At 48.0% G+C, this 71,401-nt stretch overlaps 1 protein-coding gene across 1 annotated transcript; it reads left to right on the top strand.

Moving 5' to 3' along the window:
- The first annotated feature begins 11,647 nt into the window (after positions 1 to 11,647).
- Galnt12 (polypeptide N-acetylgalactosaminyltransferase 12) lies at positions 11,648 to 41,705 on the top strand. Its single transcript, XM_059254318.1, has 10 exons — positions 11,648 to 12,060; positions 21,838 to 22,007; positions 25,666 to 25,855; positions 29,159 to 29,344; positions 30,081 to 30,198; positions 31,379 to 31,555; positions 34,550 to 34,681; positions 36,221 to 36,334; positions 38,906 to 39,052; positions 41,088 to 41,705. Exons 1-10 carry the CDS (start codon positions 11,684 to 11,686, stop codon positions 41,226 to 41,228), a joined length of 1,752 nt encoding a protein of 583 aa, XP_059110301.1. The 5' UTR covers positions 11,648 to 11,683; the 3' UTR covers positions 41,229 to 41,705.
- The last annotated feature ends 29,696 nt before the right edge of the window (positions 41,706 to 71,401 follow it).

Raw genomic sequence — 71,401 nt, forward strand, 5'->3', positions numbered from 1 at the left:
CTGAAATGGGTTCCTTTCCTGTTTCTCCATCACTCTTCCTTCCTTGGGATCTTTTGGTGTGAGGGTCTGGACCTGGTCTGTGGGAACTTTCTTGAGATAGACCTCTGGCCCAGGACTCTAGTGACTCCTGGCCACAGCTGAGACTTGAGAGCTAGAGTGACTGCAGAGCTAAGGGAAAGGAGGAACCATGTCTGCAACAGCTGCTTCACATGCTTGCCTGGTGCCTACATTCCTGGGGCCTGTGTGCCTGGTGCCTGCATGCCTGGAGCCGCTGGCTGGGGTGTAGAGGCTCAGCCTTTCCAGAATGGCAGTAGCTGTGCAGTTGGATGGCTTGCCTGGTCACAAAGTAGATGCTTCCTTGCCTCTTATGACTAGCCTTGGACCTGCAGAGCTTAGCTTCTACCATGTTCTATTGACTGAAGTAGTGAGGAGTCTGCTGGCTCAAAAGGAAGTCATCAAGAATCTGAAGCTTTTGTGCTAAGACATCTGTTGGCGACAGATTTGGGGGGGGGGGATTGTCCATTACAGCTGTTTCAGTGACAACTTGATGTATCTGCGTGGGACAGACAACAGAGATAGACAGTGACTCAGTGGAGCTGGACATTCATTCACTGCTCCGCCACTTACCTGAGGCCTGGAGAAGACAGTGGGGACTGGTTCACCATGCTCACAGATGACTTACCTCATGATTCAAAGTAGCTGTTGGAGCTCCAGTTCTCGCAGCATCTTCCAACAGGAAGAAAGAAGCCTAAGAACACTGCAGGCCATCTCTATGAACAGCCTTGAGGAAGTATAAGTATGACTATTCTGTCTTACCAAGAAGTTCCTCAAAGTGTGTGGGTGGCTATGTGGATCTCCCCGCCAACCCCTTCTAATGCTACCAATGGTGTGTTCAGAAAGCAATAAAGAGATTCCTGTTGAAGGGCAGGATCTTCATCATGGGCCTTCACACAGAGAAGCCTGAGAGTCACCTTTGCTGTGGATTATGCTCATTGTTAATAATAAAGCTGATTGGCTGATAGCTGGGCAGGAAGAGACTTGAGCATGAGAACTAGACTAGGAGAATTCTTGGAAGAGGAAGGGTGGAGTCAGAGAGTTGCTGGCAAATGCAGAGAAGCAAGATGAGAATGTCATACTGAGAAAAGGTACCAAGCCATGTGGCTAAACATAGAAAAGAAATATGGTTAATTCAAGTGTAAGAGTTAGCTAGTAACAAGTCTGAGCTATCGGCCAAGTATTTATAATTCATATTCAGCCTCTGAGTTGGTTATTTGGGACAGGTTGGTCAGGACAGGAAATATCCATTTATATACCGCGAAGATGGATTCCTTACATCAGGAAAGCTCATCGGCTAAGGTATGAAGATAGATAGGCCAGGGTTTGATGAGCTTAGGTGGGAGAGTCTGTTTCCATTGTTGGCATTCTCATCTCCATGTGGTAGAGAGGAGCCACCAGTGCTCCTTTAAGAGGCTTTCTCCCTTGCTCCACACCCCAAAGAAACCCAATGTGCAAAATCTAAACAATTTATGGGGGTTAAGGTTATGACACTTGATCTAGAATCAGCCATGACTATATCTTGCCTATAAATGATGATAATTATATCATTATTTATAATCATATATGTAATATATTACAGTCAGAATGGCATGAGTTGCCTGGCCTCTTGGAATTTGCTATGTAGACCAGGCTGTCCTAAAACTCACAGGAATCCACCTGCCATCTGCCTCCCAAATTCTGGGGATGAAGGCATGCACCACCATGCAGGGCAAAGTTGGGATTTTATTAAAAATGCAAAGAAAGAATAAAATTATTCTTGGGATCATGAGGATGGATTTATCAAAGAAAATTTGGAGTTTATTAATGATGAGAACGCATCTTCACAGTGTCAGAAGGATTATTCCACAGTAGCACTCCTTTAATATCAGCACTTGGGAGGTAAGACAGAGGCAGGCAAATCTCTGAATTCAAGGCCAGCTGGGTCTACAAAGTGAGTTCCAGAACAGCCAGAGCTACACAGAGAAATCCTGTCTCAAAAAATAAACAAATAAAAAACAAACCAAAAAAAAATGAAGGAAGGAAGGAAGGAAGGAAGGAAGGAAGGAAGGAAGGTAGCAAGCAAGCATTTAATTTGGGGCAGGCTTGCTTACAGTTCCAGAGAGTGAGTCTATGACCGTCACGGTAAGAGCATGGCAGCAGGCAGGCAGGCATGGCACTGGAGCAGTAGCTGAGAGCTTATATCTTATCTGCATGTTGGGGGCAGAAACAAAGAAAGTCTCGGATGGGCTTTTGAAACCTCAAAGCCCATCACTGGTGACACATCTCCTACAATAAGCTATACCTCTTAATTCTTCTCAAAACAGTTCCATCAACTAGGGACCAATAATTCAAATATATGAGCCTGTGGGGCATTCTCAGTAGAAGCACCATATTCCACTCCCTAGCCCCCATAGGTTTATATCCATATCAAAATACAAACTTCATTTAGTCCAATTTCAAAAGTCCCTATAGTCTTTTACAGGCTCAAGACTATTTAAAAGTCTGAAGTCTCTTCTGAGACTCAAGGCAATCTCTTAACTGTAACCCCCTGTAAAATCAAAAGCAAAAAGCAAACTACATATTTCCAGGATGTGATGGCACAAAATATACATTACCATTCCAAAAGGGGGACTAGGGGCCCAAGTGAGGAAATACTGTACCAAAGTAAGACCAAAACCCAGCAAGGCAAACTCCAAGTCCTCTAACTCTGTCTGGTGTCAAAGGGCTTAGATGGCTCTTTGGATCTCCCATCCCTTCTAGCTTTGTTGACTACAACACACTTCCCTTCCTTGTGCTGGTTCTACTCCCTGTATTTACCTCTCTCCAGCAAACATTCCATGGCTCTGACATCTCTAACATCTTGGGGTCTCCAACACAATCCAGACTTCACAAAATGGCCTCTCCGAGTCTCTAGGCAGGGACTCCCCTGCTGTGCATCTCACTAGAGGGAGGCTTTTCTTAACCACAGAGGAGGATCTGACAACCCTTTTACTCCTGTATCCCTTTCATCTCTTAAACCAGAACCACATAGCAGCCAAGCTCCGCTAGCTTGGGCTGGAACCTGGACCTCTCCTTGAATCACATTTTCATAAGCTTTGGCTTGATGCTGTCCTCTGTTAAGTAAGTTTTCCTTTACTTGAGGAGAAAAGTCCTTAGGCATTTCCTTTTCACAAGTTGAAAGATTAGCTGGGTGGGTGGGGTCTTGCTCTAAGGGCACCATTCCCTTTATTTCATTTCTAATCTCTTTGTGGTAGTTTGAATGTAATTGGTCCCCATTATCTCATAGGGAGTGACACTATTAGGAGGTGTGGCTTTGTTGAAGTTGGTATGGCCTGTTGGTATATCACTGTGGAGGTGGGCTTTGAGGATTCCTATGCTCAGAATACTGCCCAGTGTCTCAGTCAACTTCCTGTTGCCTGAAAGATGTAGGATTCTTAGCTACTTCTCCAGCATCATGTCTGCCTGCACGTGCCATATCCCACCATGATGATAATGGACTGAACCTCTGAACCGTAAGCAGACACCTCGACTAACTGTTTTTATTTATAAGAGTTGCCATGGTCATGGTATCTCTTCACAGCAATAGAAACCCTAACTAAGACAAAATAGATACCAGGGACTGGGATACTGCTGTAATAGGCCTGACCATGTTTTTACTTGGAGTAATATGGACTTTGGGAGTTTGGGTTAGGAAATCAATCAGTGGAATGCTTTAAGCACTGCTTAATGGGCCATACTAGTAGGAGCATGGAAGACAGTGGTGCTGACTGTGATTTGATTAACTGTGGGAATCAAGAGGTTTCAGAGAGAAGAATTTAGTATGTGACCTAGAGACCAGTCTTGTGATATTTTGGTGGAGAATGTGGCTGCCTTTTGCCCTTGTCTGCAGAGTCTGCCTGAGGCTATAGTAAAGAGTTTTAGATTAATTCCGTTGGCAGAGGAAATCTCAAGACAGCCTAGTAGAGACTCTGTTGTGTGGATATGAGCGGTAACTCTAATGAAGATTTACAATAAAAAGGAGCAAACTGAGCTGGGTAAATTACAAAATGTAAATTTTGAGGAGAAAAAGAGCTCCAGGAAGTGGAATGGAGCTAAATCCTGTGTTCAAGGAGATGAACAGATTAAGAAGCTGAGTAAAGGGAGTGGTGACCTCAGGGAAAGATCCCACCTAGCTATGTTTACAACTTGTGCAAAGGAATTAAAGAAAAGCTTAGAGCCAGGTGTGGTGGTGCACACCTTTAATCCCAGCACTTGGAAGGCAGAGGCTGGTGTATCTCTGAGTTTGAGGCTAGCCTGGTCTACAGAGCAAGTTCTAGGACAGTAGGTAAGCTTATGCAGTAAAGGTAACAATCAAAAACAGAAAGTTGGTGAAGATGTAATTGAATGAGGTGGGGCATGTTCCAGCTCCAGCAAGCAGCAGAACTTGGCAGCTTTGGCCACCTGGTCCTGACTGTAGAGTTAAAGATAAAAGAAACAGGTTATGGAATTTGCCTTCTTGCCTAAAGAAAGCCACTGAGGGCCAGCATGTGTCAGCCGAGTCCCAGAGAGGCCATTGCATGAAGTTGTGAAGTTGAAGCCTGGATTGTTTTAGAGAACCCAAGATGTTGGAGATGCCAGAGCTGTGGAATACCTGCTGAGGAGAGCTACTAACAGGAAGTGGAAGCAGCCCAAGAGAAAGAAGTGCATTGCAGTCAACAAAGCTAAACAGAGTTTGGAGATCTGAAGAGAGTTTTGACATCAAACATGGAAATGCAGAGTTTGGAGTTTGCCTAGCTGGTTTTTGGTCTTGCTTTGGTCCAGTATTTCCTCATTATGCTCCCTTCCCTACATTTTGGAATGGTAATGTACATCCTGTGCCATTATATGTTGGAAGTATGTGATCTGCTTTTTCATTTTGATCTTTACAGGTGATTACCATTAAGAGATTTATGAATCTTAGAAGAGACTTTGAACTTGGACTTTTAAACATTGTTGAGACTGTGATAAACTATGGGGACTTTTGAAGATGGACTAAATGCATTTTGCATTATGATATTGTTATAAGCTTATGGGGGCCAGGAGTGCAATATGGTCATTTGAATGTAACTGGTCTCCATAATCTCATAAGGAGTGACACTCTTGGGAGATGTGGCTTTGTTGAAGTTGGTATGGCCTTGTTGGAGGAAGTGTGTCTCTGTGGGGGTGGGCTATCCTCAGGATACCGCCCAATGTCACAGTCAACTTCCTGTTGCCTGCAAGATGTAGGACTCTCAGCTACCTCTCCAGCACCATGTCTGCTTGCATGCCACCATGCTCCCCACCATGATGATAATGGACTAAACCTCTGAACTGTAAGTCAATATCTCAACTAAATGTTTTTATTTATAAGAGTTGCTATGGTCATGGTGTCTCTTCACAGCAATAGAAACCCTAACTAAGATACTCTTTGAGGTCAAGACTTGACTCCAACATTACTTTCCTTGGTGCTACTTTCCTCCTCAAATTGTATATTTTGTGTTTTATTTTTCCTTGCTTGTTCTTTATCATTGTAGATCTGCATAAAAGTGATTACTAATGGCCACATGATACAGTCAATACTAGGCTGCCTTGACATCTCCTCTGCCAATGTTATTAATCCTAAACTCTTCAATTTAGCCTTGGGCAAATTTTTAGGGCAAGAGCAGAAAGCAGAGACATAAAATACTACAAGAATGGTCTCTAGCCTAGCTGCTAATATTGTTCCCTCTGACACCTGTTGAACTGGGCCTGCATCATCCACATTGCTCTCAGCACTACTGCCTTCCAAGCCCCTACTTGGATGGCTGGTTAAGCCTGCTTGCAATAGTCCACCAATTTTCTAGTCCAAAGGCCCAACATCTTCCACATTTCTCCAACAAAGAGCATGGTCAGGCTTGCACAGCAATGCCCTAGTCCCTGGTACCAACTTCTGTCTTAGTGATTCTTAAGTTGCTATGAAGAGACACCATAACCAAGGCCACTTAGAAAGGAAAGCATTTAATTTGGGACTTGCTTACATTTCCACAGGGTTGGTCCGTGATCATTATGGTGGGCAGCACAGCAGCAGGCAGGCAGGCACTGGAGCAGTAGCTGAGAGTTTACATCTTATCTGCAAGCTGGAGGCAGAAAGAGAGTGTGTGAGAGACTGGACCTGGTATGAACTTTTGAAACCTCAAAGCCCATCCCCAGTGATACACATCCTCCAAGGCCACACCACCCAGTCCTTCCAAAACAGTTCCACCAACTGGGGACTCAGCATTCAAATATATGAGCCTGTGGGGGCCATTCTCATTCAAACCACCACAGGGTTCCTTTACCTTTTTCATGTCCTTCTAAGTTTCCCTGTCTTTCTCTGCTGTCTTTGTTCCTCTCAGGGAGACTATGCTCTCAAAAAGGATTCAGGCAGAAGGGTTTTAATCAATGCTTTTATCTTTATATAGTAACGGACAGTTTTGATTGCTGGTGGCAGGGTCCACAAAAAGGAAGACAGCCTTAAAGGGGAGTTGCTGGATTAACAAGTAAAAGCTTCAAGGGATTGAGAGACACCACTTTGGAGCTGCTGGAAGATAGTGAAGCTACTCATGGAAGACTCACTCACATTTAGAAGGTGAAAGATTCTCTGTGGTCAGCTTTCAACTCAAGTCAAGTAATAAGTCAATCTACATACAAAGTTCTGTGTCTGGTTAAACGAGCGAAAGGTGCTTGCTGACTTCATCTGCATTGCCCTATATTGTCTGTAATCATGAAAATGAACTCAATCATAGCGTTTAAAAATGTTTAAAGAGAGCATTGCTGTTCCACCATTATTAGCAGGATACACCTAGCCATTTCGGTAGATTCTGGAAGCCTTGGATAGTAAGTATTTTAGTTACTGGTCTCATAGTTGTGACCCTGCAAGAGAAGCTGGAAACCGACTCTCTAGTCTTTCCAGAGAAACAAACAATCAAACAAATTAGCAATTAAAGGTTCTGCAGGACATGAGGTCACATAACAGTAATCCTAACTGTAGAGACTGAGGCAGGAAGGCCTCAGGACTGAGGCTAGCTTAGGTCAAAGAGTGAAACTACATTTTATTTTATTTATTTATTTTTTTAAAAGGCTCTATTGCTAAGGAAGAAGAAGAAGAGAACGTCTCTGGCCACCTATCTCACCTCACTTTATCCTCCCTCCTGCTGTACCACACATTGGGCCAGGTGCCCTGTTGTATCACCAGTTCTCAAGGAGGGCACTGATGTTTAACCAGGAAGCTCCAAGTATCACTCAGTAAATACCGATGTTCTGGTTTCAGAAAGCTGCCCAGGCGACCTCTTTGTCATCTTCCTGCTTGGTCTTCTTGATATGTGTGTGTGTGTGTGTGTGTGTATGTGTATACATGCACATATATAGGTATATGTGTATATATATGTATATTGTTTTTCCTGAGACAAGAGCTCATATGTAGCCCAGACTTGTCTCTCAAACTCACCACCCAGCTAAGAACGACCTGATTCTCTTGACTCAGCTTCCCGATTGCTGGGATTCTAGGCATGTTTCACCAACCCTGGCTACTTGCCATGTTTTGGAAGCAGAGTCTCCCTGCACTTGCCCAGGCCTCATCCTCCTTCAGACCCCTCCCCCTGAATTAAAATCCTTACCTAAGCCAAGTATGCCCTTCGGAGTCGGCCAGTAGCTAAGCACTGGTTATCTCCATCCCAGGTTCCAGCTTTTGTTGTTGTTGTTGTTGCTTGCTTTGACACAGGGTCTCATGATGTACCTATGCTCCCAGGCTGGCCTGGAACTTGTGATCCTCCTGCTTCAGCCTCCTGAGTGCTGGAATCACAAGCAAGCACTAGAGTCAACCTGAAGCTCTAGAACACTCAGGGGCCCCACCCCAGTTCTTTCTGTTGTAAGGGCAGGTGAAGACATAGCACCGTGTATCAGGTGCCATACCAAGGTGATGGTGCTAAGTGCCAGATTGTGCCTCTATCTATCTATCTATCTATCTATCTATCTATCTATCTATCTATCTATCGATCTATCGATCTATCGATCTAGATCTAGATCTAGATCTAGATCTAGATATATCATCTGGGTGAGCCTAAGCCAGTCTGGGATTGCCTTGGAGAAGAAGGGATTCTGCTTCTCTACCACAGATGTCTGATGCCCAGCAGTCCAGTCCATCCTTCCTGATGGCCCACCTCGTGGATTTCAGATTCACCAACCAGCCTCTTCCACAGTCTGTCATTCCTTATTTGAAGGATTTAGTCTCTCTCTTCCTGGTTCTGTTTCTCCAAGAGAACCTTGACACAAAGGGGTGATGCTGTCATGACATAACTAAATGTGGGGATCAAGAAAAAGCTTTTGAATACGCCAAGACCAAAAACTGATTCAAAATCAAATGTAAGGAATCTCAAGTGTTTCTGGCAGCCCCCGGTATATCAAGTGGCTTCACTGCCGCCTCCTTTCTGAACACACATCATGCGTGCTCTGCACTGTGTGAGCCATCAGAATGGGCAATGCAGAGGACTGCTGCCTGAACCACCTCAACTCAGATTTGAGACTATTGGATGACGGGAACTGCAGTGCTGTGTTTTGTTTTTCTTTCTTTCTTTTTTAACTGAACATACAGTTTTCACTCTCACAGAAACAAACAGGGTTTGATTATGGAAAACAGAGTATTTTACTGTCATTCCTCAGCATTGAAATGTTAAGTGGATTGCGTGGTGCTAGGGTGTTCGATTTAAAAAATAGCTGTTTGAGTTGTTGATTTAAAAAATAGCTGTTTGAGTTGTTGATTTAAAAGATAGCTGTTTGAGTTGTCACCTAGAAAAAAATCATTAAACAGAGCTTGGCTTGGGGGACTGGAGAGATGGTTCAGTAGTTCACAGCACTTGCTGCTCTTGTAGAGGACTAGAGTTGGGTTCCCAACACCTACATGGTACTGTTCACAACAACCTGCAACCCCAGCTCCAGGGGATCCCATGCTCTTTTCTGGCTTCCGCTGACACTCTGCATATGTGGTATACATTCACACTCAAAATAAGCATAGACTTTAAAAAATTCGGAGATTTTATTTTTCTATATGAGTGTGTGTTTTTAATATATGTATTTTATGTATATGAGTGTGTGTGTTTGTATGTTTGTGTATATGTTTGTGTGTATGTGTGTGTGTGCATACAGTGCATGAGAAGGCCAAAAGATGGTGTCAGATCCCCTGGAACTGGAGTTACAGATGGTAGCAAGCTGCGGTGTGGGTGCTGGGAATTGAACTTAGGTCCTCTGGAAGAACAGCTGGTACTCTTAATGGCTGAGCCGTCTCTCCATCCCCAACATAAATCTTTAAAAACAATATTGGGGGCTGGAGAGATGGCTCAGAGGTTAAAAGCACCAACTGCTCTTCCAGAGGTCCTGAGTTCAATTCCCAGCAACCACATGGTGGCTCACAACCATCTGTAATGAGATCTGGCACCTTCTTTTGTATACATAATAAATAAATAAATCTTTTAAAAAAATATTGGCTTGGGATTGGGACAGAATTTAAAAAGTTGCTGTGGGATGGTCTGTATGTCAAATTGCTCTGATTGGTCAATAAATAAAACACTGATTGGCCAGTGGCTAGGCAGGAAGTATAGGTGGGACTAACAGAGAGGAGAAAAGAAAGAACAGGAAGGCTGAAGGAGTCACTGCCAGCCGCCGCCATGACAAGCAGCATGTGAAGATGCTGGTAAGCCACGAGCCACGTGGTATAGATTTATAGAAATGGGTTAATTTAAGATATAAGAACAGGGGCTGGAGAGATGGCTCAGTGGTTAAGAGCACTGCCTGATCTTCCAGAGGTACTGAGTTCAATCCCCAGCAACCACATGGTGGTGGCTCACAAACATCTGTAATGAGACCTGGTGCCCTCTTCTGGCCTGCAGTCACATATGCTGTATACATAATAAATAAATAAATCTTTAAAAAAAAAAAAAGATATAAGAACAGTTAGCAAGAAGCCTGCCACGGCCATACAGTTTAGTTTGTAAGCAATATAAGTCTCTGTGTTTACTTGGTTGGGTCTGAGAGGCTGTGGGACTGGCGGGTGACAAAGATTTGTCCTGACTGTGGGCAAGGCAAGAAAACTCTAGTTACAAAAAGTAGTCCAAAATATAGTTCTGCTATTTAGCACCACATATTTGTGATGCAAAATGGCATTCTTAGCATTGGTGATTATAAAATGAAAATATCAATCAACTCTGAAAAATTACGAAGATGATCTGTGGTCTGTAGTGTCAAATGTCTAGCCACAACTTAAGCCTTTCTGTAAAAATCAGCAAGCCCATCTATCTAAGCATGTAAACTGCTTTCTTCTTTAGTAAATAGTGAAATTATATGTATTCAAAAATGTTTTAAAATGAGTTTCTTCATGACTCACCATGGGGAAATGTTTGATTTGTATACTGGCTTTATATACCTGTACCCCAGGGTTACACAAAACCTTCTTCAGTGAAAAGCGGTCATTAGTGGCAAAAAGACTTAAGAAGTCCTCCAGAAAATGCCGCAGTTGCTGAAGGCGTCAGAAAGAGGGCTTATCGGGTGGAACAGGGCGTCTTGAGCACAGGGAACACCATTTGCAAAGGCAGCAGGCAGTGGCCAAGCCTGGACTCCCTCATCCCCCACAGCTAAAGGTAAAAGTTTCAGTTCGTATAAATGACTGAGGATATTTTATCCCTAAAAGTTAGAAGCCAGCCTGGGCTACACAGCAAGTTCAGAGTCAACCAGGACTACGGAGTGAAACCATATTTCAGAAAAATTCCGAGGTGGTGGTGGTGGTGGTTGTACTATTTAGCTAGGCTTGGTTCCAACACTCAGGAGTGGAGGCAGGAGGAAGAGGAGTTGGAGGCCAGCCTGGGTTACTTGAGAATCTGACTCCAATACATCTACAAAATATTTCTAACACCCTAGCGGTTCTCTCTCTCTCTCTCTCTCTCTCTCTCTCTCTCTCTCTCTCTCTCTCTCTCTCTCTCTCTCTCTCTCTCTGTTCCATGTAAAAATTTTTTACATTTATGTATGTATGTATGGAGGGGCATGCCATGTATCACCTGTGGAGGTCAGGACTTGAGGAAGTCCTCCCTCCACCGTGTGTGTTGTGGGGATGGATAGCAGGGTCCCTGAGGCTTTATCTCCTAAAAAGAAAATCGTATTCAAGACCCAGGATACATCGCAGGAAAAGGATGGAATGGGGTTTGAGCCTACGCACTGTAGGTGTCTCTGAAGCGAAGACTAAAAAACAGTTTGACAAAACATGGGACGCAAACGAAAGTGCTATTCGAGGCTTCACTGAGTTCCAGACAGGTCTGGCGCAGCCTTCTCCCGCCTGGGCGAGCACATCCTGAACATGGAGTGGCTAAGGTTAGAGACCCTCCATCTGTGACCATGCTAGGGTCACGTGAGTTCAAGGAACTGGCCCCGCAGCGCTCTAAGCGGTGCGCTCTGGGTACACTCACGCCGTGGGGTCGCCACGCTTAGTGCTTGCCCACGTGGGTACCGGCAGGTGGGCGCCGGAGGCCGCAGCCAGGAAGGGGGCGGAGCGCAGGTGGGGCGGGCCGGGGGCGGGGCGAGTGCGGTTCCGGGATCCGGGTCCAGCTTCGGCCCGAGGCCGTGGGGCTCAGCGGGCGCCGCTAGCGGGTGCATGTTGGGGCGTGCGTTCCGGAGGCGCTGCCCACGGGGGCTGCGGCGCGTCCGGGAGGCGCTGCTAGCGCTGCTGGCGCTGGCTGGGCTGGGCGCGGTGCTGCGGGCTCGAAGTGGGTCTGGGACGGTGGAGACCCGGGCCGGGCCGGTGGACTCGGTGCCCCCGCGCACTCTTCGCCTTGGGCGTCGGGACCCGGTGCTGCCCAGGCCGCCCCTGGCCGCCGATGCGCTGGGCGCGCAGGGGGAGGCGGTGCGGCTGCAGCTGCAGGGCGAGGAGCTGCGGCTGCAAGAGGAGAGCGTGCAGCTGCACCAGATCAACATCTACCTGAGCGACCGCATCTCGCTGCACCGACGCCTGCCTGAACGCTGGAACCCTCTGTGAGTGGTTACGGAGCACGGACGCGTGGGATGATGCATCCTCCTCGGGAGGAGGCGGTACCGGAGGGTATAGCCTGAGGGCGGGGAGGCGGGAAAGTTTAAAAGAAAATCAAAACGAACCCAAGAAAGTCTCAGAAATTGAAGAGCTGATAACTGGGTAGTCTCTTGAATCCGACGTCTCAAAGTTGTCATTCTGCCCCGAGAGGGTAAGATTCGAGTTAAGTAGACTGGCGAAGAGATCCCAAGTCCGTGCCTGTGGTGCAGTTAGGACTGTGCGGGGGTGGCTGTGACTCCCGGGAGCTGACGGCGACTAGCACAGGGCTGGCTCCATTCATTGGTGTGGGTGTGCCGCTGCCCAGGGACAGAGCAGAATCATCGAGATACCCAATGGTTGTGTCCGAGGCCCGGAGCCGCCTTCCTCTCTCTGGCTGTTTAATTTCTGGCTTTGGGTGGAGGGCGGTGAGAAGGAGAGGTTGGTGGAAAGGGCGCCTTTGGCTGCAGTCCAGCACAGCTCACTCTTGTTAGGTGGTGCAGGGCCGATCCTGTTGAGTCTGAGCCTAGTTCCTGTTGGAGCTGCTGGCTTTTCAGCAGGTGAGGTACAAGGAAGCAAACAAACCTTTGACCCTGGGCCTCCCATACTCCTCAGTCCTTTAAGTTGGTTAGAGAATTTCTAGTCCCCACTTGAGCTCTGCGTACCGACTTCCCGGAAAACAGGACTCAGAAAGGGGTCCCGGTCAGAGCCAGAGGGCAGGCCTGCTGTTAGCATCAGGCATCTGCCACCTCCTCTTCCCCAGGCCATGCCGCCCCCCCCCCCCCCCCCCCCGTTTTGGAAATGGACTCAGAGGGCATAGGTAACACTAAGCTGTAAAATGATGAAATTGGCCTTCTGGGATTGTAACCCTCCGAGCAGCTGCTGTCACTCCTCCCCCCATCTCAGGGAAAGTTTAACAATAGACTTGACTTCACATCATACCTGGATTTGTTCATGCGTCCCGCTATGCTTCGGCCCAAGGCCTTTCCTTTTTCACTATTAATCTTTACGGGTAAAATTTCCTGGGATTGGCAGAAGCAATTCTCCGCTTCTACCAAATGCCTCAAGGCATGTTTGCCCCCTTGAAACCCCAGAGTTGTTCTACCAGATCTAGGGAGGATTTCAGGCCAGACTCAGGAGTCACACCCGAGTCCTGGGAGATACAACCCCAGGTCTTTTGCTCACCACCTCTGTGATCTCAGACTGTGGGTTCAGTCTTTTGTTGATTCAGCCTCAGTTTCCCCATTTGAAAACTAGGGAACTGATGAGTCTGTACACTCTACATAAGCTGGTAGAAAGAGTGCATCCTTGGACTTTATAATCGGCTCACACCTGGGAGCGTACTGTGCGCTCCTTAGTTCCCTGTCCTCTGCTGCCCTGTGTATACTTAGGGGCTTCTCTTCCGGCCCTCTGGGATTGGTCGTAATGATTTTCTTCTCCACATCCAATTTCCTTTATTGTTAGAAGTTGTGAATATGTCTTTGAAACACTTCAGATGACCTGTGGGGCTTACGGTATCCTGTCTCCATGGTGATGCAGCTGCCTTGTGTCCCTATCAGAATTTGAGAATAGATCCTGCTGTGCCGTTGACCCTGGGAATTAATCCAACCCAGCAGGATGGGCCTTGCCTCTGACTCCTGTAACAGAGCCTGTCCCATTATTTTACTGTCCGGGAGAGAAAGGCTGGGCTCGAGCTGTGTATGTCTCCACCAGGACAGGCTTTGAGGCACAATATTCATGTGGTCAGGAGTGTCAGGGCCTTGCCTGGAGTCTCACATCTGTTGAATAATAGTCTGCCCCCGCCTTATTCTCAGGGAACAGGTTCCAGATCCCAGTAGATATCTGAATTCTCATATGGTACCAAACGTTGTGGATACTAAGCACTGATACCATGACAGTCTGTCTGGTAACAGCGTAACTGCTGAGTGACTAATGGGTCGGTAGTGTGTACAGTGTGTGTACACTGGACAAAGGGATGGATGATTCATATCGTAGAAAGGGCAAGCTTTTGCTATACTATTTGAGAAGGTATATGATCTTAAACTTGTTAATTATTTGTTTCTGGAGTTTTCCATTTAGTATTTTTGGAGTATGGTTGAGTAACTAAAGCTACAGAAAGTGAATCCACACGTAAGAGGGGACTACTAGAACTTCTACAACAGTGACGAGCCATTCAGGGTCTTGATATTTGGGTTGAGAATTCACAGGGTAGGGTCCTTAGGAGTCCGGTTAATAAGCATAGGGTACTCAAGGTCCCTGAATGTCAAGGAGGGACAGCCTGTAGGAGGACTTCCAGACAAACCAAAGGAAAAGCCTGGGTCCTTCTGGGAAGGGAAAGTTACTTACCTGATTGTTTTTATTATAAAACTTTTGCTTCAGAAATTTTACCATAAGAAAAGCAAAAACCCCAAACCAGTGAAAAAAGCCAACAATAGAGCATTAAGCCAGGCATGGTGGTGCATGTCTGGTCCCAGCCCAGCCAGGGCTACACAGCAAGACTCTCTCAAAAAGTTAAAGGAAAAAAATCAGCTTACAAACCCGGGAAAACTGTTATTAACATTTTGCTGTGTATCTGTCTAGACTTTTTCCAAGTATAGAAACAGACTTCGGAAAATAGACACATAGAAGTATGGGTGAGAGCGTAGTGTGCATGTAAGCTCACGAGGTTTTGCTGTCTTTGCTTATACATACTACAAGAGACCAAGCGTGGGTCAACCCGGGTGCATCTGCTTTGGCTCTTGCCGGCAAGAGCAAGGTCTGCACCAGGTCTCTGCCTTTGGACAAGCCCGACCAGTAAAGAGATTTGGGAAGCTGGCTTTGCATCCTTGCGACGTGCTGGGGGGGCTGACAGTTGCACGTACAGCTTTGCTTTGTTAGTTCAGTGCTGACTTGAGGAAGAGGAGGAGAAAGCCAGGTACCCTTGTATAGCAGTGCAGTAAATGCAGGGTCCTCGGTCCGTCACCATTGCCTGTCATTGGACACTAATGAGGAGGGAGGATTTTTCACTCCTACATAGCAGGCTAAAGTGGGGAGCCAGCTAGCTGGCTCTGCAGCCCTCGGGAGCTCTTAGAAACAGTCGGTGCCAGGGACCTTCCCCAGAACAATGACACTAGAATTTCTGTGGCTAGGTCCCAGGCTGACTCTGATGTGTGACCTGGCTGAAAGCTGCTGACTGAGGCACCGTGGATTGCTGGCTCAGGAGTCATGCGGAGGGGGAAGTTAGAGTAAGTAGTGGTTAATAGTAAGTACCATTGAAACTAGCAAGGGTGTGTGTCACGAGCCAAGAATCGCTAACGTTACCCTAGAGAAGTAGGGTTCACTGACCACAGTGATGGGATGTCTGCTGTAATGCCCTTGTCACTCACGTTCTGACCCGGTTAGCAGGAGAGGAAGTAGAGTGACGGTGTTGTGGTGTCCCCAGACCTGTCCGTGCGCATGCTGTGTGTGCAACACCATCCACTCAGCTGTGCGCTGCTAGTACAAGAGCACCATTGCTTGACCTTGTTTGCTCTTGACCTTGACTGCTGTAGCTACATGTGTGTCTGAGTTCAGGGATCAGGTCTTGGCATGTCAGAGAATGTCAGCGTAATCACGTTAGCCACAGGCTCCTGCTGGAGCCGGCAGGAGGAAGCTGGTGGAATTTCTCTTTTTTGTGGAGAGATACCCAACTTAGTCTGCTCTAGCAAATTACCTTTGTAAAGCATCCCATATCAAGTGGACATTACACACAGGCACACCTAAGTGTCACCCAGGTGTGATGGTGTTCTGGAATTTGGGACAAGGAGAATCTCTAGTTCGAGGATATAGCAAGATCCTAACACACACACACACACACACACACACACACACACACACACCACTTTCCCCATAGTCATTGACTTTTAAGCAAATGTCTATATTCATTTATATTTATTGTGTTCATTGATACCTTTGGATTTGCTTATACCGTCTTATTTTATACTTCTTATTTGTTATGCTCTTGTTGTTGTTGTTTTGGTATTTTTTGAAACAGGACGTCTCTGTGTAGCCCTGGCTGTCCTGGAACTCGCTATGTAGACCAGGCTGACCATGAACTCAGATCCACCTGCCTCTGCTTCCTGAGTGCTGGAATTAAAGGAGTGCGTCACCTCTCCGTTATTTGGTCATTTGTTTTTGTTTAATGACACAGGGCCTCTCTCTGTAGCTCAGGCTGCCCTGGACCTCACCGTCCTCCTCCTGTTTGGCCTTGCAAGTGCTGGGGTTACACGCGCAAGGACCACACCTGGCTTGGTACAATATTTTTGTTTTGTTGTGTTTTGAGTCAGGGCCTCACTATGTAGGTCTGGAACTTCCTATGTGGCTGATGATGGCTTTGAACTCCTGATCCCCATGCCTGTACCTCTCTAGTGTTTGGATCACAGGCCAACACCCACGGCTTTGTGTCTTGCTTCTTCAGTGACCTCAATCTGCAGCAGTTCTTCAGCCTCTGATTGTCTCAGGCCACAGAGTACAATGATGAGTACATTGTACTTGCTGAGTACAGTGATGTTGGTGTATGAGAGTTTCTCAGCGTGGGCTTCCTTGTGGTTTATTTTGAAGTATGGAATGCCACAAAAATGTCCGTGATTTAAATAATGATAAGCATTTATTATTTCACAGTGTCTCTGTGGTCAGGGATTTAGGAATACCATAGATGGGTGGATCTGGTTCATCGTCTCAGAAAGTCTCAGCCAACATGATGCCTGAGTCATTTGTCATCTGAGCGTGAGATGGGGCTAGAGATTCTGCCCCCAGGATGGCATACTTACCTGGCTGTTAATAGCCATGGGGCTGCTTGAGTATTCTCACAGCATGGCAGCTGGCTTTCCCCATGGAACATTCCACCGAGGAAATAACGAGGAAATACCACCCACCATGTCTTCTGCTGTTCTTGTGTGGAAGTTTGAAATACGTCCACAAGTTCTTTGATTCTGTTCCTTCCAAAGCTGGATTGAGTTCTGCCCTTGAATATGGGCCAGACTCCCTTGTGTGGCTTACTAGGTTTTCCTGATGTTGGTGCTGCTGTGTCCATGAATTACAGCCCACAGCACCTGAGGGTATAGCTCCTGCCTGCCTAGGTGCTGGCAGAGAGCCTATGCTGTCGGCCAGCTGACTTTTCCTGGAGTGCCTGAGCACTCTGGATGCTGTAGGGATGAGAATGTGGAGGTGGCTGAGAAGAGCAGTCCCCTCCCCTAAACAGAGTGTCTTGATAGGCCATTTCTAGCTAGAGATTTCCTGCCTGGCCCACAGTCAGGACAAATCTCTATCACCTGCCAGTCCCACAACCACTCAGACCCGACCAAGTAAACACAGAGACTTATATTGGTTACAAACTGTATGGCCGTGGCAGGCTTCTTGCTAACTGTTCTTATAGCTTAAATTAATCCATTTCTATTAATCTATACTTTGCCACATGGCTCGTGGCTTACCGGCATCTTCACATGCTGTTTCTCATCGTGGTGGCTGGCAGTGTCTCTCTGACTCAGCCTTCCACTTCCCAGCTTTATTCTCCTCCTTGCCCCGCCTATACTTCCTGCCTAGCCAACGGCCAATCAGTGTTTTATTGATTAATAAGCAACACATTTGCCATACATCCCACAGCACTTCCCCCTTTTTTTTTTCAAAAAGGAAGATTTTAACCTTAACAAAGTAAAATTACATATAATTTGGGAATTTGGGCGTAGCTTCTCTTACTACTTCCTGCTGGAGGGGGGCGCTGTATCTTATGGGGAAACAAAGAAAATTTTAGAATTATGGAATAGTCCATGAGGCTGTATCGTCTGAGCCAGATGCCTTCAAACCATTCTGGATGTTGGATCATCTGGGCCATGGTGTCATCGGAGATCTTTCAGGGGTTCTTGGCTGGTCAAACCTGATGTATCTTAATCTTGAACAAATCCATAGCCTCTGGCTTTCTGTGGGAACAAAAGCAGAGTCTCCTTTCCAAAGTAACATATCCTTACATCGAAATTTTGAAGTCAAGATATCTTTAAAATATGCATATTGGTTTAACTCAGCTTCCTTCACAATCAAATATCTCTCTGCAGTCAAAAATCCCAAAGACAACACAATCCAGATTCTCTGTGTAATATTCATCTTTACGTGGCTTATTTTTTATACTACCTTTACTGTCTCTTTAATGACTTTATTTTTTAAAACTATGTATTTGTTTCTATAACTCTATATATCACCTTTTTTGTCTCTTTCAAGCCTACGTATCTTTTACACACATTGTAAACTATTACATCTGAATCTGTTTTATTGTGAATCTCTTGCCTTAAACTGCAGCAGCTGTGGCTGCTGGCTCCGCCCACCTCAGCTTCCCATTATGGCTACGTTTACCACCAGCTCTGGGAGCTATCGGGGGTCTATGCTTTTAGCCAAGCAGCATGTAGCCCAGAAACCTCCTTTTTTGTTTTGTACTAATAAAGGCTAAATCCACCACGCAGCTTAATGTGCCACTTGCAGAGGCTTCATTCCCGCCATACGGGGCAGCAGGTCGAGCACACATGCTAGGAACCCACCAGTAGCTCAAACTGGCAGCTGCTGCTCATTTGAGAGAGACAATTAGGAACTGTTTTTAGCTCTGTCTTAGAATCTTTTTTTTCAGTTTTTAGGTGAAAACTCTTGCCACCACGTTGGACGCCATTTGTAGCTAGAGTTTTCCTGCCTGGCCCACAGTCAGGACAAATCTCTATCACCTGCCAGTCCCACAACCACTCAGACCCGACCAAGTAAACACAGAGACTTATATTGGTTACAAACTGTATGGCCGTGGCAGGCTTCTTGCTAACTGTTCTTATAGCTTAAATTAATCCATTTCTATTAATCTATACTTTGCCACATGGCTCGTGGCTTACCGGCATCTTCACATGCTGTTTCTCATCGTGGTGGCTGGCAGTGTCTCTCTGACTCAGCCTTCCACTTCCCAGCTTTATTCTCCTCCTTGCCCCGCCTATACTTCCTGCCTAGCCAACGGCCAATCAGTGTTTTATTGATTAATAAGCAACACATTTGCCATACATCCCACAGCAGCCATTTGTGGTTCTGGAGAAGTCATTTCAGTGATAGCAGAGCCAGGCCCCGGCCGTGGAGCCTCATTGCTCGCTGCAGAAGCAGTCATGGCATTTATACTGGGGACTTGGAATCTACGGGAGAACCTGGGGAGGAGAAGAGAAATGTGCTCCGAGTTTGGTAGGAAGGAGGGCCATGGAGGGAGCAGTGGTCCAGGGATCTTCATTTAGACTTTTTGTTTAGGTGGTCTACCGAGCCTCCTAGTGGATGCAAGGAATGAGCCAGGGCCTCCCAAGAAGATCCTTGGACACAAACATCCCAGCCCAGTGGACTCAGAGCCCTGTGCTCTGTGAGCTGAGCATGTCATTTGACCTCTCTCAGCTTCATCTTTAAACAAGGGCAGTGAGGCTGACACGGGACACATGTTGTTATTTATAATGGTGTGTGTGTGTGTGTGTGTGTGTGTGTGTGTGTGTGTACCTATGTGCTGGTAGACTCAGAGGAGTTGGATTCCCCCTGCAGCTGGAGTTATAGGGAGTTGTGAACCATCCGTTGTGGGTACTAGGAATTGGACTCAAGTCATCTGCAAGAGCAGTGACTACCTTTAACCACAGAACTATTTCTCTAGCCCAGGAAGTAGTTTCAAAGGTCATGATCAAATACTGCATTTTATCTACAAGGGGCCCGTGTCCTCCCACGCTTCCAGTCCCATTTTGACATCTCTAAAATGAATATGTTCTGTAAAATTCACTCAGCAACATTTGCCTTTCTGGTTCCTGAAGCTCTGTCTCCAGTCTGCTTAGCTTTGATGGACAACAGCAGACTGGAGTTAGGAGAGCCCCAAGGAGCCATTCCATCTTTAAGGCTTGACCAAAGCAAACATGTTTGTTATATAGTAAGAAACAAATCTTTGTCTTTTAGAGATGCATTTAAAAATAGTATGGATGCCATGATAGGCAGGATTTTCTTTAAAAACAATATGAAAAAATGGATTGAGACTGGCTGTGTGTGGACAGCTGTTGATGCTGGCCGGAATCACTGGAAGCATATGAGTCTCTCCGCCTTTCATGTTTGAAAACTTTCAAAGTAAAATAAGATGGAAACAATGCCAGAAATAAGTTAAGTTCCATGTGCCAAGTGCCCCCACTTTGCTTCGAAGGGTCTGGGTTTCTAGTTTTTGGGGTTTTTTTTTTTTTTTCCTTCTTATTTGTTTGTTTGGTTTGAGTCAGGGTCTTATGTAACCTACATGGCCTTAAACTCACCATGTAGATGAAGATGACCTTGAACTTCTGATTCTTGAACTTCTCCTGTCTTTACATCCCAAGACGATGGGCATGCATCCCCAGTCCTGGTTTATGTGGTGCTTGGGTCAAACCCAGGGACTTGTACATGCTGGACAAGCGCTCTGAGCTGCATCCGCAGCCCTGAACGCCATTGTAAATGTCACCTCTGCAGAGGGCCCGCTACCTCACTAGTCTATGGTTGCTTCCTCCTCACCCCTCCCTAGTTGTTCTTTTACTACCCTCCTTGACTTTATCTATAGCATGGGTCAATTTGGGGACTGTAGATTTGCTTGTCTGATGACTGCCCCCGAATGTAAGGATCACAGCCCTTGCCTATTTTGGCACATGACAGGCAATCAGGAAATACTTGGTGACTAAGGGGACCACAGGACAGTGCTAGCCGTTGTGAGTTGTGCTCCTCTTTCTGTGTGCCTCTGGGGCTCTCCAGTCTGTCACTCACCTCTCTTTTGAGGCCTTCCCTTGGCTGCCAGGAAACAGGTAGTCAGGCTGCTTTCCAATGCTTAGCTTCTCCTTGTGTAGCTAGTGGTCTGGCCCCAGTGTTTAAACTGTGGTCTTCTGGCATCCTTCCGTCTTGCCATCAGACGCTTCCTGCTCATAATTTCCAGGCACTGCCCCATGGTCAGTCCCATGGACTGAGATGGCTTTGTCACTCCTAAGGATAGAGTGCTGTATTGACCAGGAAGCTGTCAGTGCAAAGTGACAGCAAACTCCTGAACAAACAGGTCGATCGCTGACTCCCATGAGCCTTAATCATGGCCCCACCCCTGGGATTGGACGGTCTCAGTGCCACCCCCAGAGGCTGCCACGCGACATTCTAGCCACACATCTAGTTTATGTGTTCAGCTTCCCACCTTTCTAAGGCATAGTGACTTCCAGGTGCTGGGGAAGGCTGGCTCAGTCCTTGGGGGGACAGGAATAGAATGATTAGCACCTGCTGAAATTGAGGAGATCAGGGGCTGGAAGAGCACTCTGTGGCCACCACCTCTCCAGGATAGACTTTCCTTCCTGGAGGAGATGGGGGAGCGGCTGAGCTGCTCTTGGGGAGCACAGGAAGCTTGCCAAGTAGAGAAGGGAGGGAGAAGCAGGAACAGCCAAGAGGAGGGAGCCGTCTGAGCAAAGCCTGGGTTAGAATGGGGTGGACAGACAGGACAGCCACGTCGGATTCTGTCTAGTTTGTGTGTTGCTCAAATCTGCACGTTGCTTTACAGTTTAAAACCAATATCCCACAAGCCAACGTTGTTATGGTTACAACTTTTCTAAGTGTCTTCTGGGGCTGTTTGTGGGAGGTCCTCTAGTGGATTATTTCCCAGGAGAAGCCTAAAGACTGTGACCAGTGCCTCCATCATCACTCCATCCGCAGGGCTAACAGCTTCTGGCTTCTCTGTTGTTGAAGTTACATTCCATTTACAGGTGCAGAGAGGAGAAATACGATTATGAGAATTTGCCCGGGACGTCTGTTATCATAGCCTTTTATAATGAAGCCTGGTCAACACTCCTTCGGACAGTTTACAGTGTCCTGGAGACCTCTCCTGACATCCTGCTGGAGGAGGTCATTCTGGTTGATGACTACAGTGATAGAGGTAAGCCCTATGGAGGGCTGGGGTGAGAGGGTGAGGAACGAGGTGTTAGAGTGTGCTCAGAAATAATTGGGACATACTCTAGGGTCAACTATTGGCCAGTGGAGAGGAGAGGCTGTACGGGGAGCTTGGCCAAGTCAAGGAGGGCCTTGGGAGTCACCATTAGATGTTGGGACTTTTAGGAGCCACCCAGAGAGCTTTGGAGGGACAAGGTCTGGTCAGTCTAAAAGTTAGTGTGTTAAGTGAGAAATGGCCAAGGATGGGGGCAGGGCTGGGCCGGGATGGAAGTGAGGAAGTGGAGGAGTGTCTCTTGCTCAAACACAGGACAGCATTGGCTTAGCTGTGACTAGTATATCCATGGAGTGTCTTTAGCTAGTAGATCTTGGGTGACTGGTTAAGGTAGGGACTGCTGAGCTTAACTGAGGGGAAATGTCGAGAATTCAGCAACAGATAGATAACTGTGAGCTTCATTACTGGGGGCAGTTTAAGGCCAGATTATCATCCTGGGTCATCATGGACTCAGCAGCCTCTGCCTATGGGCTGTGCTCTGGGCTGTCTGACTGCAGGGAGTGTGCTCTGACCTGCATGTGTGTTGGGCTGTTCTCACAAACCTTTGAATTACAGGGATTTACCTGGAGTAGAATTACTTCGAGCTTTCTCTCATGCCAGAAGTTTGTGCGATAGGTCAAGATGGTGTCTGGACTTGTCCCCTAATACATGCCTTCACCTTGGGAGGGTTCCACAGCCTCAGTCTTCCTGGCCCAGGCTGGCTCCTCACCTCTTGCTCATTCTAGTCTGCCAGAAAAGTTAAAAGGGGACAAGGACTATACCCTTTTTCTGGAAGCTCCTCATCTTCTTCAATCAGGCAGAGCATGGTGGCGCAGCCACACCTTGCTGCAAGGGAGTTAGGGACTAGTCTTCATCCTGGTGACTGTGAGCTTACCTAGACTCTCCAGGCATGGAGGAGACTAGGATACAAGCAACAATGTCCTTGCAAGGCGGGCTGGAGTTTGGTGCTGAGTGGAGCCCAGGGCCACTGAGCTCCAGGATCAGGATCCCTGGGTCTGAGGCAAGCTCTACCATGATCACACCATCATGGTACCTTGGGCCAGTCACTCATTTTCTCTGAGTCTCAGTTTCTTACCTGTGAATGGATTTATCCACACCTCTGTCAGGGAGTTACAGTGAAAAATAAATGCAGTCATGTACACCCTGCTCCATGTCACTCTGGGTGGGCCAGGATCCCCACCCCTACCCCCAGGGACTCTACAGCTTTGAGCTCTGGCCTTAACCAGTTCAGCCTCTATAAATGAAGTAGTGATAATTCCTACATTGTAGGACCACTGTGAGAACTAAATGAGACCAGGGCAGGGATGTGTGTTGTGTTACTGCCTGGCAAGTACTTAAGCCTTGTTAAATGCTAACTTGTGTTTGAACGAAATGCTTTCAGAGTTGTAAACTTAGCTCTTGTCTGCCACACCAACTCCAGTTAACGAACGTATGAACCAAAAAGCAAATATCAGATTGCTTTTATCATCTGTGTGGAATTAGGCAGCTCCTGAACAGGAAGAAGTACGGGACAGTGTGTCCCCCTTCACAGTGGGGAGGGTGGGCCAGGCTTCCCCCCTCGTCCCGTTGTGACTACTGAGAGAGAAGCGGACAAGCCATAGGACCTGGGATGCCTTTGGCAGCTCTACTTGCCTCCTCTTTGCTTGTCTGAAGTCATTGGTGAGGGGGAGGGTTGGCTCCTTAGCCCAGGAGGACAGCACCGGCCACCCAAAGTCATTTCTGGCAAACCCACCTGAGTGAAGGCCGGCCACACCTGTGTCTCAGTGTGCACACACCACATGGTGGTTAACTGGCATGGCAGGCAAAATTACCTTCCTCACTTCTGCCAGCAGCTCACAGGCAGTCATTTAGAGCTTAAAATCAACCACAGAATGTTTCTAAGTGTTAATGCTGTTTAGAGAAATGTTTCCATTCATTATGAAGCTACACTGAACATTCTCTGATAGGTGAGAACTTTGGACCCAAACCTACACTGGTGAGGGAAATTCTCTTCTTCCTTTTCTTTGGCCCAAATAAGTTCCCACCTCCCTCCACCTGACCCTCTGAGGGTGTGACTCCTTGTCCTGGAATTAGGAGACCTGAAGGCTGGTTGTGGGTCTGTCATCTCCATGTAATAACCTCTTTTGCAGCCTAGGTGGTGCATGTCCCCCTGACAAGCTGTTGCTACTGCTACTACAGAGTGCTGCTTCTATATAAAGAAAATGTCTTCTAATATAATTACCATCTTAATAAAAATTATGTCTTCGTCAGCTTTCTGTCTCTATAACAAAACACCTGATTCAGGCCACTTAGGAGGAAGAAGAGGTTTCTCGGGCTTATAACGTCTGGAGTTCAAGGGCTTGGTGCATTATCAGCTCACTTCTCAGATTCAGCATGTTATCGTGGAAGGCATTGGTGGGATGTTGTGTGAGGGCTGGCGATCATACCTGGAGCCAGGAGCAGAGGGAGAGACAGGAGTCCTGTGTCCCCCTAGGAGTGCATTGTTACAGCAACCTCAGTACCTCCCCACAGGCCCCACCTCCAGAAGGTTCCACCACCTCCCAACAGCCCCATCCTGGTGATGAAACTTTAATCACAGTGTGCCCACAGAGGCAAGGGACCATGTTCAGTGGGTATATTGAATATATTCAGTATTCAGTTCACATTTAAATGTGCACAAGTCAGCTTATGAAGGGCTTTTTTTTTTTTTTTTAAAGATTTATTTATTATGTATACAGTGTTCTGTTTGCATGTATACCTGCATGCCAGAAGAGGGCGCCAGATCTCATTACAGACAGTTGTGAGCCACCATGTGGTTGCTGGGAATTGAACTCAGGACCTCTGGAAGAACAGTCAGTGTTCTTAACCTCTGAGCCATCTCTCCAGCCCATGAAGGGCTTTTAATAAAGGTTTATTTAGGGGCTGGAGAGAGGGCTCAGTGGTTAAGAGCAGTCACTTGATCTTCTCCTAGAGGACCTGGGTTTGGCTCCCAGCACCTACATGATAGCTCACAATGGTCTACAACCACAGTTCCAGGGCATCTGATGCCCTCTTCTGGCCTCTTCAGGCACGACACATGCAAATGGTACATGAATATACATGTAGGCAAAACACCCATACACATAATGTTAAAAATCAGTCAATAGGGGTGTTTGTGTGTGCACGCACACATGTATGCCTGTGCATGAGTATATGTATGTGCATCATGTATGTGCAGTGCCCCTGGAGGGCAGAAGAAGGTGCTGGGTCCTTTAGAATTGGAGTTAGGAACAGTTATGAGCAGCCTGATATGGGTGCTGGGAACCCAACTCTGGTCCTCTGGAATGGCAGCAAGAATTTTTAAATTCTTTTGTATGAAATTCTCTTAGCATCAGTTTTACTGAGTCATATTCAGGTACCATAACACTCCCCCATATAAAGCCTATGACTGAGTGTGTCTGCAGACAGATCTCCTCCACCTTGCCCTTGGTTCTGGGCATCCCGAGTGACAGAGAAAAAGAGGCTACTGTGGATGTCATTTAAGGGGATCAAGTAAACACTAAATGGCGGGGCCTGGGATGAGTGCCTTGACAAGGATGTAGACCAGTGACTGCCGTTCCGTTTATGTCCACAGAGCACCTGAAGGAGCGCTTGGCCAATGAGCTGTCCCATCTGCCCAAGGTGCGCCTGATCCGTGCCAGCAAGAGAGAAGGCCTAGTGCGAGCCCGGCTACTGGGAGCCTCTGTGGCCAAGGGTGAAGTGCTGACCTTCCTAGACTGTCATTGTGAATGCCATGAGGGGTGGCTGGAGCCTTTGCTGCGGAGGTGTGTAGGCCACTCATGGGGGGAGGGTGCTTGGGTGGCAGTGGGGACTGATTTGTTTTGGCTGCTGGAGGGATGTCTGTGCCTACATCAGATACCGTTCAGCAGGACCTCTGTGGTGGCACAGTGGTAAATGACATCTGGAAGGTGCTCGGATATGTCCGTTTGTGGGGGCGGGGGCGAGGGCTGCAGCTTTTTACAGTTTACCTAGAGACTGTCATCAGCCCAGGCTTACAGAGTTGTGGGTAGAGCCTCATGGGGATGCATGCATTTGGATATATTTATTTCAAGCATGGCTTCACTTAGCCATGGATAGTGGACTTACTCAGTACCGATTAAGTACAAGGCTTGGGGTCCTTCAAACTCAGAGACCCTAAAAGAAGTTATGTGTGTGTGTGTAAATGTGCATATTTGTATATAATGCTGGAGATTGAACCAAGGGCCTTATGTATGCAAGGCATGTCCCTAGAACCCACAATTTTTAAAAAATACTACTTTCTTTAAAAATCAGAACTAAAAATGCAAGTATACATGAATATAAAACCCAGCCTGTATTATTTTCATCTTTATATTAGTTTAGTTGTAAAGTATACTTTTTAGTAATACACACACACACACACACACACACACACAGACATACACACACACATACACACACATACACACACACACACACACACACACACACACACACACGTCTTCAAGGCTATTCCCCTGTCACCCCAAGCCTCTTACCTATCTGTCTACACTGTGGGTCTGGTTGTGGTTCTCTCTATCTCTCTCTCTCCCAGTCTCTGATCTCCATGTTTCCTCTACTACAGAAGGCCGGGGTTAGCTAGCAAGCCCGGAGTTCCCCCAGAGGAAGCTCTCAGTTCTCCTCTGCAGGCAGACAAAAGGTCAAAGGCCAGACAACCCTGCTACATGGCCTGTGACTCTTGGTTGCCAGTGTCTGCCTGGAAGAGCTAGGGACCTTCCCTAGTCTCTTCCTGGGTGAGGCCAAGCTGCCCCCACGCTGCTGCTTCCTGTGGTCTGGCTCCTTGTCCCTGTGGGTGTGATTGTAGCTCCTTTCTCTGAGGAATTCACCAATGACAGGCTTGGGCTTTCCCTAGACCTGAGCTATCGCGTTCTCTGGAGTCTGGCCAGTGGGCTCCCTTGTACCCCTCCCGTGCTGTGCACATAGATGGCTACCCTTGGGCCAGTGTGAAACCTGAGGATGCCACCCTTCCTCCTGAGCTGATGAGCTGATAGACCCTGGACTATCAGGGCGGCCCCTCCCTGGGAGCAAGGCCACTATCAGTGAGGAGCTGTCCACCCTGCAGGTCCATTGGGAATCCTGGGGGACATTTGCATCTGATTCTTAGGGTTTTGCTGGGCTTCTGGGTGTTTCCCAAGCTCACTAGGACTTTGGCATACACTGGAGTATGCCTCATAGGCCTGTAGACTGTGCCTAGGCATTCTCAACTGTATCATGGCCCCTCCCTCCAGGGGGCCCATGGAAGTAGAGTTGTCTGTCTGGGTTGTCATGGCAGGTATTATTCTTGGCACATTGCAGGCTAAGGATGCTGAGTAATCCATATTGTGCAAATGGAGGGTTCAGCTCATAATTCTGGAAACTTCTCCATGAATACCTCCTTTAGTTCCGAGACAGAGTCCTGCACCCGAGTATCAGCATGACCTTCCCCCATGTTCCTCTTTGTGTGAAGCTGGGCTGTCTGAGGTTCCTGCCAGCTGGATGGCAGGTCATGAATTCCTGGGGGACTTGGGCCTTGCCAGTGGCCAGCAGCCGAACAGGCCTGTCCTCGGCCTGCTCCACCCTCTAACAACCCCTCAGTTAGTTTGAAGGGGTAGTGTTGGTAGCTGCCTCATCTGCAGACTCACCCTTTTGGTGAGCTCCTGGGTTTGATCCTGTGTCTGACCTGGCCTGACCTTGCTGGTCTCACCTCAGGGTGGCACCTGAGGTCTCTCTGACTTTCTTCCGTTAGTCTAGGACATGGCTGACCCCAGCCTGCTGCTCTGTTTCATCGTCTTCCATGCCGTGACTCCTAGATTGGAAGGTCTTACGTTTGAGATAGCTGCCCCCACAACGTAACCCAAAGAAACGAGTCCCCAGGAGGGGTCCCCTTTCAGCTCATCCCTCCCCATGTGGTGTCATAGGTGATGGCATCATTGAGGGGCGTGCTGATGGACAGTTGGGTTTGGAACAGTGTTTGTGGAGAGCAAAGCCAAGATACATATGGGCTGATTCCTACAACCGGAAGTTCTAACATTTCTGTTTTCACCACATATTTCACAGTAACAAGAAAAGCAGTGGTTCCTTCCAGGTTCTCTGCCAGGGAGCTTGCAAACCAGCCCTCGGGAATCCTCACTTTAGCCCTGTGAGGACACAGCTCCATCTTGTTACCATAGAGGCAGTAGATTCTGAGACGTCAGGTGACTTGGCTAAGCAAATAAGGAGCATTTAACACAGCAAATAAGGAGCATTGAGAGTCTAAATGTAACTCTAACCTGTTAGCTCAGGCCACCTCCTTCCCCCACTACCTCCCCCTCCTCCTCCCCTTTCTCTTTCTTCTCCTCTTCTTTCTTCTCTTTTCTCTCCTCCTCCCCCTCTCCTCTCTTCCAGCTCTACTCCTTCCCCTCCCCTTCCTCCTTTCCTTTTCCTCTTTTTTTTTTTTTAGACATGGTTCCTCCGGTGGCCCTGGCTGTCCTGGAATTCACTGTGTAGACCACGCTAGCCTCAAAACTCTCAGAGATGCACCTCTGTCTCTGGAGTACCAGGATTAAAGGCGTACACTACCATGCCTGGTACATCTTCTGTTCTTAAGACAATTATTTTTATTAAAAAATCAATTACATTGTACTGAGTGGGGGGGAGCGTGTGGCAGTCAGAGGACACTTTGGAAGAGTCAGTCTTTCCTGGCTCCCCCTGGGGAGCCATCTTGCTGGCCAGAGATAAATATTTCTTGACGTTAAGGTGTTTCATTGTAATGGAACCTCTTGCACACCCAAGAAATTGAACACCTGCTTTGTTTTAAAAGTCACCTTTGATTTTCACACACCTTGACCCTCTGGAAGGGATTCGAGGTTAGCCAGAGTGTCCATGGACAGGATTAGAGAAGGCGGAGACTGTGGGGCTGTTCTATTCCGGCTCCTCTCCGCCTTCTCAGCATGCCCCATGGTGGCCCCCAACATGGCCCAGACCCCTGAGTAAGGGAGGCTGGTCTTCTCACCCTGGACTGCTGGAACTCCTGGCTGTTCCCCCTGCCATCTGGAGCTGAGACAGATACCGGATGTGTTGGGTATTTGCAGGATCCACGAGAAGGAGTCGGCAGTGGTGTGCCCCGTGATCGATGTGATTGACTGGAACACCTTCGAGTATCTGGGCAACGCCGGGGAGCCCCAGATTGGAGGCTTTGACTGGCGGCTGGTATTCACGTGGCACGTGGTTCCCCAGCGGGAGCGGGAGTCGATGCGGTCCCCAATCGATGTTATCAGGTCTGCCTTCCTGGCTACTCATCTCAGAGCCCATCCTAAGGGAGGGATGGACGACTGGCTGTCAACTTCCATTCCCTACCTGTTGCTTCCCCAGAGCATTTATGTTATTAAATATCTTTGCTTCACAAGTAGATTTTATATTGGTATGCTTCAGCTAATTGACTGAAAATTTTAATGGGGGACATATGTATAAGTTCAAATTTTCATTTTTCCCTGGTGGTGCTGAGGGTTGAATTCTGGGCCTCACACCTGCCAGGCTAGTTCTCCAGCCTCTGTCCTCTAATATTCTAAAAGCACAGCCTCCCCTCCCCCCCCCCCCCCCCCCCCCCCGCCGCCACCATTGTTCACATCAGGGGTGGTGTTGCATCCTCTTCCTCCTCTTCAGCTCACTGCTTCCCACAGACCTTGTCTCCTCCAGGAAACTTGGTTCTGCCCTCCCTGCACTTGCCCCTGCCTCACAGAGCTCTGGGTGGCCGCCGTGGAAGTGTGTCACACACAGGGGACTTGCCTGTTGAGCTGTCTGTGAACTTCAAGGCAGGGACGACAGGGTGTGTCTCTGCCCCCGGGCTCGGCCTGGCGCAGGGCACGGAGTGTGAGTTCAGGTGTGCTCATGGATGGATGAATGCATGGAAGGGCTCGGCTTCCAGGGACATAGACTCCAGGCGGGGAGGTAGTTTAGCCATTCATGAGGGCTTCGTGTCTCTTCCATTAAAACATGGGTACCACTTTTTTCTAGGTCTCCAACAATGGCTGGGGGGCTGTTTGCTGTGAGTAAGAGATATTTTGAATATCTGGGGTCCTATGATACAGGAATGGAAGTCTGGGGAGGAGAAAACCTCGAGTTCTCCTTTAGGGTAAGTAATCCTGTCTTCTGTTTGGACTCATCCCGTGTTCCATATTTTCCTATCTCTCTTTACCTCCTCTCTTCCCTCCTGTGTGTTGGTGTATCCCATTATTCTGTAAGACAGTGACACATACATCTTATCAACATGCTTGGCTTTTTATATGACTCTTTTAGAAGTGTATTTTTGCAATTCCATAAGACTTGGGCTGGAAAGGACATCGCAAGTCTCTCAGTTTCTCACTCCGCAGATGGGGGGAATCTGAGGCTGTGACTCACTGCGTGGTCACTCAGAGTCGGTGGCAGAGCTTGGACTGAAATACCAGAGCCGGAGTCCACCTGGAGCTGCTGTCTGGCCAGCTGTTCGGGAGGCAGCCTCTGCGTGTAGCACACCTGATAACTTTCGGGGAACTGTCTTAAAAACGCAGGGTCACAGGTTCCCGTAGACAGTCAGACGGGACAGACTTAGTGTGAGATCAGGAAGTAGCCTTCTGTAGCAGGCCTTGCTGCTGCCCGCAGCCCCTCCACAAAGCCTTAGCATGTCAGTGATTTCCTCGTCAGAAGAACCTTATATGTTTAAGGATCAAAACTTAGATTTCTAGCAATGTTTTGTCTGTTGTTCTGCCCTCTTGGAAACAGTTAACCGAGAAGAATTTGACCTCCTCCCTCCCCCAGCTCTCACATCCTACGTTATAAACACCAGATGCTTGTTCAGACCATCTTTGGGAAAATGAGGCCCTACATGACCCTGCCCGCCGAGTTTTGGGTGTACTGCTAACGGCTTTTCTGCCTCTTCCCTAGGTGTCAGGATACTCTGCCTCTTCTAGAAGCTTCCTCTCTACCTTTCCAACCTCTCTTCCTCCTTGCTGCTTTCTTCTCTGTGGCATCAGGTAATGAAGACATGTCTGACCCGCTGAGGAAGTGGGTTGCCGGCGAGGTCTTTCGGGCCCTCCCCGGTCAAGTGCATGAGCTTTACTGCCTGGTCTTTGGGGTTCTTAGCTCCTGTGGCTTGTCTGTCTCAGGCTTTCTTGTTCTTTCCCTTGGGGTCAAGTGCGGGCTGGTAAGTGGCCTCTGTCCCCGTGGAGGCTGAGTGCCTTGGCGGGTGCCATCATCTCCTGGCTGCATTCCCTGTGGACCAGCAGCCATCCATCCCTTGCTCACCATGTGGCCTCTCCTCTCCACCTCCATTGCAGATCTGGCAGTGTGGTGGCACTCTGGAAACACACCCCTGCTCGCACGTAGGCCATGTTTTCCCTAAGCAAGCTCCCTATTCGCGCAGCAAGGCCCTGGCCAACAGTGTCCGAGCCGCTGAAGTGTGGATGGATGAATTTAAAGAACTCTACTACCACCGCAATACCCGGGCCCGCCTGGTGAGTCTCTACCCACCTGCACACCAGCAACCTCCTGGGAACCAAGCACCATAGTCTGGCTTCCCCAGCAAAGTGGATCTGGTTCTAAGACTAGAACCTGGGAAAGTCTATTCTTCATCCATGGTGATGCCCAGTTGATTCTCACTGTCCACGGAGCCGTGGTTTATAGCCACTGCAAATACTGAATTAGTGATTTCCACACCATTGCTCCTAGCAGGATTAGGTTCCTGTGGGACTCAGACACAACAGTTTCGCCAGCCAGTTGGGACTATTGTTATGTATATTTCTGTTTCAGGACACTTTATTTAATAGACATTGTTGGTCCATCCACACTGACCTCATGGCCAAGGGCACTGTAACCTACGCCTGAACAGCTCTTACCTATCAAACCTTTTCCCTGTGAGGCGTGTCACAACCTTCTGTTTTTCTTTTACCTTTATTTATTAATGTGTGTGCGTTCATGCATGTGTATGCGTGTATGCATAAATGTCCCCATGTGCGTGCGTGCGTGTGTGTGTGTGTGTGTGTGTGTGTGTGTGTGTGTGTGTGTGTGTTCGTGTTCAGGAATTGAACTCACGTTGTCAGGCTTGGTAGCAAGTGCCCTTAACAGCTGGACCATATTGTTGGCCCCGCATCACTTTCTTAGATTTAGGAATGCAAGAAGCCCTGACTAGGGAGTCAGTTTTGGTGACTGGTAAAGTCAGCAACACATGGTGAAAAACAATGGATCATGGGAAAGACACACATTTACAGTGTGAGTGCAAAACAGGATGGCCCTGTTAGATCTTCCTGGAAGCACGTGTGTTGAGTAACTTGAAGGTCTTGTTTATGAATGTCCGCGACTGAAGGCACCATGAGTATTGATGTCGGGTCACAAACCAACCTCAGCGTGGAGGTGAATTCGCAAGGACAGAAGCAGAGACTAGCCAGGCTTGACTGTGCTGGCATAGCCAGTCTGGGGTGTGTAGTGTCATCTCTTGGCCATGGTGCAGGTGTCTTGGCTTTCCTCTTTGTAACCAGCTTGGTTGAGTCCATGTGCCTCTTCTTCCACACCTACGTCACCGCCCCCATGGACTCCAGCCACATGCTGAGCTGAGCTGAGCTGAGCTGAGCCCATGTCCCTTGGACTGACTGAGAGTGAGCCAGGGTCTCTTCTTAGGCGTATAGCCCAGGGGCTGCTTATGCCTCAGAGCCTCATTCTGCCCTTGCCATTCTGCACTTGACCTGTGAATCTGCCCTGTACTCCCCACAAGGCTTTGGGCCCATAGGCCCTATACCACCAAGCTCTACAGGTCAGGTGCCAGCTTTGCACACCAGAGGGCCACTTGGCAGTGCAAGGAGGTCTCCTCCGAGGCATCTGCCCTGGCCCTTGATGGAAGTTTCTCCTGAGGCCTCCCAGCAGCCCTGCAGGGCAGCTACCAACTCCTCATTTGATAGATGAGAAGTCTAAAGTGCAGCGGGTGGGGGAGAAGGAGGAAGAAGAGGGAGGGGAGGCTGAGAAACTGAAGGAACCTGCCCAAGGCCTACCAGCTTACAGGATGTGGCGGCAAGCCTGGGGCCTGCATGCTCCAGGGGGTCTCTCTCTCTCAGCTCCGTTGAACCCAAGAGCCAGCAGCCTGATCTCCTGCATGGTCCTGTGCGTCAGGGACGCCATGGTTGCTTGCCTCAGCTTCCTGTGTCCTGTCTAGTGCAGCAGACTAAAACACCTGCCCCTCACTGCCACCCCGCCTGGAACTCTAGGTTACTGTTCTCAGAGTGCACCCCGCTTCTCGGAACATGTGAGAAGGGTGTTGGATGCACCTGTCGGCTCGATGCCTGTTGGGCTGTGTTTGAAGATGGGCTTTGGTCAGGGCACAGTGACTCATTAAAGGAAGGACATCTGGGGCCAGTGAGTGGTTAAAGGGGCTTACTACTAAGTCAGAAGACCTGAGTTCAATCTCTGGGATCTCCCTGGTGGAAGGAGAGGAGTGACTATCACAAGTTGTTCTCTGGTCTCCGTGTGTGCACCGTGGCATGTGTACACACACTCACACAACATAAGTTAAACACTATTTAAAAAAGAACTGGGGACTAGAAATTGGAAGCGTGACACCCAGACACTGCTGCCCTTCCTTGGTGTCGCATGTCAGTCTTCCACAGGATAACACGTGAGAGCAAGGACATTCGGATCTCAGCCCTCACCAGTGTTCTTGGGTAAACAGTTGCTGTGCCGCATGGTGGCAGGTGACATGTCGTTACAGGGCTTTGCCTGTGAAGTCAAACTTCCGGAAGTTTGCTTACCCCAGCGTTGGTCTCACACTAATGTTAAGTGTCCAGCACACATTTGTACTTCACTACATTGAACGTGCAGATAATCACTCACGATAATATCTAGGACCCAAGTCTGTGTTCGAGAGTGAATACTCAGGTATCAGTAGGAAGAAGGGCACAGCCTGAGTCATGGCATCCCTCTGGTTGGGCACGGAGGGTGGCCTGTGGTCAGAGTCCACAATGCACGGGTCTGAGATGCCGATGCAGGCTTCGCATCTGGCTGCCAAGCTCTGTCTGCAGGTACCTTGTCTCCTGATACCAGTCTTTTTCCTAGAGTCCCCTATAGCCCTGCCAGGGTGACAGTCTCTTCTGTTGCCTCTGATGTGACTGTCCCTGCTCTAATGTGTCGTTCTGTTGAAGACTGACACTTGATCCCCCACAATAAGGGCAATAAGTAAGTGGGGTACCTCACACTTCTGTCCCCCAGTTCTTTCTTTTGAAAGTAAACTCCATGAAATTTGTTTTATGTGAGTGTGTGTGAGCATGCCGGGGTGCACATATGGAGGTCGGAGGACAATTGGTGGTATTCAGTTTTCTCCTCACAAACCAAACACTGTGGCTGCTTGAACGTTCTGTGCCCAGCACCCAGCTCAGTGAAAGCCCATGGATTGATTATACGTTAGTTAGTGCCTTCAGCGAGGATGGCTCCAGGGCCCGTAGGACGCAACCATTTCGTTTTCTCAGGAACCCTTCGGGGACGTGACGGAGAGGAGGAAGCTTCGGGCCAAGCTCCAGTGTAAAGACTTCCGGTGGTTCCTGGAGACAGTGTACCCAGAACTGCACGTGCCAGAGGACAGGCCTGGCTTCTTCGGGATGGTAAGCGGTGGGTCGTGGCAGATCAGATGTTGCCACATCTTGGGTCTGAACAGTGATCCTGGGGGAAGAAAATCTGCATTTGTGGGTTCCACAGACCTCCCCCATCCCACCCCTCCTGTGTGATGGGGCACTGTTTTCCTTTCCCTTTGAGCATCTGACTCTGGGTGCAGAATGCCAGGACTGGAAGACACCTGGAAATTGGCCAGGATGAGCTACGGTTTGTTGTTTCTGTTTCATAAGTGGGGTGTAGGGTGTCATGGTATATGTGGGGATCAGAGAACAACTTTCAGGGGTGGTTTCTCTTCTGTCATTTTGTGGGATCCGGGGATCAAACTCAGGTCGTTGGACCTGTGTGGAAGTGCTTGTGCCCACTGAGGGTCTCTCCAGTTAATTAATTACTGTTCTGGGGATGGGGAGTGAGGCTTGCGTGGTATTTCCGTGTCTTAATTTTTGCTACTGTTTTCAGATTACTTTTAGTCTTAATGTTCCCACCAGTTAGTCATCCCCAACCCTTAGGAACCATAAACTCAATAGTGGAGGCAGGAGACTCACTTCCAGTACTTCGGAAAACCTCAAAGAAACATTTATGGACCGAGGCCAACTAAGACAAGAGTCCTGCTTTTGCTAGGAGCTAGGCCATCTCATGTGGCCTTCTCCACGGTTGCTCGTCTGAAGTGCTGGCGTTCCATTTTCGATAACTGCAAAGCCGGGATTTAGTGTTAGTTTGTGTTTTCCATGTTCCAATGTACCAAAACACAGGAATACTGAGTCTTGTCTCTGTGATTGTAGAACAGTCAAGACCCTGTTCCTCTTGCTTCCTCCGCCTCGTCCCACCCTTGGTGGGTTTTTGTTTACTGGGGCAAACCCCAGGGGTCATGTCATTCGCTCCTGCGCTCTTGAGGGTGCAGCCCTGTGAGTGCGGCATTATCTTAGGGGTCAGACCACTACCGTGGCCTACCACATGACCGCTCAGCCTTGCTGCCGCTCACTCTGCCGTTGTAATGCGCACTCCTCGGGTTCCTGGGGTTGCTCTTTGAGGGGTTGCGGATTCTAGTGGGGATCCCCACACTGTGTCGGACTGTCACATCTTGCTTCAGAAGGCTCCGTTAGCCTGAGTCACACCTCCACATTTTCTCATTAATGACCACTTGTACCAGGCTTGGTTGTCTGTGGAATGTTCACTCGTGGTACTGTCTGTGAGTTGCACCTTTTTCTCCTCCATATTTCTTTACCATGGAAGCGAGGCCCTGACCCAGAGACGTTTGGGCCAGGGCAGCAATAAGGCTGTGGCTGAGAGAGAGATGCCAGCTTTCAGGCCAGGCTTGTCATCTTAAAGTGGGGCCAAGTTCCCACCTGTTTTCAACACGGGAAAGCGTTTATGACTAGAAAGAGCTAGGCAGAGGGGCAGGGCTCCTCCCCCTGGGGTGGCCGCTGGGGCCTCTCTCCTCATCGTGTTTTCCCCACTAGATGTCAAGATTGTGTGACATCTCTTGGTGTGTAGAAGTCTAGACCCAGGTGCCACCTTTGTGTCTCCTTTAGCTCCAGAACAAAGGACTCCGAGGGTACTGCTTTGACTATAACCCTCCTAATGAAAACCAGATCGACGGCTACCAGGTCCTTTTGTACCTCTGCCACGGGTTGGGGCAGAACCAGGTAGGTGTGGGCCTCAGCAGGGAAGGGGCAAGCTTGTCACTCTAATTTAAAAAAACAACTTTGTATTGTATTTGTTTAGTTATTTATTTGTGTACGTGTGTGTACGTGTGCCTGTGGTGTGTGTGAAGACAGCAGGCAAATGCTGGAATTTGTTCTCTCCTTCTACTGTGTGGGTCCCAGGGATAGAACTCAGGCCGTCAGAGCCTTTAATTAACCAGCTGACCCACCTCACCAGCCCTCTGCGTGTTCTTTAGAAAGTGAAATATCTGGGTTTCGTGTGCTTTTCCTGTCGGAGTACGACTCAGTGGCAGAGCACTAGGCTAGCGGGTGGGACTCACTGGTGTCTGTTACTTTGGAGTCACCATTACAGGAAGACCCCAAGGGAGGAAGGTCATTTGGGCTAGGACTTCAGAGCGTTCAGCTCATGGTGGCTTGGCCCTGTGTGCCTGGGCAGAGCATCATGGGAGCAGGAATGTGAGGTGGAGCAGTTCCCATCATGGGGTCAAGGTAGAGAAAAGGGATACAGTAGAGGGCCAGGGCAAGATCCATCCCAAGGACGTACCCCTGGACGTGCTTCCTCCAGGGAAGCCCCCTTTCTTGCTCACCACCACTTGCCAATCCATCAGAGGATTATAATATAAACAGTGGAAAGGGGTAAGTGGCGAGACTCAGAAGGACAACGAAACTGAACCTACGTGTTCTCCCTCCCGTGTTGGCGTGAAAGCGCTAGATTACGTGCTGGGAGTGGTTACAGCGCTGCTTCCACACTCTTTAACTTAGTCACATGTGTGTTGCCGGGTGTCCTTTGAAGGTGTCACTCCCTGTGGCCTCTTGGTAATTTGACTTGATGCTTTCATTATTGTCTAGTTAACTGGTTATCCGCTTCTCTGTTTTTGTCATTGAAGGTAACTCTGTCACTAACTTGGATCAGAAAGAAGAAAGTCATAGATCTATATTTTATAGGGTTCCTTTGAATTAGTTCCTTTAAAGTTTTTTTTTAAAGATTACGTGTGTGTGTGTGTGTGTGTGTGTGTGTGTGTGTGTGTGTACGTGAGCCATGGCATGAGTGTGAAGGTCAGAGAACAGCTTGTGGGAGTTGGTTTTCTCCTACTTTGTGGGTTCTGGGAATTGAACTCAGGTCATCAGGCTCGGTGGCAAGCACTTTTAACTGCAAGTCAGCCCCAGAATGAATTCTTATAAAATAAGTTTTGACGCATGGTATCAAAACAGTGTTGGGGAAATTGCCTCAGGTGGGGCCCAGGCAGATCTTTCTGGTTTAAGTGCTGTGGGTCAGGCTGGGCAGAGAGGCTCACCTTTAGGTTTTCTGAGGACTAGAGCCCGAGACAGCTCAGGAAAGAGGTTGATGTGCCTGAGTGGGTCACCACCAGGGATGCAGACGTTGGGGATGGATTGGTTTGGGACCTACAGAGCTTCACTGCTCTGAGGAGCCCCAGACACCCGGAGATGGAGAGAAGGAGAGACAGCATTTTTCTCCCACTCCTGCTCACCATTTGAGTGTAAGCCTCCTCCTAGCCTGAACTTCCAGACTGCCATCATTTCAACCCCACCCCCCAGCCTTAGATTATTTGGGCTCTTCAATACTTCTTAGTGCCCTGCTCCTCCAAGCTGAGGATATCCACCGGAACCCTCCGAGTTCAGGCCCATCTCACCCCAAATCCTAGCCTCCTGTTTGATGAGCCCTTTAGAGATGGATGGAGAAGCATTGCACCGTGTATTAGAGGCAGGAGAAGGTGCCTTGTCAAAAGTGCTAAGAAGTATAGCTTCTTGGGCCCTTCTGAGAAAGAACCCTTATTCCCACTCTGCAGTGGGACCAGGGACCAGGATCATCCCCAAGTATTGTAGAGATGCCAAGCACACCAGAGTAGCAAACATGTTGCCTGGCATGAGAGAAGTCTTTCTTTTGGGGGGTGGGGTGGGGTAGGGTGTTAAGCCTCTAATGCAGTGCGAGGCCAGTGTGGTGGCCCACACTAAGCTGATGCTCTACCACTGAGTGTACCCCATGCCCCAAATCTTCCAGGCCTTTTTAATAGCTGTTTAATTGGAAGAGGGAGAGACTGAGGCAGAGGAGAAGTGGCTGCTGAAGGTTGCAGACAGCCCCTAAGACAGGTCCGTTTTCTTTCCCACCCAGCCCCAGCCCACCCTCCCTGTCTAGTAAGTGGGCTGGATAAGAGAGGAACGCTCCACCACACTGACCACACACTGCATTAGAGGTCAGCTCAGGGCTGCAAGACACCTGGAGCCCTAACAGGGTCATGGCAGAGGTGGGGTGGGGCGCTGGTGGCCCAGTCCACCCCATTTTTCCCCCTAGAGCAGTGGTTCTCAACCTTCCTAATGCTGCAGCCCTTTAATACAGTTCTTCATGGTGTGGTGACCCCCAGCCATATAGTTATTTTCATTGCTACTTCATAACTGCTGTTTTGCTCCTGTTGTCAATCGTGGTGGAAACACCTGATATGCAGGTTGAGAACTGCTGCCCTGGGTGATCTTGTTCAGGGCATCTTCTTCCACATCACAAGGTAAACTGACGCGTGTTGGTCACCCCATTGTTAGTTTTTCGAGTATACATCCCAGAAGGAAATACGCTACAACACCCGCCAGCCTGAGGCCTGCATAGCTGTGGAGGAAGGGAAGGATGTCCTTATCATGCATCTCTGCAGCGACACCGTCCCGGAGAATCAGGAGTTCATCCTACATGAGGTCAGTGATGGGCAGCTCTCTGCCATCTATCCGGGTCTGTAAGACAGCGTGGAAGCCAGGTGTCCTCTCTAGCCTGGTCCCAGGGGGTCTCAGACACTGACGCTGGGAGGTGACTGCAGAGTCTGTGGCTTCTGGTGACAGTGGGGCTTTCTTCTCTTTGAGTATTTTCTCTTACACCATGAGCAACAGCAGGTCGTAATAGGAAGTAGAGTTGTCACAAATGGATGGGAGTGAGATGGAGTTGTTAATTCAAGTGTCATAGAGGTCTAAGCGCTCGAACATGAGCTTAGACCCAAGCATGAGTCGCCCTGCTTCTCTGAGCCTCATTCCCCCCTTGCTCTGCAATGGGCTTGTTAACAGCAGCCCTGCCCTGCCCCAGGAAGGACTCAGTGGGTTCCCAGGACTTCCCGGGGAAGCTGAGGCCCTATTGAGACTCGTGGATGTAACCGAGCAGACAGTCTGGGATGGAGCTGGCTTTCCAGATACTGTTGATTAAGAGTTTGGTGTCATTGCTCACCTAGAAGGCACCGGCCCGTAGCCCTCTGCCAACAGGCTTTACAAAGAGCTGGAGGAGGTAAGTCCAAACAAAAAGGAGTTATCTTCCAGTATCTACTCCTGACTAGCCCCAGGGATGGACAGAGATTGCTCTGCACTGCTCATGAATGGGTTCATCTGAAATCCCGTTCAAAGTTGAAATACATAATAATAAGCAGTGGATTTTGCAGGCTCCCTGGAAGAGCTGAACCCTATAGTGTTGCACGCCTATAATCCCAGCACTTGAGAGGCTGAGGCAGGGGGATTGTGAACTTCAGGCCAGCAAGACCCTGTCTTAAACTAAAACCGACTAGGCAGAGTAATCCACACACCCTACCATCTGTTCTCCTCTTCCCTTGACATTTATCTTCTGTTTGTAAGCTGTGCCGAACCCCAGAGAGTGATAGGACGATGTAGAAACAAGGTTGGCCTCACACTGCGTTAAGAATTTCACTGTAGGGCTGGAGAGATGGCTCAGAGGATACAGCATTCGCCATATGAGCGAGAGGATAGGCATTCAGATTTCCAGTGCCCACCTAAAAAGACAAAACTGGGGAGGCAGCCCTTGGGAGTCGGGGAGCCTCAGAGCAAGCTGGCCGGCTAAACCGGTGAGTGTGAGATTCAGGAGAGACCCTGTCTCAAGTAAAGAAGGTGGAGGTGATGGCATGTCTTCCTCTGGTCTCTGCTTGCACACACACACACACACACACACACACACACACACACACACATACACACACACACACACACACACAAATAATTTTACCTTAAAATTTAATGATCACTTAAGAAGTAAGTTTTAAGTTTGTGTAGAAGGCAGGGCAGAGAGGTCCTATAGTGAGTCACTTACTTTTAGCCTCCTTGGGAGGTAACTTGGGGGGCCCTGGAAGAGTTGGGGTCAGCAGCATCTAGCTGCTTACAAGGCCTCTCTCTCCCTCAGAACTGGGAGATTATGCATTCTGACTGGGCCTTTGTTAAATTCCTTACGGGGATACAGCTTATACCACAGAGAGAGGGAGGGACAAGAGACACAGCAAAGACAGGGCTCCCCATGCCCTGGGCCAGGATGGGGAGAGAGAAGCAGGGCCATTAAAGATCCCATGCCCTGTGAGACCCACTGCCTCTTACCCAGGCTGGGAACAGATAGCCGGGGCGCTCGGGTCCCTCACCCGGCTGCAGCCAAGTTAGGAGTATGGCCAGGTCTCCTGACTCTGTTAAATGCTCAGGAGAAGGAAGTTATAAGGGATGGAGTTAGGTAGTGAAGAGACCCAAGGGAGGTAAATAAAGAATCTTGCTTGTGGTTTCTGGGGAGACAAGCTAGAGGTGCTGACCCATCCTCTTGAGTAGCCAGCAGGTGGCGCTGTTTTGCGTGGCTGGCACATTTCTGAAATGCTAAAAATCACTCCCTGGGGTCTCCAGAATCTGCCTTACAGGAAATGAGGCTTTTCTGAGGAGTCACTAAAAATCATCTTGAATATGCAACGTCTGTTATCATTTGTAGGACGGCACTTTAGTTCACAAACAGACCGGGAAATGTGTCGAAGCCACGAAGAAGGACGTTGGCCACGGTTTTGTACCACTCTTGCGGGACTGCACCAACTCAGATAAACAGAAATGGGTCTTCAAGGAACACGTGTCATAGTGCATCGCCTTGTCAAGGAAGAAGCCCATCATGGCCATGAACTCTGTACCCAGTGAGATGGAGGAAGTGCATGGTTGCCATTTGTGAATGTGTTGGATTTCACAAGAATGTGAATAAGTTTTGTACAGATTTTGAAAACTTTAAAAATGTCTCCCAGTACCCTGTTTTCTAAGGGCAATCCTAAGATGTTACCTTTGGTATTTGGAAAGGCTGATAGGATTTTTTTTTTCCCTATCAAGATGTGCATTTTACAATGGTGCCTTTTATTCTCACTAGCAAGAAGGTAAATATTTTATTTTGGTACTTACAAGGATCCCTGGGTATGTGTACTTTGCACAAACTGATAATACCTCAAATGTCGAGTTAGAGTTTTCTCAGTGGGGTGAGATGAACACTAGAAACATCGTGTTGATTTCTTCAAGTGTGAGTTAGATGAGGTGGTCTAGATTTATATAATAAAGAATGCTTTTTTGCTTACTTATGTGTTGCTGCCACAGTCAAAACTCTCTCATAATGTTCATATGGACCAAAACAGACTAACCAAACCTGAAATTTCAAAGAAACACTATGGATTACAGAGAACATCCAAACTTGAGAGTGTATTTCTAGCAATGCCTACCGGGAAGGTGGCGGGTGGTGTTTAGTAGTGCTTAGCCACTGTGACTTTAAGACATGTTTGTATAACTTTTAATTTTTATCACCAGGTAGTGCCAGGGAGAAATGTCATATTCTGCATGAAACTCAGTTTTCAAGTTGGTTCTTAAATAGTATTTGATCATTTAAATCAGTGTAAGGGTTTGTGATAGAGCAGCTGCTGTGGATACTACTCAGTAATGCAGGTGTCTGGATGACCCTAGATCTGTTCCCAGAGCTCGCCGACTTGTTAAAGCGAGTAGGAACGGTTAAAAATACCGTCAGTGAACTCGAGGTGTAGGTCAGTTGGTAGAGTGCCTGTGTAGCATGCACGAGGCCCTGGGTTCAATCCCCAGCACCTCATTTTTTTAATAGGCTTGGTGGCACACCCCTAATCCCAGCACTTAGTAGGTGGAGGTAGGAGAATCAGAAGTTGAGGGTTATCACTGGCTACACAGAGAGTTTGGGGTCAGCCTGGGCTACAGGAGACCCTGTCTCAAGAAAACATCAGTGAGAAGGTAGACTGTGGATCTTGTTTTTGTCCCAGTCAATTGTGAAAACACATATGTGATTCATTAAAAAGTGCCTCCTCGTGTCTCTAGCTCTTCTCTCAAGCATTCTACCCCGAGGAGATCGTTCTAGAATGATGCTAACAGCTCCTCAGAAACAGATCTGCTTTGCCTGGATCCACCTGATGCACCTTAATTGCTCTGTACTTCCGGTTCGTGTGAGTGAGGTGGAGCTCATGAAACAGAGTTCCGGGGCAGGAGCCAATGAGGGCTTAGCCTGGTTTGGGGCATGTGGAAGGGGCTCTGAGTCCCTCCTTGCCTTTTTTTTTTTTTTTTTTTTTTTTTTTTGCATATGTATGTAATGTGTGTGTGTGTGTGTGTATATATATGTCCACATATCTGAGGCACATGTGTGTAGAGGTCAGTTTGACTTAAGGTGTCTTCCTTGATCATTCCCTGCAGAACTCCATGTTGGCCAGGCTCTTCTGTGGATGCTGGGGATCCATCCTCTGCTCCTCACTCATTCAAGTCAAGCACTGTGTCCACGGAGCCAGCCTACCCCTTTAGATTCTCATGAACATCCTGCATAAAATGCAAAGCACAATGCATGTCAGCGGGTGTTTATTGAGGAGCAAATACCAAACAATGCAGTTGTTTTCTCTTTACGGATTAGGATTAGGCAGCTCTTGAGCAGGCGGGAGTGTGGGGCAGGGCAGCGCCTGCATGGCTCTGCTCTCAGGCTGAGGGCAGGGTGGGCCTGGCCATCCCCTGCTCCTGCTGTGGAGACTTGTAGGTCAGGGGAGGGACCACTGCTCCACTTCCCCTGCCTTCTGTAATGTAGGGTCAGGTGGCCTGACGTAGGAGGAGCCCCTCCCCAAACCCAGGAAAACAGCCTGGGTGGGCCAGACTCGAAGCTGGCGTCCACAAATGCGCCCAGAGCGTGGGCGTCCGCACCTGTGTCTGTGTGCATCCTCTGCATGGCTGCCAGCTGGCTTGGCTGGAGGAGTCAGCTCACTTACTCCTTCCACCGGGAGCAGTCAGCTTTAGTGTCTGAGAAGATCGCGAAAATAATCTCTTATTTTTGGAAACATTACAATATTTGAGGAGGCTTTCCCTATAGGTGTGGGTGGAGGGTCTAAAAAAGGCCGCATGGATGTGAGAAGGCACCCCTGCTGTCTTGCCTGTGGCTTCCCATCTCCACTTGACCATGGGAAGGTGGTGATGCAGTGCTAATGTGCGGAGTTGCTGAGGCGGATTGCCTTGGGTCCTAGGATTCCATTTTAATTTCCTCTGAGGTGCTCTCAGGGGAGTGTCACCCTAGCCTGGCCTCCTGGGGATCTGGGTGTTCGATGGTGGATATTTGGGGTATGTTTTGAATGGATGACTTCTGTATCCTAGAGGACAGCCTGATGCCCAAGTGAGCAGGTGTCCCTTTCACAGAATTCGTTTCTATTAGCAGACGGCTGTGGTTCTTATAGAATGAGAATCCACTATAGATTTATTGCCTATCTGTGTGATGGTGGCATAAGTGTGTCTTGTGATCTCTCTCTTTCTCTTTCTCCCTCTTTCCCTCTCTCCCTCTCTCTCTCTTTCTCTCCCTCCCTCCCTCTCTCCCCTCTCCCCTCTCTTTCTCTCTCTCCCTCTCCTCCCCCCTCTCTCACACACACTCACAGTGTTGATCAAGCCCCACTGCCTTGTGCATGCAAGGCAAGTGCTCTACCACCAAGCCCCAGCCCTCTTAGCTATATTCTTTAGTTACTTGTTGAGCACATGTCTTAGAAATTACAATATGCTTCTTAAATTTCTCATAATCTTCAGCTTATTGTTGAATTAATTCTAGTAAAACTTAGCTGGATCAATCCGTTTCTCCCCTCTTTTCTGTTATGGACATGGTATGGCTTATAAACCCAGCAGCAGAATGGCACAGTTACTGCTTTGACAGTAAGAGAAGAGTGTGTACACACAGTCCTTTAGTTTCCTGGCATATGTACCAGTTGCTGTCTGAGGCTCCACGTATTGTCTGCTTGCATTGTAAGGACGTTAGTGCTTCTCCCAGGGGTGGTTAGATCCGTCTGTAGCAGGCTCTTTTTGCTTATTTGGGAATGTTTTTATCCTGCCTTCCATGTTTGTGAGGTGGGTAGTTTAGCTGGGTATAGGACCATCCTTGGAAGGTGCTTGTTTATTCTAGGACTGGGGTCCATGTAACTACATGAGTCAGATTGCAGAACTTTCTGCTGTGACAAGGATGCCCATCCTCCGGTTACCACTACAGGGCCCTCATGTCCTTCTGTACTCCAGCAGCTCCAACAGCCAATCTTTACTAAAGTCTATTTAAGGAGCCACACACTTTCTCTGTCAGGCTTCTCATAATCTGCCCCACCCCGCCATGCTGTAGGTCTCTGTTACAGTAGTGTCTCCCTTCCAGATGTCGGTTAGTATTTCCTGTTGCAGCCGAGAACTTAGCAGGTGAAATTGGCACTCACCTGCTTTCTCACAGCCCCATGTGGGTCATAGGGCAGGCTGTGCTCAGCGTTACATGTTTCTCAGCTCCGGGTCTCTGAGTGAAATCAAGATGTGGCCTGCTGCTGTCTCCTCTAAGACATGGGTTCTGCTTCCCAGCTCACTCATAGTGGAAATCAGTCCCTGTGGTTGTGGGACTGAAGCTCGCTGAGGTCACTGCTGAGAACATGCTGCTGGCAGTGAAGAGTAAGCTGCCATGTTGTGTGGCATGACTAGGGTTCAGGACGGCCTCCAGGAGCCAAGCTCAGGCTGAAGGTCTAGGAGCAGACAGCCATCAGTGCTTTTCTTCCATCGGTAGGAACATGGACACTATATGTACAGTGGGATTGGGGTACCAGGGATGACTTCCACTGGTATGCCTACTGACTGTTGTAGAAGATTCCATTTTGTAGACTGATTAAAAATTCCTAAGGAGTAAAATTTTCTCACGTGTCAAAACACCTTGTTGATCAAGAAGGGGCTTGTTTTTCTTAGAAATTTGACTATTGTGTTACTTTTTTTACATATAACTATATATTATTTACATATAAATACAAAAATACAAATTATATTTATTTGTGATATAGTGCTTTTTATGGACTGAAGTGTCCTGTCCTAGCAGGTTCCCTTTCCCTTCCTGTCAGGACAGCTCCTCACACACTCCTGTGCACGGAGGGAATCCCCACCACTTGGAGGACAGGCCCACTGGGCAGTTCTAGGGCGGGCCGGAGGGTCTTCATGCCACTGCTTCTGGGCTGTAGGTTTCCCGCGTTCTTCCTTCCATTTCTTTTCTTCATCCCGCCCCTTTCCTCCATAGCTTTCCTTTCTTCTCGCAACTAGCAACCCCTCTGTGTCGGTCTCTCTGCCTGTCTTCCTGCCTCTCTGCCTCTCTGTATCCCCCCCCCCCCTTCTCTTTCTCTCTCTTTCCTGGATATCATGATGTACCCCAGGCTGGCCTTGAATCCTCCATGTAGCCCAGGCTGCCTCAGTCTCCCAAGTGCTGAGTTTACAGGTATGTGTCTCTGCCTGCTGTTTGGGCTGCATTTGCAGCTGTGAAGACCTTAAGTGTGACTAAGAAGGAAGCAGGGCTGTGGTGAGATCCTCCCTGGAAAGAAAGAAAGGCAAAGGGGAGGCTGCGGCCAGCCCACGGGCCTGCCTTTCTTGTGTGACTCACTAGGGGGTGGTGTCAGCTTGGAAATGGGACAGTGCTTTTGTGGGAGACGAGTCAGTTGGTTTTTAAAATCCTGCAAGTCTGAGATCCACGAGATGGATGAACACCTGAGAGACACCCAGAGGCCACCCAGGGCCAAGTCTAGTTGACGGGGGAGACGGAGGCTGTTGAGGGGAGGGTGTGTTTGCAGACAGAGCCAACTAGAGCTGACTTCTCCGCATCAGGATTTCACATTTGCTTAATAACTGTCGTCTGAATTTGGCTTTGTTGAAGTTCTGGAAGCGTCCACGGGGCCTCTTTTCAAACTGCCCCTGCACAAACCGGTTTGCTACGTTAGATGGTATTAAGTTCCAGTCTTGAGAAAAGGGTCTGAGGCCTTTGACATCTGGTGTGGCACATCACAGCTGCAATATTCACTTGATAAGTGTGGCTGGAAATGCTGGCCTGTTTCCTAATGGCCTGGAGAGATGGCTCAGTGGTTAAGAGAACTGACTCTTCTTCCAGAGGACTTGAATTCAGTTCCCAGAACCTACATGGCAGCTCCCAATCATCTGTAACTCGAGTTCCTGGAGATCCATCTCCCTTTTCTGTACCCTCAAAATCCAGGCGTGGAGGTGGTAGATATAGACAGGCATGCAGACAAAACACTCATATACATAGAATAAAATTAAAATCAAAATAAGCTGTATCCTCAGTTTCTTTCTTTCTTTTTTGGTTTTTTGAGACAAGGTTTTTCTGTGTAGCTTTGCGCCTTTCCTGGATTCACTCTGTAGCCCTGTAGCCCAGGTGGCCTCGAACTCACAGAGATCCACCTGGCTTTGCCTCCCGAGTGCTGGGATTAATGGCATGTGCCACCACCGCCCGGCTCAATTTCTTTCTTTAAGGGTAGTTTCAGAGGCTTGCTTTCTACTGGGATTAGATTGTCTGATCTTGTCAGGTTGGTTGTGGGGAAGGACTGTGGCCTCCCATGTGTAGCTTTTACTGATGATGATGATGATGATGATGATGATGATGATTACCACAATCAAGGCACTGTTCTAAGAATGCCCTACCAGTGAGCTCACTAGATTCTTAAAATACCTGCCAAGATGCCAGTCCATACAAACCCTGGCCCTGATTTAGTTAAAAATACTGGGGAGGGCAGAGAACTGGTCTAAGGTCACATAGCACCCAGGACTTACTCCAGAGCTCAGTGGTTGCTGCTCTTTCTTGCTTCTCAGAGTGGGGAGAGGTGACTCACAGGTCCCTGAGGGTCCCACAGCTCCCACACCCTGGAGTAGGTCCATCCCCTCACTCTTAGCCCACTTACATAACACTGTTAGCTCCAGCCTGAATGAATGAGTTTGCCCCACTTGGAGAGCACAGGAGATTTTGTGACTGATTTATATCTCTATGCAAGCACATTTCTGTGGAAAGTGCCAAGTCAAGAGAAGAGCCGGGGACCATGACCCACACGCAGTGCCACAGAGCGTCCAGACTGCCCCTCTGTGTGAGTGCACTTAGGTAGAATTTCATCTGTGACCTCACCCACCCTCCACCCTCTCTCTTTAAAATAGCAGGGACTGGGTGAGGTATTTCTTCAGTTTGCCTTGTAAGATCCTTGCTGCCCTGCCAGAGAGGCCACAGTCAGAGCCCAAATCAGCTGTGATTGCTCCATCTACCCCTTAGCCATCTTCAAGGATTCAGTCCCTATGGAATGGAAGCTTCTGTCCCAACTGCTGAATCATGAAACTTCTGTGAATCATCCTGAACTTTTTACAAGGCAAGGGTCAGTGAGAGAGAGTGTTCCTGAGAATGTTAAGAGAGATTTCAGCACCCCACAAAGGAATCACCAGATGCGTATGCCCATTGGTACTGCTCCGGTGCAAAGTCAAGAAGGATTGTAAAGCACCACCTGATTCTCCTTGGCAGCTGTGAGCGAAGAAAGCAAGTAACTGTAGAAGATTCTACAGGGACTTCCAGAAGTCAAATGTTCACCTCCCCATCGTTACAAGAACCCCTCATACGTGTCTCCAGCCATGTGGTCAGCCGGCCTTAGCCCGGCTCCTGCCAGTAAGCAGTAGTCTTCACATGACACCCACTTCCTCGTAATGCTGGGATGGGTCTCCCTGGGGCTACATTCTTGCTCTGGATCTCCTCGGAGACCACCCAGTGTGTTTGCTCTTTGCCTCTGGGTAGTCCTTTAGAGTGGAGATGTCCCGGAGTCTCCTCTGCTCCAAGCACAGCCAGCCACCCTTGCTTCCTCCACCATCCTGGTGGGGTGTGGTTTTCATGGGTTTCCAGGGAGAGAAGCCAGTGGCAGCATTAAATCTTCTGCATTTAACTGGAAGTCTGGATGTGGTACTGCTCCACTGCCCACCAGTCCAGGCTGGACTCGGACACCTCAGGGCTGATGAAAGGGATATCACTAGGCTGGGGGGTGCATGTATATGACACAAGAAAGAAAGAAAGACCTGCTGGGCATGGTGATACCTACCTGGAATCCCAATACCTGGGAGGTAGAGGCAGGAGGATGTGGAGTTTAAGATCATCCTTGGCCACACAGTGAGAGGCTAGCCTGGGCTACATAAGAACTGGCCAAGCCTCAACTCTTTTTCCATGGGGAGATTGAGGCAGAAGGATTGCCATAGTTTGAGGCCAGATTTGTCTACAGAGTAAGTTCAAGGCCAGCCTGGGATACATAGCAAGATCCTTTCTCAAAAGAAATAAAAACAAAACAAAAATTACCTTTAAGAATACCTCTAGGGCCGGGCGGTGGCGGCACACGCCTTTAATCCCAGCACTCGGGAGGCAGAGGCAGGCGGATCTTTGTGAGTTCCAGGCCAGCCTGGTCTACAGAGTGAGTTCCAGGAAAGGCGCAAAGCTACGCAGAGAAACCCTGTCTCGAAAAACTAAAAAAAAAAAAAAGAATACCTCTAAATGGAGTCTGATTCCAAACCTTATTACTACAGAAACAACTGAAGACCGAGGTTGGACTTTGCTCAGCAGGAGAGATGACGTCAGAAGTCACGTTAGGGACCGGTGCTATACTCAGCTTGACTGCTTGCACTCTGGGCAAGCCACCTCACCGCTGAGCCACCCTCTGCCCCATGTGTAAGAACAGGGTCTGGGCTGGGAGGGGGCACTGAGCATTATGTGAGTTCGTATGGAAACAGCACTCCCTTCACCCCATGCCTATTTGGTGGTGCTCAGGGAGCACTCACTGAGGGAGGGAATGCAGATGTTTTGCAGACAGATTCCAGCGTCTTAGACTTAGAGAGCTGGGGACTGAACAGTGTCAGGAGCAGCAAAGAGAATACATTGCTGAACCAAAGAGCATGGGCTTCCCTCCCTCCACAGGGATATTAATTTTCTACTCCTGTCCTCCATAATTACTTCAGCTCTCTGGGGGAAAATAAGAATCTGAGAGCCATAGGAATTCTGGTCGGGTCGTTTCTGCCTAGTCTACTTACTGTGGAGTTGGGGTGCCACTCCTACCCCTCAAAGGGAACCAGAAGGGGCCAGTTGGTTCATGCTTCCTGCCTGAAGACACGTGGCCCCTCTAAAATCCTCCAGGCTGGAATTTGGAGGAGCTGGGAGCTTGTCCCGATATGGATGGAGTTCATTTCACAGCTTTTGGAATCAGAAACTGGAGGGAAATAAAAACTGCCTTTTCTAGGTCAGGTTCTGGATGATTCCGGGAACTTGTCCACAGAACCAGTTGATTTATGGGGACCCAGCTGTGAGGAACTGCACACAACAGGGCTCAGAGGAGATCCACTCCAGATGTGGCCTCATTAAAGGCAGGGCTAGAACAATAGAGCCCAAAGGCATCCATGCTCAGTCTATTGGGCCATGAAGACAGGGTGGCCAAGGCTCTGTGGTGTCAGCTGCTGTCTCCAAGCTGGGAAGTCGCTGAGAACTCATTCTGTCCAACTCCAGCAACTACAGATGGATGAGCAGAGGCCCAGAGAGGGAAGGCACCAGCCCAGTGTCACACAGCACCAGGACTCTGATTTTCTGCGGCTGGCCCAGGGTCTGTCCCAGCTCAAGACTGTCTTTGATGAGAAGCGGAGCAGGCTTGGCTCCGCCATCTTCTGGTGTCTTTGGTCATTTTCCTGTTGCTGTTGTAAAAACACTGACAAAAACAACAGAAGAGAGGAAGAGAAAAAGGATTTGTTTTAGCTCACAGTCCAAGGCACAGTCCATTGTGGTGGGGAAGTCAAGGCGGAAGAACCTGAAGTAGCACGTGGGCGAGAAGCGGAGAGGGGTGCATGTGCATTAGTCCTCAGCGGGCTTCCTCCATTTCATACAGTTCAGAATGCCCTGCCCAGGGACTGGCCCCGCCCACAATTAAGATGGATGCCTACATCAATGAACTTAAGACATCCCCCACAGGCATGGCTCTCTAGAGCCTTAGCTCCTGGGTGATTCTGTGAACACTCACCACTGCAGATGGTAAGGCGGGCCCTATGGTAGAGCTATGCTGCCGCTGACTAGAACGGAAGCCTTGATGACATTGGAGCTGTGTGAAAACAAGCCTCTCTCCACCATGCCACTTGAGCTCCTAGGCTCCCAGTGACACCATCCTTGGTCCTCATACCCTGGAACTGTCTTCATGGGTTCTTGTTTAGGGTGTGTGGTCTCTCTTCCAAGGATAAGGGGAGTGGGTCTGATACAGGGGTCAGGACACATGCTTGCTGGTGTGTCTCTGTTGGGAGTAGATTTTGGCCTTAGCTTGGCTTGTTTCTAGCCAGCTTTTCTTTTATCTTTTGCCTCTGGACTTTTATCTTTCTCTACTCTGTATACCTTTCTTTATTACTCTGTTGCTGGTTGTGTAGCTGGGTGGCTGGCCCCTGATGTCCTTCTCTCCTCCTGCTACTCAATCTTCTCCTCCCAGATTTCTCCTCCTGTTTATCCTCTCTGCCTGCCAGTCCCTCCTATCCTTTCTCCTGCCTTGCTGTTGGCCATTCAGCTCTCTATGAGAACAATCAGGTGTTTTAGACAGGTACAGTAACACAGCTTCACAGAGTTAAACAAATACAACATAGAAGAATGCAACACATCTTTGCATCACTGAAAATTCCATAGCATAAACAAATGTAACATCTTAAAATAATATTCTACAGCACACACTGGACGGAGTCCCAGATAGGGCCGGTTCCTGATATGTGAACAGGCATCTTTGACACTTTATTTTCACCAGATCATTACAAAATATGAGCCAATTCTAACAATACACAATTTCATTAAGTTGTGTAATCTTTGAATCTAGTTAATTGTAGTATATGATGTTTTTATTTCCAAGATTTTTAATAATTGCCGGGCGGTGGTGGCGCACGCCTTTAATCCCAGCACTCGGGAGGCAGAGCCAGGCGGATCTCTGTGAGTTCGAGGCCAGCCTGGGCTACCAAGTGAGTTCCAGGAAAGGCGCAAAGCTACACAGAGAAACCCTGTCTCGAAAAACCAAAAAAAAAAAAAAAAAAAAAAAAGATTTTTAATAATAAAAAAAGGTAAAAATTCAAGCTCACTGCTGAAAATTTGGAAACTACAAAAACATTAAGAAACCACTTGAATTTTCTGTGTCCAGCAGCAACAGACTGAAGCATTTCCCTTTAGTCTTCTGTTTAGATTTTCTGCTGCATTGTTGAAGGAGCCACTGAGCTAAAGCCATTCTCTGTGTTTGTGTATGTGTGTGTGTGTGTGTGTGTGTGTGTGTGTGTGTGTGAGAGAGAATGAACATGTCTTAACTGAAAAAAGTGCCCTGTTCATAGTCTTCTCTCCTTATGACGCCCTGGTTTCCTTTTTACCCCAGGGAGTGCCATTTTACTTTTGTGTCGTATTCATAGATGATGATGATGATGATGAAGATAGATAGATAGATAGATGATAGATAGATGATGATGATGATGATAGATATATATAGATAGATATATAGATAGACAGATCATGTACATAGACAGATCATGTACATAATCTAGATTCTACATGTGAGAGAAACACTTGTTTCTCTGAGTCTGGTTTATTTTGCTTGATGTGATGATCTCTATCTAGTTCATTCATTTTTCCAGTGAATGAAAAATGTTATTATTCTTTACAGCTGAGCAAAATGCCATCCTGCATATGTACCACAAGTCTTTAGCCATTTAGTGGTGCTGCAGTGGACGTGATGTGCAGTATCTCTGTGGTATGCAACTTGGAGACTTTCAGGTACACGTGCTCAAGTGTGGTGTAGCTGGATCAGAGTGGATCCTACCAGTCTTTTTTCTTTACCACAGTTCTTTTCATTTGGCTGCCCAGTGGGGCGATCCCAGCAGTTGGGAGGCAGAGGCAGGCAGATTTCCGTGAGTTCAAGGCCAGCCTGGTCTACATAGTGAGTTCTGTAGAGAGACCCTGTCTTAAAAACCAAAACAAACAAACAACCCCCCCCCCAAAGACCCTCATGCCCAGTAAGCACTGTCCCTCAGGGAATGTAGAAAAGGCTCCTCATATTCATGGTTTAGATGCACAAAGTCATCCTGCACCTCCAGACTCTTCCCACTCCTGGAAGAAATACCTCAGCTTTGCCTTATCTTATTTGTCTATCCTCTCTCCCTCCCTCCCTCCCTCCTTCCTTCCTTCCTTCTTCCCTCTCTCCCTCCCTCCCTCCCTCCCTCCCTCCCTGCTTCCTTCCTTCCTTCCTTCCTTCCTTCCTTCCTTCCTTCCTTCCTTCCTTCTTTCCTTCCTTTCTGAGACAGGATCTCATGTAACCCTGGCTGGCCACAAATTCCTGATCCTCCCGCCTCTATCTTCTGAGGGCTGGGGTTATAGATGTCACCACACCTGGCTGTCAATTTTGCTATAAATGGCAAAGTTTCTAACAACTAGAATAATGTACACCATTTGCTGTGTGTGCTGTTTTAAGACACCGTGCTGACTGATTTTCATGAATGATTTTGTGGAATTTTCATGGCAACCTCACAATGGAGCTGTTTTACATTATAGATGTATGCTTTCATCATTTGTGTGTGTGTGTGTGTGTGTGTGTGTGTGTGTGTGTGTGTGTGTGTCTGTGTGTAGACCACAGGACAACTTGGAGGAGTCACTTCCCTCCTGCCATGTAGGTCTTGGGGATAGAATCCAGGTCATCCAGCTTGGCAGCTTTTACAGAGTCATCTTGCTGGCCCTGTGGGGGTTTTCTAGCTGTAAGTTTTAGGAGGAGAAAGTCCTAGGAGATTGGGTCTCATCTGAGCTGACGGGAACTGAGTTCAGTGAGATGACAGCCTCCCTAATCCGGCCACTCTGTCCCCTAATCTACCCAGAGGACACCGGCTCTCAGGACAGCCTTGCCAGGCCTAGCTCTCAAGTGCTGTGGTCTGTGAAGCAAGCCTTTGCTCCTGTGCCTAGCACACCCATCTCACTCACTCTGACTCCCACACACCTTCTCTTCCTTATGAAAAAATCTCCTGGAGACAGCTCAGCTCAGAATTCCTGGAAACAGCGGTTTGCAATCCCCCTAGTCCAGTGTGTATCGAGTTCAGCACCTAATGCCTGGATACTGTGATAGCGTAAGGTGGCTCACACTGTTTAGTGCCCTGGCTTTCCCTCCTCACCAAGCACAGTAGAACAATGTGCCAAAAGGAGAGCCAACCAAAGAGGGGTGTCCCATCATGGTGTGTGTCTGCCCTGGCCTATAGAAGCCTCTTTTCTCCCTAGCTCTGGTGAGCATCAAGAGGTACCTTCCTGACTATGAGTCCCTGGGCCCCATGCCTGGCTCTGCTCTTGCCAACTGTCTACAGTTGGTGAGGAGACCCCGCCCATGTCCACTGCCCTCAAAATCATGACACAGCATGCCTTTGCCTCTTCAGCTGTCCATCCCTCGGCCACATGGCCCAGAGGGGACTTTCCCTTCTGTGGGGTGGAGCTGCAGAAGCACACTTTAAAACATGGGTTGGATTTTCATTTTTGGTTGTTTGCTAAATTTGGTCATAATCATGTCTTCTGGTTCTAAAATGAGTCAAAGGAAGCAGCTGTCCTCTGGGAAGGCCCTACAGGGAACAGCAAAAGGGGGGGGGGGGGCGGTGCACCACAGGCCATTCTGCCTTCCGCTTCCTTCCTGAATGTCTGAGGTCAAATCTGAGGAATGACAGGGCCTGGTAGAGCCCAGGAGACGTCCAGGCCCCCACAGTCTCGTAGGCCTGGAACTCACCAAGGCTATTGACACTCTTGAGTGTACCAGAGCCGTGGACTCCTCACCAACGCAAGTGCCAACACTGACCCCATTCCGAGGAACCACACTTTCTGAGCCCCACCAATTACGATTCCAGATGGACACAGCATGGTCCAAAGAGGGGACTGGAGGGAGGTGTGGTCTGGTTTTTGTCTGAGTAGAGGTGGTGGGCTACCAGGAAAGGCCAGTGAGTAGGCCGTAATATACAGGGAAGTCTTCATGTACAGTGAGCTTCTGCATCATGGGGATGGGGATGGGGATGGGGGTGGGGGTGGGGATGGGGGTGGGGGTGGGGGTGGGGAGGGAGCCACACCTGTGTCAGGACCATGCCTTGGCAGCCAGATGGGCTGAAAGTTCATGTGGGGTGGGGAGAAGTGGACTTGCAAGGGAACAGGGCCGCAGCTGGCCCTGGAGCGATTTCTGTATTGCATCACCCTTCCTTGAGTGTGTCCCCCACTCCTCCCTCAGTGAGCTGCACAAAGCTGGGATTTGATCCTACTGTGTGGTTTGGCTTCTGTCCCCAATCCTGAGCTGAACCTTCCTGCCGAGGTCACAGGTCTTTCATTTGCTCCAGCCCTTGAAGACTTTTCTTCCTCGTGTTCCCACACCCCCTTGCTCTGTTTGACCCTGTCTAAACCCATCTCTGCTTAAGTTCTTTCTCCTCACAGCTGCCACATGGGGCCCCCTGACCAAGGCTTCCTCCCCGTTGCTTCTGTGGACATCCTTCATTCTTGAGCCACATTTCCTAGGATCCCATTGGGTCCTCTTGTGACCTTCATGTGCTAGCTGGGGAATCCCCACCCAAAATGTGGCTTAAGATGTGCAGTTCCTGGGTTACCCAGTGAGAAATGTATTCAGTTGCAAGTACCATAAACCTGAGAGGCAGGGGGTAAGTCAGTCACATGGGAGGCAGAGACAAGTCATAGGCGAGGCTTCTCCTTATGTAAGAGGATGTCACTCAAGTTCATGCCTAGCATGAATAGGTTAAGTCCTAGAGTACTTAAGTACTCAAGCTTCAAGTATCACTGTATCCAGGATATCAGCATTAGGCCTTGGGCTCTCACTGTCTGCCTACCCACTTCCATCCTTAGGAAGACGAGACACATGCAGATTTGCTTGTGTCACAGATCATAGGGACAGCTCAGACCCAGGTCCTGGGACTCCTTAGCTGCAAAGGAGGCTGGTAAGTTCAGCTTTCCTGGCTGGCACCTTGTCATTAAGGAAGGAAAGAGGTGAGGGTGGTGCACTTGGCAGCATTTTGTCTGGTAGCCATGGCCAAGGAACAAGTCAAGGCCATCTGTCCCCAAGTTCCAAGCAGAGGAAGCAACTCGTGTTGGGCTCAGAAGCCTTCAAGAGCCAGGGTGTGGAGATCTGTGGGCTCGAGGCCATGGGCACTCTGGGAGAGTCCAGGGTGGGGCTGAGAATGGAAGGCTGGCTGGACAGGGATGAGCTTTGCTTGACAAGCCCTGCCTAAGGGGTCCTCTTCCTCCTGAGAAGGGCCCAATAAAGCAGGACCCACAGCTTTGCCAACAAACGCCTCCAGCCTTCGGGTCCCCTGCTGTCCTCAAGTCTCTAGCCTCTCTTCCGAATGAGTCGCCGAGTCGCCGCCGCCTGGCTTCACTTAATTTCCACAGGAAACTGGCAAGAGCAACATCCGTCTAAATTCCCCCCAAATTCACTCCAGATTTCCAGGGTCAGAGAGGGAGGGTCTCCGCGAGGTCAGAGGTGATGGTCTCGGGACTGGTGGGCTTATGCCGATTGAGGCCTAGGTGAGGGCAGCATCCCAATGCCAGGTCCTGGCAGGATACAGATGTTCAGGAGGGCTTCCCCGAGGGAGCTCTGTTGCCGGTGGGGGAGGGAGGCTAGTGAAGGCTTGTTCCCACAGGCTCCTGCCCAGCACTCCAGTGCTGCTGAGGTTCATGTTCCTGAGGGAGGGTGTGGCCAGCGAGGGCTGGAGTATCCTAGCAGCTGCTCCTGCCAGGGAGGCTGCTTTCCCCACACAGTCCCGAGACACTGGCCGCAGCCTAGTGTCATTATTTTGTTTGCAGCTGCACAACCATGCTATTTGGTTTTGTTTTTTCCTGTGACTCTCAGGGAACAGCATGAAGCTGATATGGGGAGCAGGTTGCTGTCTTGGGGATCTGGGGGAAGTGCCTCCCTTTGTCCGAACCTCTCTTCACCTGCTAAAATATAATCCCAGAGGGGCTCTGAGGTGGCGCAGGGGCAAGCCGTGAACACTGAAATCACATAGACAAGTCCTCCCTGGGGCCGTTGGTGGCTGCACGGCCTTTGACAGATCCGTAGCCTTGCTAGCCACCATGTCCTCATGTGAGGATGAGGGGCCAGACCTGATCAGGGTGACAGAGACAGCTGCCCCCAGCGAGAGTGCTGAGGAAAATGGTCTAATTTCCTTCCCTGTGACAAAATAGTGCTAAATCTATTCACTTAAGAACTAAGTCAGCGCCAGGTGGTGGTGGCGCACACCTTTAATCCCAGCACTTGGGAGGCAGAGGCAGGTGGATCTCAGTGAGTTCGAGGCCAGCCTGGTCTGCAAAGTGAGATCCAGGACAGCCAGGACTGTTACACAGAGAAACCTTGTGACTCTTTAGCGTGTCCTCTGCACTGTGGGTCCTGCCAGGCCCCCTCCATGTGCCATCGTTGCACTCACTCTGGTCCTCTCTGGATCCTAAGCCTCTACCCCAGAGGTGAGGTGGATGGCAGTATGGCAGGGTTCAGCCCAGGTTCTCCATCCAGAGAAAAGTCAGATCACCAGGTTCTCTGGAGAGTGTAGATGAACAGTCTTGTTAAATAAGAAACACAGAGCCAATGCAGAGATGAAAGCCCAAGAGGTCAGAGCTAAAAACCTTACCCTTCATTGCTGCTGCTGTCCTCTTCAGCAAGAGACCTACTTCCTGTCTGTCTTTTTTATAGACTTTCTATTCTGCCTTCTCATTGGTTGTAAACCCAACCACATGACCTCCTCATCACTGCCTGTCTGTACAGACCTCCAGGTCTTCTATAGTTGGTATTGAGATTAAAGGCGTGTGTCTCCATGCTGGCTGTATCCTTGAACACACAGAGATCTGCCTAGCTCTGCCTCCCAAGAGCTGGGATTAAAGGCGTGCACCACCACCGCCCAGCTTCTGCTATGGCTTGTTATTAGCTCTGACCCCCAGGCAACTTTATTTATTAACATACAAATAAAATCACATTTCAGTACAATTAAAATACCACCATAGGAGAGGTCTTCCCTTCTGCAGTTCCACAAGGGTACTCTGCGTCTGGAGCACTCCCAGCCTCTCTAAGGTCCTCTGCTGACTCCTCCCACTTCAGTGTCCAAGCCTCCCTGAGCATTCCTGCCCTGCCGCTCTCTGAGCAGACCTCTTGGTCCCCATCTCACCTCCCACAGCTCCTGGCTCCTTGGGTTTGTAACTGCGTCTTGTACTCCCTTGTTTGACTGACATCCGACTTTGGCAATGAGCTATAATGCAAGGAGGGCACAGGCCATGCTGTCCTTGGCCATGTTCCTGTTGTCAAGTACCAAGTTTGAGAATTTGCTGGTTCTCAACAAATCATTGTTGAGTGTTTAAATGGGAGCCTCACTGGGAGAGTCTAGAATTTGGTAGCAGAAGGATTCCAACAGGAAGAGGAGTCACCACAAGGCATGTGTGGTACACAGAGACTCCAGCCGCCATTGTGAGCACAGGTTCACTCAGACACTCAAGGCATTTCCTCTAGGTCCCTCCCTGAACCTCAAGGGCTGGGGTGGCATCTCCAGTATCCAAAAGAGCGTGATCACAAGGTGGAGCTGTTTGAGAGGCCAAGGAAGAGAAGGACTGAGGTGTGTGCTGGATTCAGTCTTGGGAGCTTCTGGTGACCTTGACAGAGCACTTTCAAAGGCCTGGAGATAGGGAAGAGACCAGACTGCGGTGGCGTGGCGAAGTGAATGGAGTGCTGGAGGTGGGGCCTGTGAGTCTACCGGGGGTTTCTAAAGGCGTCCATCTGTCTGAGGGGAGAGATGACATTAGCTCTGTCTGTCCGAACAGGATCACAACAAACTTAATTTGGAAACATTTCTGAGTAATAGAAACCAACTCGTTTATAAGATGGTTTGTTCCTTGTCTTACTGTTCTTCACTGGAAAGAGGATGTCAGAGCTGGAGGGACTCTGAAGGTGGAGGATTCTGACACACTTCTCTCTTTCTCTAGATGAAGTGCCTGAGGCCCCAGAAGGGAGGGACTCATCCAAGGCCTCCCAGCTGAGTGATAGATCTCAGGCTCCTGTGTGTCTGGCCCAGGGCTCTTTTTCCATATTCCACATTTTTCTTTCCTTTGTCCTTTCTGAAGACTCTTTACTGGCTGCAGGAAATGGAAAGCATCTTATTTTAGTTATTTTTAGTGTATTCAAAATGAATAAAATGGGTAACGAGTTTTTCTTCCTTATATATCAGAACCAAAGTATGGCTTATGTAACGGCAAAATGAATGAGAAATGGCTTCGCAGGGGAACAAAGATGCCTTTGAATATTTGAAGCTCTGGGGTAAAACCCAGATTGGCCCAGAAGACAGGGCTCTGCTACCCTTGGAAAACTGAGGGAGAAGGCTGGTGTGTGTGTGTGTGTGTGTGTGTGTGTGTGTGTGTGTGTGTGTGTACATGTAGAGCAGACTCCATCCATGAGGGATTCCCAGATTAAAGACCCTGAATTGAGCTTCCTCAGTACAGACTGATCGTTATTTTTCCTAACATGGTAAAATGCATGAAGGATTTACCCTATTGACTGTTTCTTTGTGTGTGTATGTTCATGTGTGCTGGTACAGTGCATGATGTACACATGTGTGGAGGCCAGAGACAACCTTAGGTGTTGTTCTTCAGGAGTCGTCTGCATTCTTTTTTGACAGAGTCTCTCACTGGCCTGGAGCCCACCCAATAGGCTTGGCTGGCCGGTGAGTGTACCCAAGGATCCGCTCCTCTCTGCCTCCCCAGCGCTGGGATACAGGCATATGCCGGTGTGGGGTTTTGTTGTTTTTCCCCCTTACATAGGTTCTGGGGATGATACTCAGTCCTTGTGCTTGGCTGAGCGATCTGTCCAGTCCCTCCCTGATCACCCCTAAGAGGACAGTTCAGCATCACCCAGCGTGCTGATGTTGTACAAACGTCACTGACTTTCTTCTCCAGAACTCTTGATCTTGTAAAGTTCAAGTTCTGGACCTACCAAGCAACAGCCTCCCACCCGCTCCTCTGAGCTCCGAGGCCACTGTTCTGCTTTCTGTCTCGTGGGTCTGGCAGTGAGGGGAACCATTCAACATTCATTCTTTGGTGGACAGGCTTGCTGCTTTTCCAGTTTGCTTTGAGCAAACTCCCTGGGCTCTGACCCCATCGGGGAGAACTCAGCTGAAGAGGGGCAAGCACCACCTACTCTGTTGGAACTTTCTCTTGGAAACCAGTTCTGATGGTCCTAGGTTACTGTCCCGACTGATTAAGGGTGGAAAGATGGAGAGATATTAATGACAAAGGACATAAATGAAAACAATGTGGCTGGGATCCTTACAAGTGAATCTGTGGGGTGGCAATTAGTTTTACGGCACAGCCACCCCCTAAATTTGTGTCTCTGGGTCTGTTGCCCTCATGTCTGGCTCTGACTAGTCCCTTGGGAAATACACATATACACACACACACACACACACACACACACACCCACACACACACACAATTCTGAATCTCCAAGAGGCTCTGATTGAATGCGAGTGTTACCTAGGGGAAAAATATTCTATGTTGGACAATTTCATGCATGAACATAATACATTTTGAAAACATCCCCTAGCCCCTCCCCCTCCTTCTGGAACGCTTCTTCTCAACCCCACCCCCCACTTTCATTATCTTACTTTAAATAACCCACTGAGTGTAACTAGGGTTGCTTGAGCGAATGAACATGGGCATGGGGTTATTTACCGAATGAGCATGGGCAACTTCCTGGTGGCTACCCCCTTGAAGGAGAATGACTCCCCCTCCCCAGCAGCCATTAAGCCGCTCACCATGCCTGCTGGAATGCTTACTGCTGTGAATAGTGTGCAGGGATCCACGGCTGCTGTGAGGTCAGGTGTGCAACAGGCACACGAGGGCCGGCAGACAGATCTTCACAGCACTCCTCCACACCGCGCAATTCCCTGGCTTCCGTTCCACAGGTCTGGAATGCTTTTGTTTCTACCAGTTTATTTGACCAAAATGCCAATTGTGTAGACTGGAACTTATCAACCCCATTTTTTCAGGTAAAGAAACTGAGGCTCAGTGGGTTGGTGGCACCAGCTCAGACTTGTGAATCACTGGGGAATCCAAGTTCTTAGTCCAGGGTCCACTCCTCAGCTCTGCTTGGCTGGCATTTCTTAATTTGAAATATGAAGGACACTGGACAGAGCAGCAGATCTGCAATGCCACCACTTGGAAGATGGAGGAGGTAGGTCGGGAGTTCGGGGGCTTCCTTGACTGTATAATGAACTCAAGGCTAGCCTGAGCTACATGAGACCCTATCTCAAGAAACAAAAGACAGAAAAAGGAAGTGTAGCATGTCAACACAATTGCACATGGATGGTTCTCTTCCCATAGCCTCCCATCTGACCCCAGACCCCATCCTTGTATTAGAACACTGTGTCACCATCAGAGGTTCAAATCAGGGAGCTAGGAGTCATCTCTGACGTTTCCCTCCTGTGCCATGGCCAATCTTCCAGTAAGCCAGTGACTCTTAAACCCTGAATATGCTTCAGCACGCCCACCCATCTGCAGTTCTGGACCACCAACCTCCAGGCCTCTCCATCTCAACCAGGATGACTCCTCATGTGACTGTGATGTTTATTTCTATCCTTTTCACTGCTAAGTTCCTGGGTCTGAGCAAGGTGTGACCAGTTTCTATACTGCAGGGTATCTCAGAGCCACTTGAGCTGTTCAGGTGACTTGTCACTTTAGGGAGTGTGTCCCCACTCTGAACTTCCTCCTCTCTCATCCATTCCCATGTGCAAGTTACACAGACCTCTCTCTATTGACTGACACTGGTCCTGCCACCAATCCCTACACAGCCCTCTTGCCTTCCATCCCTCTGACACGTCCTAGGATACACCACCAACCATCACCAGGGTCCCCTTCCTGGCTGGTGCCCCATGCCCAGTCCCAACAGTGTCAGCTGCTGGCACTCTCAGTCGCCACGTTGAGGAGGCCACCTCATCAGGGAGTCCCGGCCTCCTCAGCTCCAGAAGCATCGTCTATAAGCAATGGCTATTTCAGTGACTGGGCTCACAGATGCCCTCCTCACATTTGCCTCTAACAGAATGTTGCAGTTTTTGATCTGGGCCCAGCTGTGCCTGGAGACATGCTTTCTAGGAGACCACATGCTTGTATAACCCTCTTCCCTGCCTTCTTCTGCTACCCCCCACCCTGATGCATTCCCTGGAGGCTTTTCCTTAAGGACACTTCTCTGTCCCTGCCTGTGTTTCTCAGAAGCAGTACCTAGGACACATGCTGCACTTCTGGCCACCGAGAGACCTTCCCATGCTGTCACACCTTTGCCTTGCATTCTCCCGACCGTCACAGCTCCTCTGGGAGAGCCTGCTCACTTGAGTGACTACGTGACCAGCAGTGCTATGGGACCATGTCTATTTCTGTTCACTGCTACATTGCCAGGTCTGAGACAAGCTCTAGATGGCTAAAAGGGGAAAGTTAGTGTGTGGGATGGTTTGTTTTAGTCATTAACTTGACACACGATAGAGTCACCTAGGAAGAGAGTCTGTGAGGGATTGTCTGGATTTGTTGGCCTGTGGGTTTATCTGTGAGGGAATATCTGGATTTTATTAATTGAAGTAGGAAGATCTGGCCATTGTGGACGGCACCATTCTCTAGGCTGGCCCCTCTGTGAGCCCTGCCCTCATGTGGTGCATATACATACAAACAGGCAAAACACTCATACCCGTAAAGTGAAAATAATATTAAAAAAAAATACACCGAGCAGCAAGTTAGTGTCTAGACTATATTTAAAGATTTTACAAATAAGAATATGCAAACATCTTATTAATATATTTTTTAAGTAAAGCTGGGAGGTAGTCCATGACTTTAGTTCCAGCACTTGGGAGGTAGAGGTGAGATGGATCTCTATGAATTTAAGGCCAGTCTGGTTTAATAGCCCAGGCCAGCCAGGGCTACATAATGAAACCCTGTCTCAAAATAAAAGACATGTGAGCAGACAGACAGACACACACACATACACATACACACATACACACACACACACACACACACACACACACACACACACACACACACGGAGACAGAGAATCCCTAACCTTTGGGAAAGTATATCAGTGAACAGCACATTTAAAAAACAGTTGTGTTGCTGAAGACATTTTTATAAAAAGAACTTAGTCAGCAGGGTGTGGTGATACACACCAGTGATCCAGACACTTGAGAGGGAGAAACAGAGAGACTTTGAGGCTACATGAAACTCTATCTTTGAAAAATTAAAACTAAAATCAAAGAGGTGCTCCTCAAATAAGAAGGTCATGGGGTCAGAGAGGAAGTAGAGAGCCAACTGTTCTCCTTCACGGCTGGTGGGAGGAAGAGTTGGTACCATCAATAGAACATGGTTCCATCAGGTAGAATGGTGGGCTCTTTGCTCCACCCCGTGTCCCAGTGTCTGGAACCCAATGCAATGCATTCATCAGCGGACACTCTTAAACAGAAATATACACTATACATCAGGAACCTCCAGGTTTCATAGCCTCTCCTATAGTGACCCTGATTCCCAAGGAAACACTTAGCCATTAGGACAGAAATGCTTCTCTAAAGCTGGACACTACCAACATGTCCTCAAGCTGGCCACCTATTTACACTCAGAAATCAGCTGTAACTTATAAAAGTGACACAGTTGAAGAGTATTGGGTATAGAGGATCACGCTGCTGATGACATTAGGTGGAAAAAAATTAAAACTCTGTACGCTATCATCGTGATTTTTGTTTAAAAATCGCATTCATTAATAGTTGGTTGTAGGATTTTTGTATTGTTATGTATTTCTTTATTTGCTCTTTATTTTCCAAAGTTCCAACAGTAACTGTATTACGTGAGAATAAAAGAAAGTTTTGAAATGGAAAGTACAGTTAATACCAAACTTGTGACCAGCCACAAGAAGGGCAATAACCCGAGGTGGTATTTTTCCCATTACCGCTTCGCAGAGGATCACTTCCTAGTGGGCTAAAGAACATGCCTCTTGTGAACTTGGCCTGGCTTTATTTAGACAACAATGGGATGAAGTGCAGGGTTGCTGAACGCTGCCATTCCCATGTCCTTAGCATCTATTTTTCCATGACCTGGAAAATCTTAAAATACTGGCTCTTCTTTAAAAAGAAAGAAAAGAAAAGCCCACAGGTCCTTTGACTGGAATCGATTCTCCTGTGGCTCACCGGTCTGTAAAAGGCATTAGGGTGCGGCTTTAGGGTGCGGCATGGCATTGACCTTCATTCTTGTCTCAGCTGAAAATTTCCCTATGGCTGGCTGAGGATTCCCAAGAGAAAGGCAATTAAGTGACCCAGCATGATTGTGTAGGGCCTTGGTGTGGGCTTATCTTGATTAGGAGGAAGTTGACGTCTACTCGTCCAAATTTAGAGCAGAGAAGAGAGCCAGATGTTTGAGACTGTGACAAATATCCCCTGTGGCCTTGCCTTTCTTCCCACTTGGTGGATGGGTACAAAGAAGAGAACACTTCAGGGTCCACCTTCCAGGATGTCTGCTGTAGCCTGTGTCCACAGAGAAACTCACTTTCATGCTCTGTGTTGAAAGGGGCCTGGGCGTATCCCTTCAGGAATGTTGGCTGCCTCTGAGGAAGCGTCCATCTTCCCTGGGATGCTGAGCCTGGTAATCAAAGCCCTTCCTGGTGGGTCCAGACCTGCTCCCACATGGTTTGTCTCACTACAGGAGGAAACAAGGGTTTCTGCAGGCATGGGTTCTGTGTGGGAGTGCCAGGAGCAAAGCACACACAGAGGAGAGTTGGTACACTAGTGGCAGTGATCTGGTTTGAACCCTGGTGAGCATCTTCCTAGCCATGTGATCTTAGAAACACAATCTCTTGCCTGTCTGCCCAGGCATCCCATCTGCTTAAGGGATGGTATCGATGCCAGAGATGCCGCTGATACAGCTCATGAGAGCTGGTCTTTATTAGGTGTGTGGTAAGTGTGTAACATGGTGCTTGCTACAGCCTGGAGTTTACTGCATCATTAACTCTTCTTTCTATTCACTCATTCCTTGGAGGAAAGTCACTGAGCTGACTAGGTGCTGAGCACTGGGCCAAAAGATGTGACCTGAGAGGGGATAACACATAGACCCTACCTCAGTCCCATAAAAGTCAGATGTTAGAGATGAGACTCCAGTGGGAACTGCCCAACAGGTCATGGCTCAGGGCACCTATCCTGGCACCCCTGCCCCCCCCCCAACATACACAAATATACCAGGTATTTTTGCTCCTTATGGCTCAGAGGTGGAAACGGAAATCAGGATCAAGATCCCATCTCCTAGACTATTAGAAACTTTCAGAACTCAGCTTAACCACCATCCATTGGATACATGAGCTTCCTCTGCCCCCCAAAGTAAATCGAGAGCTTTGCTGGGTTGGTATCATGTTCTGTTGAGACTGTCTGCCTCAGCTTCCTTCAAAGAGATGGAGAGCCTTTGAGGGAAGGTTTTCTGCTCCACTCACTCCCAGGCCCCAGTGTCCAGCATGGGTAGCAGCACACTGTAGATGTTTAACAAGTACTTCTTCCCTGGATGACTAACAGGGAATCGGCCATCACAGAAGGCATTGCTGCACTGACAGTGAGAAGAGATCCCTTCCCACCATGATATTTTTATGAGACTATGAATTTTGTTCTGCAGATAGCTGAGTCCCTTCTTGTCCCAGCTGCAGCTACTGAGTGAGGCTGCGTTTTCTCCACCACAGAGAAAGTGCCTGCCTGAGGGACTTGTTCTCAGCATGGCTTTAGATTGTAACTTGGTCAGGAATGTCTTGGGAGAGTGAGCCCCTTGTCCTGGGGCTGGCCCAGGGCCAGCCCATTTGCTTTTCATTGCGTGGGAGATGGTTTAATGGGAAGTGGAGTTACTGAGGCCGGTGTTGCAACAGAAATAATTGGCTGTAAGGCTCCATGTGCTTCGGAGACAGGGACACAGATTCGACTTTTCAGTTTCTCATTTGCTTGGTGGGTGAGTCAGGGATGGCTCTTTCTCTCCTCTGGACCTCATTCAAGGAATGGTGATTGTAGGGGGAGTTGTGGTGGCTGCTGATTAATCTAGAAGGTTCTTTCCTGGTCTGGTATGACTTCTCTGACTTTCTTTCTGGGATCAGATTGATGGGAGGCTGGCCGAGTTGCTGGAAAGTGATGTGGATGGCATTCTGGGAGAAGGCCCAGTCTTGTGAGCTGAAGGTCATGGTTTAGGAACCAAAAGCTCAGATAAACCCTGAATCATCGAGTGAGATCCACCCCCGAGGCAGGGAGGAGGGGTGGAGTGTGCCCAGCACGTTCCTGCTGAAAGTATAAACAGAAAGCAGACTTGAGTCCTGGAGGATAATGACCAGATCTAATCCATGGTGGTGTATAGGGGACTCCTCCAGACAGAACGAGCCAGTCCGGAACCCATATCCTAAGGTGAGGGGCCATGTCCCTAGCCAGCCCTCCCCTGGCCCTCAGTGTGGAAAGGTCTCTTGAGTGGGTTTGGTCAGGTACTATCTCTTACTGATACCCTGTGGGGTTCTTGTAGTTCGTTGTTTCAACTACACAATGGCAGTGACCACTGAGAAGAGATGGAACTCATTCACTGTAGTGACTTACAGCATATAGGTTTAAAAAGAACTGAGATATGATCCTTGAGAGGCTGAGGTAAGAGCATCACTGCAAGTTCAAGGCCAGTCTGGGCTTAGAGTGAGTTTCAAGGGGCTGGAGAGATGGCTCAGCAGCTAAAAGCACTGGCTGCTCTTCCAGAGGATCTGGGTAACTCTAACTCCAAGAGATCCCACACACTCACACAGACAAACACTCAGGCAAACAAAACACCAGTGTATAGTAAACAAACAAATACATTTTCAAAAATAAAAGGGTAAGTTTCAAGTCAGCCTGAGCTACACAGTGAGACCATATCTCAAAAGAAAAAAAAAGGGAGAGGCAATTTGTGAATTTTGCTGTTTTAAAATTTTTAATTCTACAGTTTTTCTATGTCATCACCATCAAATTCCTGAATAGTTTCATCACTTCCAGAGAAAACCTCTGTATATCATCAGTCAATTTTATTCTAATACCCTCCTCCACTAGCCACAGATATATCTTCTGTCTCCATGAGTTTGCTTTTCTAGATGTTTTCCATGTAATTGAACATGTGGCCAAGTAGGTTTGGCTTCTTCCATTTATCATGAAGTTTTCAAGGTTTGTGCACGTTGGCCAATACAGAACAATTAAAAGTCGTGTATGTCACAGGATGTGGTGGCCTATACCTGTAATGCCACCATTCGGGTAGAGTCAGGAGGGTCTGGAGTTCAAGGCCAGACTCAGCCACATAGTGAGTTTGAGGCCAACTTGGGCTATGGGAAACAACCTCCTCCTCTCTTTATGCCTACCCTGAAGTAACATGCAGGCTAAACCCACTGTGTGAACTTGGTGTGATCCATCTGTGCATCCCAAGAGGAGCAGGAACTTCCATCGCTAACTCCCTAGGGACAGGATGATAACTTCCTTGGGGCTGGCAGGGGACTCTGCAGGGAAATTCTGGTAGAAAGCAATCTGTGACAAGGTCCTTCTTGTCAGCAGGACACGCTGACTTACTGTGTCTGAACTATGGGAACTCTCTATACACCATGGAGATAATACAAAGTTAAGTTACATCAGAACAACTAAGCTTAACTGAATTAAAGGAATATTATATAGGGAGGTGGGAGAGAGATCATTCCAACTCTGAGAGCACAGAAAAGAAGAACATATACCATGAAAGGAACAGATGAACAAAGAGAATCAGGAACAGATCGTTCATATCTACTGCAACAAACTCCTAAAAATCGAGGATGAAGAAGAGGAACAACTCAATTGACCAACCAGACCATCAACTAATAAAATAATAAGAAATAGGAAACTCCGTTCTGTAATAACCTTAAATACAAATAGCCTCAGACAGCAATAAAAAGACTCAGACCAGTTGACTGGATTGAAAACCAGGATCCAGCCAGGTAAAGGAGCTTGCCACCAGACCTGATGACCTGAGCTCAAACCCAGGACTCACATAGAAGAAGGAGAGAACCAACACCACAAATTGTTCTTTAACCTTCACACATGCTAGAGCACACACATGCCCACATGTACACACGTGAAAATAAATAAGCAATAAATTTAAAAGGGACACACTTAGCTAGCAAAGATTCCCAAAACCAAGAATCAAACAATGAAATTACCCTACTACAAAAATAGAAGCCATAACCAAGCTAGCATAATGATTCTTTTGTGCTTATTTATTTATTTACTTATTTATTTTTGCTGTCTTTTTTTTCTTTTGAGACAGGGTCTCTACATAGCCCTGGCTGTCCTAGAACTTACTATGTAGACAAGGCTGGCCTTGAACTCACAGAGATCTGTTTGCTTCTGCCTCCCTAAGCTGGGATTAAAGGCCTACACCAGCACGCCCAACAGCATACTGATTCTTAATATAATGAAGTAGACTTCAAGTCAAAACTAGTCAGACAAGATGATTAAGGAAAGAATTCATCAAGACGATGTAAGGATTGTGAACATTTCTGCCTCCTAATGCCACAAAATGAACAGCAACAGGAACAAAAGGTCACACAATAATAGTGAGGGGCTTCCATACCTTACTTTCATATTCAGCGATGTCTCTCAAACTAAAAGTCTATAAACAACCTTCAGAAATACACTGTGCCATCAGTGACTGTATTTACCAGCTAGCTACAGAATATTCCATCCAGTTAGAGAATACACATTCTATAAAATTGATCACATTGTAAGTCACAAAGCAAGATTTAACACATTCTTTTTTTTTTTTTTTTCGAGACAGGGTTTCTCTGTGTAGCTTTGCGCCTTTCCTGGAACTCACTTGGTAGCTCAGGCTGGCCTCGAACTCACAGAGATCCGCCTGGCTCTGCCTCCCGAGTGCTGGGATTAAAGGCGTGCGCCACCACCACCCGGCAACACATTCTTAAAAGGAAAAAAATTCCTCATGTATCTCATGAGGCCACAGCAGAATAAAATTAGGAATCAATAGCAAGGACCCCCCCCCATGGAGATTGAACCACACATTTTGGGGGAATGAACAGTAGGTCACCAAAGAAACCACAAAAGAAGGTAAAAAATCTCTAGAATTAAAAGAATACATGGCCTCTCAGACCCTCTGGGGTACAGTGAAGACAACTGTCCCAGTTAGAGTTTGTCAACTTGACACAAGCTAGGGCCATCTTGGGAGAGGGGTTCTCAATTGAGAAAATGCCCCTGATAGATTGGCTTCTGGCTATTAATCAAATTCTTGATTAATGATTGATTTGGGAGGACTCAGGCCAGTGTGGACACTGGGTGCATAAGAAAGCAGGCTGAGCAAGCCATGGAGAGCAAGCCAGTAAGCAGCATCCCTTCATGGCCTCTGCATTAGCTCCAGCCTCCAGGTTTCTATCTTGTTTAACTTTCTGCCTTGACTTCGCTAAATGACAGACTTGGATCAGGTCATGGAAGCCAAATAAGCCCTTTCCTCCTCAGGCTGCCTTTGGTCCATGTTTTATTGCAGCAATAGAAAGCTAACTAAGACAGAAATCCTAAGAGGAATGTTTATGGCTGCACACGCTCAAGTTAAAGAATCAGAGCGAGCAGAAGCAAGTATACTTCAAAGCTTTAGACAAAGAAGCCAAGCCAAACCCCATAGACAGCAAGAAATCATAAATATTAGGGCAGAAATGAATGAAATAGATACTAAAAGAATAATGCACAAAATCAACCATATTCTTTGAAAATATGAACAAGATGGACAAATCCAATGAACTAACAAAGAAGATCCAAATTAATAAATTATAGATAAAAGGAGTCGTTACGACAGACTCCAGTGGAGTCTAGAAGGTCATTGGGAAAGACTTTGAGCACTTACATTCCCAAAAGTTGGAACGCCTAAAAGAAATGGATAGAACGCGGAACTCATATGACCTCCCAAATTAAATCCAGAGCATAGAAACCACTCAAACAGACTCATGACGGCAAAGAGATTGGAGCAGTCATTAAAAGTCTCACAAAGCAAAACTCAGTGCTGGCCAGCTTCACTGCTGAATTCTAAGAAACTTCTAAGGAAGATCTACCCCCATTGGGTCTCTGATGAAATGGAGCAGGAAGGAACACCTCCATGCTCATTCTGTGAAGCCAGTATTGCCCTGATACCAAAACCCAGGTAAAGACACAACAACAAACCAGTTTCCCTGATGAATATAGATTCAAACAATCTTGATGAAGTAACTTACAAATCAAATTCAATAATACAATAAAAAGTTGAGGTCAGCCTGGTCTACATAGTGAGTTCCAGGACAGCCAGAACTACATAGGGGACCCTATCTTGATGGCCCCCTTCCCCCTGCAAAGAGCACATTAAGATCATACACCAGAACTAAGTTGTTTTCATCCCAGGGATGCAAGACTGATTCAACATACACAAATCAACAAACATTATGCACCATGTAGATATACTTAAGGACAGCAAATATGTAATACAATAAATGCAGAAAAGGCATTTGGCAGAGTCCAGTGCATCTTCATGATAAAAATCCTAAAGAAATCAGGAATTTGTACCCCCAAATAGCAAAGGCTATATAAGACAGAACTATAACCAACATTATATTAAATAGAGGAAAGGGGAAGATTTCTAAGATAAGGGTATTCACTCACTCCTCTCTTATTCAACACAGTGCTTGAGGTTGTACAACTAACCTGGGCTCATAGGAGCTCACAGAGTCTGGACCGACAGCTAAGGAGCCTGCATGGGACCAACCTAGGCCCTCTACATGTGTGACAGTTGTGTAGCTTGGTCTGTTTGTGGGATCCCTAGCAGTGGGATCAGGGCCTGTCCCTAATATTTGATCTGGCTTTGGGGAACCTATTCCTCATACTGGGTTGCCTCACCCAGCCTTACTACAAGGGGAAGAGCTTAGTCCTACAGCAGCTTGATATGCCATGCTTTGTTAACACCCATGGTCTGATCCTTTCTGAACAGAAACAGGAAGAGTGGATGGGGGTGGGGGCAGAGGGAAAGAGAGGGAATGGGAGGAGAGGAGGGAGGGGAAACTATAGTTGGGATGTAAAATTAATGACTAAATTTTTAAAAAGTTAAAAGCTCTGATGGACGATATTAACAAAAATGAGAAACCTCCTCGAAAATGTGACACATGGAAACCTACTATAACCTCAGATAAACTAAGAACAATACAAAGACACAATCTGAGCTCATCTGTAAGGTGTGCCCTTAAAATATGAAGACAAATAGAGAAAATGGTAACACATCCACCATGCAAACAGAATGTCAATAAAATATGGAAGCAATATATTAATATGCTATATTAAATACCGAAGTTTCAAAAATAAATTCAAATGAGGTACATGTACACCCATGAAAAAGATAAAAATTTAAAAGGCTGACAGCATCAAAAGCTGAAGCAGCTGCAAGAAAGAACTCTCTGGAATCCTTTCAGGGCAGGGGGATGATGTGACTATTTTTAGTAACAGTTTAGAAGGTTTTAACAAGGCCTCCTTGAGTCCCAGCAATTCTCTGCCTAAGTCATTGCCAAGGAAAAACAAAGCATATGCTGGGCTTGAGGAGATGGAGCATTGTGTAAGAGTGCTTGCTGTGAAAGTGTAAGGGTCTGAGTTTGAATTCCGAGTACCCAGGTATAAGAACCAGGTATGAGCACATATGTCTTGTCACCTAAGTGCTCAGCATTGAGGGCAGAGACAGGAAAATCCCAGGATCTCACTGGTCAGCTTCAGGTTTAGTGAGAGACAGTGTCTCAAGGGAATAAATATGCTACAGAATGATAGTCATTCAATACCCTCTTCTAGCCTCTGCATGTGGATACATGGGTGTATACACATGTGTGCATACACCACACACACATGAGGAAGAAGAGAAGAAG

The sequence above is a fragment of the Peromyscus eremicus genome, chromosome 2 (genome assembly GCF_949786415.1).
Source record: "Peromyscus eremicus chromosome 2, PerEre_H2_v1, whole genome shotgun sequence".
Classification (NCBI taxonomy): Eukaryota; Metazoa; Chordata; class Mammalia; order Rodentia; family Cricetidae; genus Peromyscus; species Peromyscus eremicus.

Excerpts from the sequence above, each read along its gene's own strand:
- Galnt12 (XM_059254318.1), top strand. The coding sequence starts at position 11,684 with ATGTTGGGGCGTGCGTTCCGGAGGCGCTGCCCACGGGGGCTGCGGCGC. Across the intron at positions 25,856-29,158 it reads CTGGAGCCTTTGCTGCGGAG|GATCCACGAGAAGGAGTCGG; the intron begins GTGTGTAGGCCA and ends GGGTATTTGCAG. Across the intron at positions 30,199-31,378 it reads ACCTCGAGTTCTCCTTTAGG|ATCTGGCAGTGTGGTGGCAC; the intron begins GTAAGTAATCCT and ends CCTCCATTGCAG.